The sequence below is a fragment of the Gossypium raimondii genome, chromosome 12 (assembly GCF_025698545.1).
Source record: "Gossypium raimondii isolate GPD5lz chromosome 12, ASM2569854v1, whole genome shotgun sequence".
In the NCBI taxonomy this organism is placed as follows: domain Eukaryota; kingdom Viridiplantae; phylum Streptophyta; class Magnoliopsida; order Malvales; family Malvaceae; genus Gossypium; species Gossypium raimondii.
In genome coordinates, this window is record NC_068576.1 from 54,319,336 (window position 1) to 54,389,315 (window position 69,980).

At 34.6% G+C, this 69,980-nt stretch overlaps 9 protein-coding genes across 10 annotated transcripts; 3 read left to right on the top strand and 6 right to left on the bottom strand.

Moving 5' to 3' along the window:
• Window positions 1–6,337: 6,337 nt before the first annotated feature.
• Window positions 6,338–8,998, bottom strand: LOC105765299 (abscisic acid receptor PYL8). The gene is made up of 3 exons (XM_012584312.2): window positions 8,616–8,998; window positions 7,656–7,871; window positions 6,338–6,846 (listed from the first exon to the last, which is right to left on the bottom strand). Exons 1-3 carry the CDS (start codon window positions 8,760–8,762, stop codon window positions 6,628–6,630), a joined length of 582 nt encoding a protein of 193 aa, XP_012439766.1. The 5' UTR covers window positions 8,763–8,998; the 3' UTR covers window positions 6,338–6,627.
• Window positions 8,999–9,262: 264 nt separating this feature from the next.
• On the top strand, window positions 9,263–13,600 carry LOC105765297 (uncharacterized). Its single transcript, XM_012584309.2, has 15 exons — window positions 9,263–9,451; window positions 9,563–9,613; window positions 9,730–9,905; window positions 10,056–10,133; window positions 10,245–10,356; window positions 10,568–10,652; window positions 10,747–10,798; window positions 10,883–10,944; window positions 11,027–11,142; window positions 11,224–11,345; window positions 11,950–12,018; window positions 12,228–12,285; window positions 12,654–12,727; window positions 12,971–13,019; window positions 13,308–13,600. Exons 1-15 carry the CDS (start codon window positions 9,340–9,342, stop codon window positions 13,448–13,450), a joined length of 1,359 nt encoding a protein of 452 aa, XP_012439763.1. The 5' UTR covers window positions 9,263–9,339; the 3' UTR covers window positions 13,451–13,600.
• A 191-nt stretch (window positions 13,601–13,791) lies between these two features.
• On the bottom strand, window positions 13,792–15,445 carry LOC105765298 (ethylene-responsive transcription factor ERF061). The gene has a single exon (XM_012584311.2). The coding sequence runs from the start codon at window positions 15,143–15,145 to the stop codon at window positions 14,234–14,236; it is 912 nt and encodes a 303-aa protein (XP_012439765.1). The 5' UTR covers window positions 15,146–15,445; the 3' UTR covers window positions 13,792–14,233.
• Window positions 15,446–32,193: 16,748 nt separating this feature from the next.
• Window positions 32,194–36,060, top strand: LOC105765300 (endoglucanase 6). Its single transcript, XM_012584314.2, has 9 exons — window positions 32,194–32,622; window positions 32,710–32,922; window positions 33,037–33,237; window positions 33,783–33,872; window positions 34,033–34,197; window positions 34,339–34,623; window positions 34,734–35,082; window positions 35,174–35,248; window positions 35,338–36,060. Exons 1-9 carry the CDS (start codon window positions 32,419–32,421, stop codon window positions 35,634–35,636), a joined length of 1,881 nt encoding a protein of 626 aa, XP_012439768.1. The 5' UTR covers window positions 32,194–32,418; the 3' UTR covers window positions 35,637–36,060.
• A 112-nt stretch (window positions 36,061–36,172) lies between these two features.
• LOC105762278 (long chain acyl-CoA synthetase 4) lies at window positions 36,173–38,124 on the bottom strand. Its single transcript, XM_052625816.1, is given in 9 exon segments — window positions 36,173–36,795; window positions 36,798–36,810; window positions 36,932–36,979; window positions 36,981–37,115; window positions 37,205–37,344; window positions 37,432–37,505; window positions 37,507–37,675; window positions 37,789–37,906; window positions 37,999–38,124. Coding segments are annotated over 9 exon segments (855 nt in total). The 5' UTR covers window positions 38,062–38,124; the 3' UTR covers window positions 36,173–36,700.
• Window positions 38,125–38,307: 183 nt separating this feature from the next.
• Window positions 38,308–39,272, bottom strand: LOC128035603 (long chain acyl-CoA synthetase 4-like). Its single transcript, XM_052625817.1, has 4 exons — window positions 39,068–39,272; window positions 38,798–38,908; window positions 38,633–38,717; window positions 38,308–38,447 (listed from the first exon to the last, which is right to left on the bottom strand). The coding sequence occupies exons 1-4, from the start codon at window positions 39,176–39,178 to the stop codon at window positions 38,416–38,418; spliced, it is 339 nt and encodes a 112-aa protein (XP_052481777.1). The 5' UTR covers window positions 39,179–39,272; the 3' UTR covers window positions 38,308–38,415.
• A 794-nt stretch (window positions 39,273–40,066) lies between these two features.
• Window positions 40,067–44,486, bottom strand: LOC105765302 (mitochondrial inner membrane protein OXA1). The gene is made up of 10 exons (XM_012584316.2): window positions 44,319–44,486; window positions 43,624–44,125; window positions 43,020–43,110; window positions 42,470–42,517; window positions 42,237–42,295; window positions 41,601–41,676; window positions 41,370–41,501; window positions 41,162–41,269; window positions 40,771–40,825; window positions 40,067–40,663 (listed from the first exon to the last, which is right to left on the bottom strand). The coding sequence occupies exons 2-10, from the start codon at window positions 44,100–44,102 to the stop codon at window positions 40,380–40,382; spliced, it is 1,332 nt and encodes a 443-aa protein (XP_012439770.1). The 5' UTR covers window positions 44,103–44,125; window positions 44,319–44,486; the 3' UTR covers window positions 40,067–40,379.
• A 427-nt stretch (window positions 44,487–44,913) lies between these two features.
• On the bottom strand, window positions 44,914–47,938 carry LOC105765303 (RING-H2 finger protein ATL22). Its single transcript, XM_012584317.2, has 2 exons — window positions 47,013–47,938; window positions 44,914–45,410 (listed from the first exon to the last, which is right to left on the bottom strand). Exons 1-2 carry the CDS (start codon window positions 47,686–47,688, stop codon window positions 44,995–44,997), a joined length of 1,092 nt encoding a protein of 363 aa, XP_012439771.1. The 5' UTR covers window positions 47,689–47,938; the 3' UTR covers window positions 44,914–44,994.
• A 3,018-nt stretch (window positions 47,939–50,956) lies between these two features.
• LOC105765304 (uncharacterized) lies at window positions 50,957–54,921 on the top strand. 2 transcript variants are annotated; one of them, XM_012584321.2, is made up of 7 exons: window positions 50,957–51,067; window positions 51,168–51,221; window positions 51,355–51,487; window positions 51,972–52,130; window positions 52,972–53,232; window positions 53,706–54,374; window positions 54,579–54,921. In XM_012584321.2, exons 3-7 carry the CDS (start codon window positions 51,407–51,409, stop codon window positions 54,663–54,665), a joined length of 1,257 nt encoding a protein of 418 aa, XP_012439775.1. In that variant the 5' UTR covers window positions 50,957–51,067; window positions 51,168–51,221; window positions 51,355–51,406; the 3' UTR covers window positions 54,666–54,921. The 2 variants fall into 2 exon arrangements, with proteins under 2 accessions (XP_012439775.1, XP_012439774.1); XM_012584320.2 differs by lacking the exon at window positions 50,957–51,067 and having other exon boundaries at window positions 51,078–51,221.
• The last annotated feature ends 15,059 nt before the right edge of the window (window positions 54,922–69,980 follow it).

A 69,980-nucleotide genomic window follows, 5' to 3' on the forward strand; every position in this document is an offset into this window, starting at 1 on the left:
GCAGTCTGAGTTGAAATATCAACCTGAGCAGTGGATGGATGAAACGAAACAGGAACAGTAGTATCGAATATGGAGAATTGATAGAGCCCATTATGTATACGGCCCATCAGCAAAACCTCCTGTGTCACGCTATCCTTAATCACACAATAATTTGAGTGAAACTAAAAAAAAAAACACCATTATCAGTTGCAAATTGTGATACTGACAGTAAATTCTTCCGAATAGCCGGCACACACAGTACATTAGATAATCGAAGTACCCTAGACTTTGTAGCCAAAACACCCTGACCAACAGATGAAATCATAGCAGGCGAACCATCACCCATTAAAAGAGAAGACGTACCTGAATATGGAACAGCATCATGTAGTGCCGAAGGATCTTGACACACGTGATTGCTGGCACCCGAATCAGGATACCAAGATGATGAGCCAACCGGCCTTGGAACCGGAGAGTCCGACTCATCTCCACTAATGCCACGTGGTGTAGAATTTATATGCGAGCTAGAGATCGACGGATCAGAGTAATCAGAGGCATGTAAACTACCCAATCGAGGAAGTCTAAAACATGGATTAGATGCCGAGAAAACACGAGCTCGTGGCTTAGTCTGCCATGGAACACCTATATTATCTGATGGCTTTGATGGTCCCAACTGCACATTATTCGAGACAGGATTAGTAGCAATGAAAGGATTATTACCACTATGTGGCCCAATACCATCCTTCGGCCCAACACCACCATTCGGCCCAATAGCACCATCAATCCCATCATGCGGCCCATACTCTTGAGGCCTAAATGTTCGGCGCTCATTAGGCTCCCTATGCGGTCTGGGCCAACAATTTTGCCCACCATGAAATGGACTATACGGCCCCACCTGTTGCTCATGAAAGGCATTAGTCCCATCAGCAAACCATTTTTGACCACAATCATAATTTTGACCAACAATATAATTTTGACCACTTCCAATATAATTTTGACCACTTTCAAAATAATTTTGACCAGGGTTAGTGAACCTAGGCCTTGTGTTTTGCTGTGCAGACCATCCCCGAGGACCAGAAGCAGTAGGGACTTGCGACGGACATGGCGCCTGAGATGTGTCATCCCGGTGATAGCGATAATAACACCGCTGAGCAACATGGCCGAACCTCGAGCAGATCTGGCATTGAAGTCGAGGCTGGAAGTTCCTACCACGGCCACGAGATCCCGAACGGCCTCCACGTAATGCGCCATCCTCGACCGGCGGCGAACACTCCTCCACAAGATTTGCCGCATACACAACGTCTTGAGAAGCCTGTGCCTGCCTGTTCTCACACTCAACGAGCGCAGCCACTAAACGTTGAAACGGTAGAGGAGTCGGCGACAGCGATGCAGAGGAAACAACACCTTCAAACTCTGACGGAAGACCCGTAAGCAAGACCGCCGTGCGTTCCGCCATCGAAATAGGATCACCAGACGCTGCCAAAAATGCACAGATACTCTTCAACTTAGTGACATACTCACGGATCGACATATTACCTTTTTTTAGAGAATGAAGTTCATGACGTAGGCGTGACTGCTTGAGATCCGTATCTGCAACAAATAATTCCAACGCCGTCGTCCACACATCCGAGGCCGATTGAACCTCCGAGAACGAACTCAAAACCGACGAACTTATAGTAGAAAGAAGCCAAGACGTGAGAAGATTGTCTTGCTGTTGAAAAGCAGAGGACGCCGGATTCAACACCAAAGCACCGTCAGTGCGTGGATTTAACTTCAATGAGCTGTATGTGAGCCATCAAGAAAGCCAAACAGTTCATATCCATTAACGATAAACCGAACCTGTTGTTTCCATTGAAGAAAAGATCCTTCATCAAGCTTAACAACATCGTGCCGAGGGAAGGAATTAACCACACGATCATTGGCAAAGGTAGCTCCATGCGACTCAAGGGACTCCGAGGCAGCAGGAGTATCATTAGCGTTAGCCATGAACACGACTCACCTAGCGACTGATACCATGAAGAAATATAGAGTTTATTGTGTAAGTTTTATTCTGAAAATATCATTTCAAAGTTAACCTTTACAGAAGGCTCATCTAGAACATTTATAGACACTAACTTCTGTTAATAGACTAGCTAACAACCCAGCTATTCTGTAACTGCACTCTAACCGATTCATTTATCTTAACAAGGCAAATTAAAGCCCATAGCTTTCATAATTGCATGAGTATTTTGGTCCAATTATCTCAAAGTTTTGTAACAAGTCTGCAGTTCACTTTTGATCTGCTTGTAACAATTTTACTTCATATTTTGTCTTTATTCAAAAGCTTCTTGTTTATACCATATCCGCATATCAGATTTAAAATATGAATTCTAGCTCCAAGTTGTGACTTTGCATAGATTTTCCTACAAATGAGGATTTTTGTTGTTATCAATAGTTATGGCTGCACAACCGAATGTGTCATCTCCTCCAATTTTTTTATAGTCTAAATTTTTATAATTTTTAAATGATTAAATCAAATTTTTATAATTTTAAGGGGTCAAAATGTAAATTTTACCTTGACTAATTTAAAATTTTCTAAAAAAATTAAGAGCCTAACTAACAATTTTACATTTTAGGGGGGGTCGAGGCCCCTGCCATCCCCCTAAATTCGCCTTTGATCTCCTCTTCCTTTATTTGATTATAAATCTCCTAATCATATAAGAATCTTAGTTTGCTCTCTATTCAAACAGGTATTGCAACAAAAAGTAACCAATAAATAAATAAAAGATGGAGGGAAATAACTAAAAATCTAAAACATGAGTCAAAGAGATAAGTAAATAGAGAATTATCACACGATATTTGTTAACGTAGTTCAGATTCCACGATCCTATGCTTTAGAGCCTCGTTGAGAGAATAATTTCATTCCACAATTAATCCAATTATCCATTGGCTAAAGTTTAATTTATCATTATACAAAGAAGTAATTGCAGTCCCAATAACTAGTCCAAATGGTTACACATCACTCTTCCCAAATGCCTTACATTGCATACAATATCTTTCCATAAAAACCTCTAAACAAAGGGCATCTAATACACCCCAAAGGGCTCAACGAAGAAGTAGACTAGCAGGGCTAGTCTATTTATAGTCAAATACAAGCATCCTTTAGCAAAGTTTTGATTGAGATAAAACTCTTAATAAAATGATGAACCTATCTATCAAAATATCTTCAATAATTATCCAAAATAAAACCTTATCAGCAAAATAAATTAACAGCTTAATTATCAAATAAATAGCTTAATGGATAAAGATAAGGATAACCCTTGAGATGAGGTTGTCGATCTCTCCTCTTCCTACTATTCCAAATTTCGATTAGCACCATTTAAGACGTAATAAAGCATGGCTTAAAATGCATTTGTTGATAGTGTCATACTCCATGAAGATCTCAGTGTAAAAAATACCAACTTCTTACTAGACTTAGTTGTCTTGAAAATTTATCTGAACAGATGTTTAACAATTGTTTAAATAGATTATCTGAACACATCATTTACTCTGAGTTTTGACACTTCCAATTGTTCATTATATTACTATTCAAGACCATGGGTGTCATCTTCCACAAGGATGGAAGAACTAAAACATTTGATAATTTTCCAAGTCTTTAAAAAATTTGGGTTCACTTTTTTAAAAATTATTATTTTAAAATTATACATGAAATTTGATTATTATTATTATTATTATTATTATTATTATGTTCATTGGAAACCCGATACAGAAAAGATCGGCAGGAAATTACATCAACAAACTCCGTACAGTAGGAGTCAGATTAACCCATTAGACGGCACGTCCCTCTCCTAGTACAAACAGCCACCTTGTCTGCCAGCCGGTTTGCTTCTCGCCGATGAAAGAGCATTTAACTTGCGGATAAGCTGCTTGGAGACTCTTGATGGAATCAATAATAATAGCAGAAAGAATCCAGGAAATCCCCTCACTCGAAGCAAAAATTTGATCCACAGCAACTTTGCAATCAGATTCAATAAAAACTTGAGGCCAATTCTTATGAGAAATGATAGAGCAAGTATCTTTAAATGCCATTGCTTCAGCCACTTCAATAGGTCCGACACAAAGCTGACGATTACTTCCGTTGATGATTTGACGATTAGAATCTCGGCAAGCCATAGCAATACCTGCTATTGGGTTATCCTTGACCATAGAAGCGTCACAATTTATCTTAAGACAACCCTCTTTTGGTCGCTGCCAAGAAACTCCAGTCAAATTCGCACCACTTAATTGTGTTCTATTGGGAACTCAAGGCTCCCTGCCAAACCTAAATTGGATTGTCGTTGCTTCCACCAAAAACCAGTTCGTTACGAGCTTTCTATATGGACCAGCAAAGATTAGCAAGAAGAGCTTCGGGGAAAGATGGAATAATCCCATGCCAGCAACGTTGAAACCTACCGAACCCTTCCCTTCTTGTATCATGGTAGTTACTTAAGTTGTAATTCAGTTTTTAAGTTTAAATTTATTTATAAAAAAGTTAAATAATTTCGGGTCCATTAACTTGTGGAGTGAGAGTGTGAGACGGTTTCAAACTTTGAATGTGAATATATATATCCATAGCTTTTCAACATTCCACTTACTTCAATCCTAAAAACCAAGTGTTGGGTCAACCTCGTTGCCCGCTTCCGCCATTGCCTCTCATCACTGTCCATACCACCACTTTGTCGAGTGCCTCAGCCCCCAACCTCTTATATAATAATCCAAATTCCTTCTCCTTAAGTAACTAATAAAAAAACCTGTGTCCTTTTTGTTTCTTTTAGTTTTTTGTTTTGTCTCTTTAAATAAAGATATGGCACGACTCGCCATTTCGTTCATTGCTATTTTCGTCTTATTCACCGTCTCTCACGCTCGCTTAATTGTACCGGACCAGGCCGTCACCTCTGAAGAAATCGTTGCCGAATTACCCGAATCCGACTCTACAACGACAAACGTTATCCTTCTCCCTAACGAGAAACCCAACTCTGAACCCGCCAAAACAGTTGATTCTAAGCACGACGTTGATGATGCCTCCGAAGCCGACCCCGACTTGGTTTCCGTTCCGTTGACGATAATCAGTTTCCGTCCTGTAAATGGTCACTTCCCCAGGCATCCGTTGGTTCCGTTCCGTAATGGACATGACTGCCGTTACCATAGAAGGTTCAGGCCTTTGAACTCGCGGTTCCAGCGCAAGCGCTATGTTTCTCACGGTAACGGTAAGGCACTGTCGGACGAGAGATCTCGTTCCGACCCGGAGTCAATCAGACTTGGTCACCAGATCCGGGGGAGATGGACCAGGTTTCCCAATAATGGCGCCGAGTCGAAGGAGCACGTAGACTTTAGGAAGGTTCGTCCTTATAACCACGAGCATGAACAAGATCATGACAACAACGATCACCACCCGCACCACCGCTACCAACATCAACGTCGCCATCATCGCCGAGGAGAGGAAAATGAAAGGCGCGAGAGTGAGGAGAAGGATTGGGGGTTCATTAAGAGGTTTCGCAAGTTTTTGATTAATTTTTGAAGGTATCAATATCATGCACGTTATTTAATCAAAGTGATGCATCAACTCTGTAATTCTTTTGGGTAATTTTCACTTTCTGGTTTATTTGGCCTGGCTGTATTTACACTACTTGATTATTGGCTGTAAATAATATGGCATCCTTTGGTGATGAACAATATGGTATTTCCTTTTAAAATATACTGCATTATAGGACTCCATTTATGATAACATTTTCCCCCCCCTTTTTTTTTTCATGAATACAAAAATTGTTTAGCATTGGTCAACTACAGACACCAGCTTCTAAATTATATTAGTTTATAGCTGTTTTATATCTTTTATATAAAAATAGGAAAATATAAGCACATAATATTTAAACTTTTAACAGTATTCCTTACCCTTCCATCAAAACCCTATTTATCACCTTATAATTTTGTTTTTCATTTGCATTTTAACCCACAACATCCGAATTCGGGAGTTTAGCCCGAGGGAGTGTTTTTAAGTATAAAAAAAAATCCATAAAATTAAAATTTAAAGGAGTAGTTACATTTTAGTGTTTAATTATTTATTAAAAATTAAAAAAACCTGAATACCCTTTGTTCTAATAGTGTCATTTCAATCTAAGATTACAAACTCAATCAAATTAGATTAGATACCCTAATTTCAAATTATGATATAAATAACTTGCTAGATGAGTAAATTAAGATCATGTACCAACATACAGTATATCCCCCATAACTGAATGGCTCATACATGCAAAGCTATAAAATTTCCATCGTGCAAAGATATTTACAACTAGATACCAATACAATACCGCATTATTCAACATAGAATAAGCCACAAAGAAAATTTCTGAAATGTTTCTTCATTTAAGAAATCTGTAGGCCGAAGGTGTAGCTTAATTGTCAGCTACTATCAACACAACACACCTAATTATAATGTTCTAGTAAGAAGAGGATGCATGAAGTATTAAGAAAATAGGAGTTGACTCTAACCCAAGGTAGCCCGAACCGTCTACTCAGCTTCTAATAATAACAGTTCTTCACTCATCACACACAACAACCTTGATGCTCCTAAGAGGGACCCAGATTATTCACACACACAACAACCTTGATGCTGCTAAGAGGGACCCAGATTATTCACATTCTTTTGATTGGCTCGGTGCGATCCTGAACAGCCAAACGCTCTGAAACATCAGCCAATGACTTGAGGTTGCACTTGATCAGTGCCTCAACGAAGTAGCATGTTTCATCCTTGGTGTTCCCATCCGGTACATCCACCACAAAAGACTCGATCACCAACGTTCCTGGTCTGCCATCAATGACCTCAGGATGGACTGTAACAATGGATGAGTAGTTCTGCCAATTTACATAGCATACAGGAAATTTTGCAGTTTCATGAAATTAGATTATAAGCGATGAGGAAGATCAATAAAGAATTGGGACAATAGAATGCTCCTATATCAAATATGAAAGGAAAAGGAGGCAGAACAATACATCTCGGAACTGAGAACTAACACTGTCCTCAGCGACATGATAAACAGTGTTGCTTACCCACGTATGTGTACAAACTAAAAATATTCTATGTACATATGCAAAGAAGGGGTCCAGGTCATATTTGCTAGTAGCTCAAGAAAACAGAAATAGTTGGGATAGATGGAAGGCTACAAAAGCATATGTTCGTCGGCTTAAATTCAGCAGAAGAGATTTGACAAGTCAATTTGGAGGGATATATATTTCCTTCTAGTTTCAGAACTCTCATTTCCTGTTCTGCAAGGCTATGTTCCCTCTCAAACATGACAAAATTCTTCTAAAATGCTTAACGAATTTGACCATTCAAACAATGATTTGACAATTCATGCCGAAGTGACGGAGTCTTTATCCGATGACTGGTTACAAAAAGTTAGCGCATTCGATGGTCCACCTTGCAAGTTGCAAGTGACCATATCCAAAACCTTGTTACATTTAATTTAAGCATTATTACATAATTCAACACAAAATTCTCACATCATATAATAAGAGAGAAATAAAGGTTAGGTTTAGATGAATACTTATATTTCGGTCAAGATTATATGTTGGAAAACTAAAAATTTATTGGAATTCAAATGGGATGCATTTACAACTATTGTGTAGTGCGTAACTAATTCAACCAAGTAGAAAATTCATACCTTCAACCTGTGATCTCCTCCGACAATTGTCATGCTCAAGATGTGCTCATCATCATCTAGATACTCTAACCTTTCAGTGCTAGTTGTCGCCGGCAAACCTGACTTAACATTTACTTCTCTAACACTTCCAACCTGAAGGTCCCCCTGCACAACACACCTGCTAACAAATGGTTTGTACTTCTGCGGTTGATCAAACCTCCTAACTAATGACCAAACCTGATTGATCGAAAACCAATAATCATTCATTAAGGCACAAAACACAGCCAAGTTTGCTTTCAATCAAGCAAACTAAAAAATACCTGAAACTAATCATTTGTACCTACCCAAGGTTTAGATTGGGTATGGGATATCAAATTAAATTCATTCAATCCAAATTTATCGGTATTTGAAGATGACAATGAGATATAAGAACCCCTAAGCACTAGATATCCTTTCCACACTTAAGGAAAATGCAAGTCTAAAGAAAATCTTATGTTCCATTTACGTTCAAAGCAAGCACATACCAAGTAATAATGAAAGAAAACAGCAATTTACAGAGTAATTTCTACTAATAAAAGGTTATTAATGCTTCATATAGCTGAAGGATGTGTTTAGCTTCAATTGATAGAGAATGTTTAATATCACATAATCTAACTGAATTTTTAAGTGACACTCAAAATTCTAAAATCCAAATTTCAGTATCGACTTCCTCGTATATCCAACCCACATGCAATGAAAAAAAGTTAAAGAGAAAAATCCCCAAAATAAAACGTCGCCTGAAAATTAAGCTAAGCTTCTTAAATTAGCGTCTAAAACAAAAATTCACTGAATTAAACGAAAATTGTCCCCAGATCTATGTACGGATCTAGCACCAAATAGGAACCCAATCGATTCTATTAGAAAAAGTAAATATAATTGAAATTTACAAAAAAAAGAAAGTATTTTTAGAAAAAGCATACAGTATTTTTAGAAAAAGCATACCAGGTGAACAGGAGCTTTGATGTGTTTAACGAGCGAAGAGCTGCACTGATTTTCTTTAACCTCGAGTTTGTGGTACCTCTTGATGAACTCTTCTGCCCTCTTGCTAGACCCGTTCCCGTTCATGGTAATATAATCATTGGTCACCATCGAAGTAACCTTAGCAAAAACCGTGGCCCGAGGAAGAGAAGAGGAAAAAGCCGGTCCAAAAGCTGACGCCGGGTGCTAGCGGGTCCGGTTATCGGAGAGTCCTAGAAAGGTCCGAAACAAAACGCCATCACCAGGTCCTGATTGCCTCTTTCTCATCTCATCGCCTGGAATAATTAATTAAAAATAATGGGAGGAAAAAAATGAAACGCCGTGTTTTTTTTTCCTTTTTAATATATTTTTTGAAATAAACAAATTTTTTGGCTATTATTTGCTTATTCGTACATTCCATGGTGATTACTGACTAGTAGCAGGAATTTTGATTTTGCCCAGGCTGTTTTTTTTATAGGTCCAAGGATTTTTTGGACTGATGCAGTGAAATTGAGAACGACGGCGTACTTAAGCCTTCTGGTTTGTTGTTATTGGGCCAAATTTTCAGGCCCAAAGTTTCCCGCCAAAGAATCTATTTATTTGCCCTAATCCTTTTTCTTTCCCGCCATCTTCTTCTCTTCCCTGTGAACTTTCTCTGCTATGAAATTGTGATATTGAACGAGAAATTAGGGTTCATTTTGAAGCGAAGATGACGAAAGAGCAAGCTGATAACGGAAGAGATGACATGGTGATTGATGGACCTGGGCAAGCAAATGATGTGCCTGATGAATTTAACGCTAACTATCTCAGAATCTACTATGGTCAGAATTCTCATTTTCCTCTTATAAATTTTTCGTCCTATTGCTTGAATGATGGAAAATTTCTTTTATTCTAGCAGCTGTGATTCGAATCTGAAACTAATTTTATGACAGGGAAGCTATTTCCTCATGCTGACATGTTCAAGTGGATGTCTTACGGAAATGGTAACTCAAATATCTTCTTCCTTTTCGTATATATGGCCTTGCAAACACGCGCTTGTTTCTGCGCTTTCGTGTTTTTCTCCATGTATTGATGTATATCGTGATCTTGCTATCTGCAGATGGCAAGCATCCCGGTTGTGACAAATCCTACTTTGGAAGAAGGGAATTTTCTTTCACGCTAGAAAATGACATTTATATCCGATTCCAGTCTTTCAACAGTGTTACGGAACTGGAAAATTCCATCAAAGAAAAGTGTCCATTCAAGATAGATATCGGGCCTGTCTATAGCGTTGATGTAAGATTTCTTTCAATTTTATTCTTATTAAGGAGTCTTTGAATCGTCATTCAGTGAGCTATGAATTAAAGCTGCTCATATTAGTTGTTTTATTAGTTATTCTTGTTAGCTGTTTTATTAGTTGTTAATGATGTATTGTCTGTAATGCAGCCTGCCAAGAGGCATGCTTATGCGCAAAGTGGCGACAATGTTTTCACTCCAGTTGAGAGAGAATTGGTTTTTGATATTGTAAGCTACTTCGTTTCTGGAAAACCAAGCATTTCGCCCTACTTTTCAAACTGAATGCATGTATCGGCCATGTTATTTGACTCATTGGAGTTATGTTTATTATTTTCGCAGGATATAAGTGATTATGATGATGTTAGATATTGCTGCACGGGAGCAGATGTTTGTTTGGAATGCTGGCCTCTAATGACAATTGCGATTAAAGTGATTGATACTTCTCTCAGAGGTAAAACTGATATATGCTGGAGTTTGAAAGGTTTTAGGCCTTAGGTGGCTTTACTAAACTGGCCTAGATCAGAAAATATTCTAATTAGACTTGAGTTCTTAAGCTGTCCTATTTAAATGTTTGCATTACAACGAAGGCATTTTTGGTTTCTTGAGTGCACTGCATGCCTTTTTCTTACGCCATCAATTAACTTCAAGTTCTAATAATGTAGATGACTTTGGCTTTAATCATATTCTATGGGTATATAGTGGTCGACGTGGTGTGCATTGCTGGGTTTGTGATGGAAAAGCCAGAAGGTAATGCGGTAAACAGCTGAAATCTTCACATTTTTTCTGCCTTTACCTGTATTATTACATAAAGAAATGAATTTTGCTCTCATAAATTCCACAGGCTGACTAATGAACAAAGGGCGGCTATTGCTGATTATTTCCATGTATACAAGGTGGTTAACTAGTGCTGTGAAAGACAACTGGATTTTGCTTTGTTTTTTGATACCAAGAAACTATTAACCTTGTACCTTGTTCAGGGCAATGAAAATGGTCACAAAAAGATATCTTTACCTGGTCTTGTTCTTTATCCTTTCTTGGCGTAAGTGGTATTGTATTTTGTTTTTAATTTTCTTATTCTGGGCATACATTCTCCTTCACTAAGGCATATTCTGGCTCTGCAGGAGATCCTATACCGAAGTTCTGAAGGGTTTTTTTGAGGCCAAACTGCTTCCAAACCAAAATTTACTTGCATCTGAGGAGAGATATGAGAAGATCCTAGAAATGATTCCTGATGCATGTAAAATATATAGTCTTTTTGATGGCTAGCTCTGTCATTTACCTTAGCAGTTGCTCATGTTTGTACATTCTATCTTTGCAGCTGTTGCTTCTGAGCTTAGGAGGAGGTGGCAGGAGAATAAGCGAGCTTCCATGTCAAAAGATGACATTAATATTGTTAGGTGGGAGCAACTAAAATCTATCCTGCAATCGGGTAAACAAAAGGTATGAATTGGTAAGCTCAAAATCAGTGTTAAGTACCTAATGGGCAGTTCAAACCACTAACAGTGAGTTATTAAGTCTCGAAATCCTATAATCTCTTTGATGGCCAAAATCAGTGTTAAGTGCCTAATAGGTGAATTCAACACTTTTTTCAGTTGTAAGATTTGAATTTTGTTTTTAGATTAATTACTCTAATAGTGATGCTAAAATATACCATATTGGGATCAGTTTCCTATGTGTAAAGATATAATTGCCATCATAAATTGATTATGGCCATAAAAGAGGTCATAGGATTTTGAGACTTAAGATTGGTAATAGGAAGTTTTATAGACCGTCAAGTGAGTTCTTGACATGTTAAAGTGTTTACAATAAAGGGGGTGAGTCCACTGCCTGTTAGGAACAAGATTATCCAGCCCTCAACACTTTCATTTTGTCATCCACAATCAAAGTGCATTTCTGAAAAAATCAACAATAAAAGAGTTGGATCAAGTAATAAATCTTTGCTCGGGCAATCAATTATAATTTGATTGTTTTCTTGGAAAAGTTCTAACTCGTTAGAAGCACATTTCCGTCTTTTTAATTCTTTTGTATGATTCAACTTTTCCAGATGCAAGGACTACGGAGATGTGTTGAAGAGATTGTCTTTTCATATACGTACCCTAGGCTTGATATGGAGGTCTGCAACAGTATTACTCTATTTGGTTTTGTTTTAATTTTTTGTGGGTTTGTTTTCTTTCAACAAATATAGGTATTCATCTCAGAAATACATCCACCTCCATATCATACATTAGTACATATAAATTACATTTTTGAAACCAAGAAGTTTTTATATATAAAATTATCTGTAAGTGACCTATCATAGGCAACTACTTATTTGTGTATCAGGTGTCGAAGCACATGAACCATTTACTGAAGGCACCATTCTGTGTACATCCAAAAACAGGTTAGTGTTGAAAAGTGTATTCTATACCAGTTGCTATGAAATTTAAGATTGGCCTGAAATCATAGGTGGGTGCCTAAAAGTGTGACGTGGGTTCTAGTTTAAGAGCCAACACATTTAAACCTAAAGGCTAGAGCACTACAATGACAGCTTTCAAAACCAGATGTAGTTTCAGTAGCTGTATTTATGCTATGAAGCCTTGAATGTGTACTTTGATTGGATTTTTTTTCTTAATTGCTAGTTGGCTTTTTTTATACATACACATCAATATCACATCATAGGGAATATCTTCCTGTTCCGATTCTCAGGAAATGTAGGAAGGAACTTCATTTTAGTAGTCTCAAGTGTTTTTCAACTTTTTTCCCCTCTAGGTCGTGTTTGTGTTCCAATTGACCCAAACAATTGTGATGAGTTTGATCCAACCACAGTGCCGACCCTACCCCAGGTATTTGTGCTATCAACTTTCAAATTCTTAAGTTATCTGCAGGATTCTTCTGGTGAAGATTTCCAAATCCATATTTAATTGTTTGTTAGAGCTTCAACTAAGAATTATGCTGCATTCTGACATTGTAAATTTGTAAATCATGAATTCTAGCTGTATAGTTCTTCCTCATGTGTACACTTGCATGAGCTCTTACTCCTGTGTATAGATAAGGCCCATAATTCTTGTGATGTATTTACCTGGCAGCTTCTGGAAGAACTGAACAGGGAAGGACCAAGACAAGATGCTGAGAATGGTATGTTTGTTCTTGTAATTTTATTTATTCTTGTGATGCTTAGATTCCTATAAGTTTAGTTAGTTGCCTGAAAATAGAAGATGAAAGACCGGGAAAAGTTACTGAATCTGAAGAAGTTGCACTTCTGTAAACATGTTCTATCTTTCGTTGTTCCTCTGATCTCTTTGACATGACACATAATCATGGTTGATTTTGTCAGCCATCAAAAGATTTAAGAGCTAAATAGGGTCACAAACTGATGCGATTGGTATTTTATGTACTGATATCATTGGCTTTGTTTGATGGCAGAATGGGATAGAACCTCTCTTGGAGAGTCGGTCACGTTTTTCAGAACATCATTTTTACAGCCTCTGCTAAAATCTTGCAAGGAGGAGATAGAAAATTCTTACAATGCAAAGCTGCAGCAGTCCAAGAATGCCCTCAGTTGGTAATGTTTTCTAACCAGTATCATCTAAGAATCCGGTCATCTTTTGATGTATAATTATATGAATTTGTATTATGTTCCATGTATGCTTTTATGCTATTCAAAACATGATACGATAATATATTTAATTAATGCCAGGAGTAATGTTTCATTGAAAGTGCTTCTAAATCGAACAGAAACCGACCTTTCCATCTCTTCAACTCATTCATCAGAGACCCTCTATGAAGTGGTTTTGATGTATACCTTCTAGTCTGTCTTTACTAATTGAAAACCTTGACAGGTTAGGTTAACAAACGCTTTGTTTAAGGGTTAAGCCAAAAAAACGAATTTATTGGTGAAGAGAAAACCTGAAACCTGACAATATTCTAATCTTTCTTATCCCTTATTAAGTCATGCCATTGTGCAGTCGTACTCAGTACAACTATCTGGTCTAAATCATTAGTCATCTATCTTTTCTATAAATGATGTAGAGGTGACTGAGGACCACAATTTCTTTCTCGTGGCTTTCTCACCATTGGCCAAGAAAGAGCATGCGTGGCTGATTCTACTTACAGGATATGAGACTGATCTGAAAACAATTTGTACAAAATGATTGCATCAATATAAGTCTCTTAGTACTAGAAGAGCAGTAAATAAGGATATTTATTTTCTGCTACTTGCAAAATTTTAGAAAGATCCGTTTACTATTCTTTTTATCTCCTAAATCTAATGCCTTTCATACTAAAACAAAGGCCAAAGTGACCGTTCCTTAAAAAAAATACTACTAAATCCTAAACCCATTGATGAGATGCTAATTAGCAAGAGTCTCCCATAGTAAATCAGCATCAAAAGATGGCATTCTTGCAAGTGAACAGTCTTCAAAGTTTGGTTCCCCTGCCATCATCATTGTAGAATCATTTGAAACAGACGACGGTGAATTCATACATCTCCGAAACCCATCCTCAGATACTCTAGGTGGTGACAACAATCCGTTGCTTAAATTGTCACTAAAAGCCAACGATGAGGATGATGTACATGGTTCTATTACCTTCACATCATTTTTTGCTTCAGGAGAAGCAGCAGGACGATCAGAGTTGCCTTTCTTGGCATTCTTTTTAGCTCTCTCTCTTTTCACCTTTTGACAAATGGCTTGAATCTTAGCATCCACCGCATTTTTCAAAGCGTTCAACCTAGCACAATCCCCCAAACCCGACTTTGCCGGGTCCTTCAGGTTCGGGAAATTCAACCTCGCATATTCCCCTCTGAGCTTATACGCCGCACGATCGTATGCATAAGCTGCCGTCTCGGGCGTTTCGTAAGTGCCTAACCAGACTCGCACTCTGTTTTGTGGGAGCCGAATTTCGGCCACCCATTTGCCCCACTGTCTCTGCCTCACGCCCCTGTACAGCTTCGTCTTTTGAGGACTGACGCAGTTGCTCGTCGATGCAGTGTTTTGGCTGTTTCGAAGCTGATCCGCTACGGAGTTGCGAGAAAATGAAGCGTTTCCTTGACAGAATTTTAGAAGGAGATCTCTCTGCCGGAGATAAACTGAAGAGCCTAATGGCTCATAAACAGAGTTGGTGCCGACGGCAGCTATTGATGGCTCGCAACGAGAGAAGATTGAATCTAAGGTATTTGAGCCTCCTGATAATATCAGCTGTGATACCGAATTCCCAATATCCGCACCATCGTTGAATCCAAATGGATGATTGATTTCTTGCATTGCTTCTCCTTGATCCGTTGTATTCTGATTCAAAACAGAGGGAAAAATAAAATTCGATAAAGGAAACAGGGTTTGCCCAAAAAAACTGTTCCTTTTCCTACCAGAAGAAAATGAAATTAAAAGAAGCTAGCCCAAAGTACTAAAATAATTATAAAGATGCGGAGAAAATATTTTAGAAAAAAAAAAAAAACGATGCCAGGAATTTATGTTTAATGCTTGCTGAGACCTCTGAGTATGGTTCCAGGTTCAGCTTGGGTGTACTTATAGTTATAGCTGCACAGTAAAGCTAAAAGGTTAGCCAGATTTTTCTAGCTTCTAAGTATGAATCCCAGACGCAGTCCAAGTTAATGGGTATTATGTAGTGTATTAATATTTCTCAAAATTTGTCTATTGTTAAAAATATTAAATTTTATATAAATATAAAAATATATATTAAGAATTTATTTATATATTATAAATTAAATAATGATATATTTTATTAAATTTTAAAATTAAATAAAAATATTTATAGTAAAATAACATTTTTCTATTGAATATTTGTTTTTGAAATCCATGTATAACTCGAAATATGATATTTTTAAGTTCAATATATTATTGAAGTTTGTTGAGAGTAATAATAAAGAATTGGATACCTTTTAAGTAACATTGAAGTGATGAAAAAATTAATATTTAAAAAACATTATTCTCAATTGTAAATTTAATTAAGCATTTATTAATATTATTTTGGGAGCGTGAATGGCAATTATTTATGTAAATTGAATTTTGTGGACAAAATAATACTAAGGACGGACTTGGTTTGTCAAACAAAAGGTTGATCGATGAAGTTGAAGTTGAAGTTGAAGAAGGAGAGTAGTGAAAGAGTGAGTTCACATACGAGACAAGCCTCGAATTGAATGAGAGATACAGTTATTTCAGCGTAGGTCCCACCTACGTCTAGAAAGCCACTTTTTGGTTTTATTACAAAATAAGCATGGTCAGCTTATCTTCTTTAACAACCATAGACTTTCTTGGCCATCTTATTATGACTTTCTTTCTCCCAAGTTTTTATTATAAACCGTAAAACTAAATATTCCGACTTCAACCCAAACACCACATCAATTAAAAAGAGATGCGTATAAAACCAAATAAAAAATTAATTTCATTAATTCATACTGGTTCCAACCGATTACTTCGATTTAGTTCAAACAACAATGTATAAAACTTATTTATGAGCGTGTAATTGAGCCAAGCTAAATCTGTACAAAACTCAACTCGAAAATTATGGCTTGATACTCAGCTCGAACCTGACCCAATATTAGTTTATAAGTTCAAGCTTATCTCGAGACATAATTGAGCTGCTCAAGCTCAAGGTCTATTAAGCTCATTTACCAATTTTTATATTCAACCTCAATTAAGCTCAAGCACATTCGTATTAAGATATTTCTATACAATATAAAAATATATTAAAATGAAAATATTGATTAAACTCACAAACTGCTTGAATTGAATATTATATGGTGCTCAAATTCAACTCAACCATTTGCTCGAGATTAACATAATAATTATCGAATCCAATCCATTTCTTTTTCAAGTCGAACTTGAATAATTTGTAAATATCAACGTCTCATTTACTCCTCCTAGTTATTCTTTATCTTATTATTTTTACTACAATTTTTTTTATCATTACAATATCGAAAAAAAATGTTTTGTCAATTAGTATAACAATTTTGTTATTAACTCTTTAATTAACACCTAAGCTCGGATTCATACCACAATCCCAACTCTAGCCTTCCTTTGTAAAGCAAATTATTGGGTTTAGCTGAATCCATTTTAGTTGATTTCCCCTTACCAACCCTACCTTTATATTGTTCTTTCATTAATTGTTGTTCTGTTAATGAATTTCCAACAGTATATTATTTGGCTGGAAAGTGATGACCTGTCTTTCCATTTTAACATTGAAAAATATATGAGTTAATTGCACCATACATCCCCAAACTATAACACTCATTTTAAATTGGTCCCTAAACTTCAAAACATTCTAATTACATCTCAAACTATTGATGCTATATCAATAAGGCCCTTTCATCATTGAAACCATTAATTTAACCATTAAATGACACATAAATCTTATGTGACGTAATCTAAAATGAAAATTTTAATGACTTTTAAAATTTAAAACTAAAAATAAAGTACAACCGAAAAAAAGAGAGAGTGGACAAGTTTCTGTAAAAGCTTTAAAAGCCTCAAAACTAAGTTTTTTACGACATTCATTTTTCTTTAATTTTTTTATTTTAAATTATGTCATATAAGATCTAAAGTCTCATGTAACTGTTAAATTAACAAATTTAATAACGGAAGGATGTAATTAGAACGTGTTGAAGTTTAAGGACTAACTTAAAATGAAAGTCACAGTTTATGGATACTTGATGCAATTAACTCAGAAACTATATATGTTACAAAATACTTAGTTAGGATCACACCCAAAGACGCATCATTATTTTATTATTGAAATCAGTACGTATTAGTGTACAATGTTTTAATCACTGTGATTAAAATTGAGTAAAATGAGTTGGTAGGGTTTGTGTAGGTTGAAATTTTCACTTCCCATATGAGTATAATTAGTGTGAAACTGATTACGTTACCTTCAAGATGTTACTTCCGGTTAAGTACATACTTACTTCCAAGTTTTTTATCATTAAATACCAAATCAACCGATTAATTTACCAAATTTTTCTTCCTTTTTTAAAATAATTGATGTGTAAATCATACCCATCAAAAGAAAAGAGTCGCAAATACTTAATTGTATTTGAAATAAAACCCTAAAATAACCAATCAAACGAAATTAAAACATATTTAAAACTTGACCTTTGGATGAATGTCATATTGAAAAAAGTACTGATCAAGAACCTAAATGTAATAGATTTTGTACTTCCTACATCAAACTTTTTCTTTCAATGATTTTGTTATAGATTTTGATCATATCTATTCTTTTTTATACAAAACCTAAAACTATCCATAGCCCATATATTTTATGAGAATACCCAATCTCGCCTTATCAACAATGGTGCCTTCGCTCTATTGCCTCTCCGAATAATCTTGTCTCCAAAATTCGAATCATGCTCTGCCATTAAAAGTTTAATGTACATTGTCACTACACTCAACAATTATTAGTAAATATATATCATAGATTTTATTTTAAGGGTTTAAGCATAAAAATAAAAGTTTGGTGCACAAAAGAAGCAAGAGTAACAAATGGGATCTATTTTTTCTGATTTTTATGAGTTTATAATTAAAATCGAAATAAATTTAGATGTAGATCAAAATAAATTTTAAAAGAACTTAGATATAATAAAATTTAAATTTAAAAGTATCAAACTAACTATTCATATTAGTTAAAACTTTTGTTTTTTAACACAATTATAAACAAATTTCAATACGCACCGTTTTTCTATTGGAATTTATGCATATTGGCACAACATTTTTTTAAAAAAAGTTATTTAATATATGTATATACAAATATTTCTACATATCAATATAATGATATTAAATAAATTTTAAGTATAAAATATTTATATAGCAGTCAATATAAATTGAAATTTTAACTAGTACGCACCAATGTACCAGCCGAAGGAAGTAGAGTGTTTTACACAAATCTGTCCACCCGAGGAAGCAATCAACCTGTTAAATTATCCACATAAAAGAAAATCACTTTCCACCACGCACAAATAATCTCTTGTTATTTTTCAAGAAATTTACATCAATTGAATTTAACCCAAATAACCCCTTACGGGAAATAACATCAAGAAAAGGTTCCCAATCAACATCAATGTGGGTATGGAGCATTAATCACGCCATCTATGATCAGATTAATTTCTAGAATTTCACCTCATATGATAATGGTTTAAATAATATTATGATTTATCCCTATAGTATTCGGCTTCAACTTCAGATTTGCTCAAGTGTATCAATCATTTATTAATATGACTATTGAATTAAATAATTAATTTTAAATCCATTAAAATATAAATTTGAAACATCAAAATTTCATAGACTTCCTTCACCTGAAGCCTTGCCTGTAAAACATATTATTATCAATATAATCATTCTAGGTAGGTTGTAAGATAAATACAAGTAACAAAAATGTCGGTAAAAGCTGTAGCTATAAGACAGCGAAAATGTAACATCGCCATCGTTGAAAATGGAAAAGGCAAATGAAGGTTTCAAAAAGTTGAGCTTTGGCAGTATTTGAACTCGGTCGCATTTGCACAGCAACGCGACTTCGACACAGCCAGAGTGATTCTACACCTTAGCTGCACCGCTCTTCACCACCCAACACGTACCGCCTTCTCATTACATCTGCACCGCCTCTAGACAAGATAATTTGTCTTTTTTTTTTTATTTTAAAAAATAAAATGACTGTTAGTTTGTTTGAAAAATTCTAAGTAATTTAAGTTTCGTCAAATTTTGCAAGTGATTATTTAATCATAGTTTTAATAATTTTTTCAATTTTACATCATTTTAATTAATATAATAACATCTTATCTATAATTCTACATATAAGCTAATTTATTTTTGAATTTTTAGATTTATTTTGGATTTTCTTGTTTAGAACTAAAACTAAATAGATGAAATATATGAATAATGAGGACTTAATTTGTTACTATATCAATCAAAATCACGTATAATTGATAGGAATTAAATTATTCGATCTTTTAAAGGGATGAATTTGTTCAATATTAAAATTGAGAAGTACTGGAAATGTGTTTTTACCAATTTAAAAAAATAAGCAGGGACTGTTTTGTTAATGACAAATTTAATCTCAAAGGATTAGCAAACATATATACTTCTACAGCAACGAACAATAAGGCAGTTTAGGTTAGCGAAGAAAGATGATAATATTATTAACGTGGATTAATTAAGAACCGAGCCGTGACTACTTAAAAAAAAAGATGATTTTTGTTCATACAAGATTTAGTTTGTAGTTCCGTTGATCAGTCATCTTCTTTCTAATTAGAGTATGGAGAAGAAAGGAGTTCCAGAGAAAATGGGATCAAAATGGAGAGTTCCACCAGAGCAACAACCCCTTTTAAGAGTCTTTAAAAATGTATATTAGGGGATTTTTTTTGAGTCGGATTTTGAGTCGAGTTATGACATATTCTATAATAACTTTCATTTTTCTCGAAAAAAGATAAGCTTTTTTGTTATTGCTGATTGAGGACTCTATAGGACGACAAAATGCAGTTCAGCCGAGATAAAATGAGTTTCACACATGAAAGGTTCTTAAGCTTCAAAACCATAAAAATAGGTAGTTTATTATAAGCTTAGATGTGAAAACACAACAAATAAAGCACACGTCGGGGCCTTTCGCAAAGCATGTCCACCGCCATTTTGACACTAAGGTGCTTTCTAGTTGACTTTAAAGTCAATTTTGTTGTTAAGTGTTTAATTATGTGTTGGTTCATGTATTTTAATTTAATTAATTTTTATTTTTATAATATTTAAATTTTAAATTCTCACTTAAATTTTTTAGGTTAAATTCTACTTGTTATACCGCCACTCACGTTAGGACATATTGTAAGTCAATAAGAAACCTGGATAATAAAAGGTCACCTACAAGCTCAGCCTTATGGGATAACTACCCGAGCAATGGATGACCTAATATTCATTGGGAACATAAAGTCGTTGGTTACCAAACATCACGTGGGCTCAACTGTTTCATCTCATCTAAGTCAAAATGAATGACAGAATCTGTCCTGTCACAGACATCCCTCCCGCACGCCCTCTGATGATGGCTAAAGGACAAGTCCAACATGTTAGTACCATCTTACACAAAACCCATTTCTATAAATACCTTCGGGAATGATGAAGAAAGGATCGACCCTTTAAGAATACTAAGCCTAGATTCTCTATTAACACTCTTTCAATCCTCAACCTTTACGTTATCTTCATCACCACTCTTTATAACCTTCAACTCTCCGCCTCAACTAGATGGACCGGTCTTCATAGTAGCCACTCTTCTCTCCTCTGTACTCCTCCCTTGTTGTACACTCTATTAACATTGTTAATAGTCCTTATGCTTTCTTAATTTTGAAAGTTTAATCTTGACTCAAATTATGTTATTAATCCTTCAATTATGAGGAAATGACGTAATTTTTTTGTGGGTTTTATGTGGAAATAGCAAACTAATATAGTATTATACGTGTGTATGTTCAATGCATTAAATTTTGAAAATAGTAAAATTTAACTTGAAATTTCAAAAAAGTACAAATTAAAAATAATCAAATTTGAGTATGAATTATGAATAGTACCAAGAATATGGTCAGTATTGTTGATACAATGATACAATAAGGAAGAATGATAGTTGTTGTGGAGTCCGATTGACCCAATCGGTGTGGAGAGTTAGAGGTAGTGAAGACTAGTGGTTGCGAGAGTGCTAAGTTTGAGAACTGAAGGTATGCTGACAGAGTATTGGCTTTGTATCTAAGGGGAGGTGATCCCTTTTTCATCATTCATTGGGGTATTTATAGGCTAGGATCCCGTGTAAGGTGATGTTAACGTGTTGGACTTGTCGTCTAGCCATCTTACGGAACACGTGGGGCGGATGTTTATGATTCGATAGATCCTGTCATTCACTCTAACTTGATGGTATATGGTAGTTGAGCCCACGCGGTGTTTGGTGATAAAAAAAACCTCACGTTCCCAATGAAAGCTTAGGGACCCAGATGACAGATGGCTCATAGTTGCCCGAATGGTCATTCTGAAAGGAAGGCTGGTGGGTGACCTCTCAGATTATAGCAACTAGCTTACTATTTTGGTGTCCTTTTAGCTTGTCATGTGTCCTAACATAGATGGGGGTATAACAATATTCTCCATTTGAGTCAAGTGGGGAGGTTATAAAGTGGCCTTCCTCGAGAAATGATAACCTCCCCTTAGATACCAAGTCAATACTCTATCAGCATACATTTAGCTCTCACTCTCAATATTCTTGCCACCGCTAATCTTCACTACCTCCAGTTCTCTGCCTCGACTGGGTGAAAAGATCTTCACAATAATTACCACTCTCTTTTTTGTACATCTTCCTTATTATATCACAGTCTTATCAAATATAGTAACTATTTATTTGGTGATCTCTCTTTCTCGTTACTACTGTTGGTTGGTTACATGGAAAAGATGATGATAGAATATCATTTTGACCGCCTCAATTTTAAGTTACATAAATTAAATAAATACATGTCAAATATATTTTATCCTATTTGGAAGAATATCTGCCAAAGTCTTTTGCTTCTAGGCTGTTCGGTTTTGGTTTTAATGGGGCAGCACATGGACTGCGTTGGACGAAAGCTTCAGACCTTGGGTTGGGCCACAATGGATTAAATTACATTGGAAATAAACATGGGCTGAACGAGCTTGAATCTGATTATTCCATTGCAATACCAAGGATGAACTCCGAATATTTGTCGATCTCTAGACGAGAAAATTCTAGTTAGACTCCAACCCAACGTCATTAAACTAACACTTAACTTTATCATTAAATTATTTAAATCATTCATTAGACTACTGAATTCTTTTTAAGTCTAGTTAATAAGTTTCAAGTAAGGATTCAACAATTAGTATAATATAGATCAAGATTCATCGATAAGTAAAATGACATACATTCGATAATTATTTTACCCAATTTTACTGGCCTTCAAATAATAAGTTAACTATACATTATAAATAAGGAAATTAGAAAATATTTAAATAAAATTTGTTGGTTGGTCAAATTTTGCTATAAGTCTTTTACTAGCCTTTTTAAGTTGTGGTATTAGTGCGATTAATTTTAGTTATTGTACTTTATTAATATTTAAAATTTTAATCTTGATTCAAACAATAATAGTGAGATTCATTAGTTCAAACTCTATTATTGGTCTTGTAAGTTGTGAATTTAGTCGTTGTTATCTAATTTAATTAGTTTTAGTCGATGTTTTCAAATTTTGAAATTTCACCACAACTTGAACTTAAACGATGATCGTTAACTCTATTATTTAAAATCACATAACTTTTTCTGTGAGTATTATATGAAAATAGCAAACCGACATAGTATTATAAATATGATAATATGTTTGGCACATACAATTTTGGAAACCTCGGAATTTAAAAGCTACTATTTTATCAAGACTAAAATCTCAGGTTTTGCAAACTAAAGGGATGAGAATGACAAAATTAAAGTACAGATTAAAACCACAACTTATACAATAGCACTTCTTTGTAACATCCACCTATATAACAATATTTATTATAATAGTCAAGTTTGTTGTATGAACCGATTTTTATAATAATTTTTCACATATATATCACTACAACAATTAGGAAATACGAAATATGCTCTATACTAATTAGTTTTTTATAACAATCTAATATCTTAAATTTTATTAAAATTAGTATTGTTAAGTGAAATAAAAGTACAAATTTTAATGAAAATATACTCACTAATTAATACCTCAATAAATCATTAAAAAAAGTGTGTTCACTTTCAACTAATCTTTTGCCAAAAATTCACTTATTGGTGTAGATTGAAATAGATTCATTAATTGCATAGCCATGATTAAGAACAAAGTTGGAGTTATATAATTGAATAAAAAGTTTTTTTTTTTTAATTCATTTGCATTGTTGCACTTTAACTCAAAACCCTACTTCATTCAAACGCCTTCCAACTTGAACTGACCTCATTCATCACTGCCTACTAATCCATCATTGCACGTAGATAACGGGAAATACATTATATTAATACCGTACGAAGCTAAGACCCAATATCATACGACCATGGACGGGCAAGCGTCCCCAACTCCCAATATTCTTCGTGAGAGAAAAAGAGGAAAAAAACATATCAAAAGCAGGATTAGGTGTAAAAATGTGATTGTGTCCAGGCTTTCACTCAGTACTTTAGTCGCAAATGGACATCACATGGTCACAAAATACTGCACATGCCAGCATCAAAGATTGACTTTTGGTGGGTATTTTAGCAAGTATTTTGTATCATATTTAGATAGCTAATTTAAACGGTCCACGAAAAAATATTTGGATTAATGGATTTCATATATTGATACGAGGCATGTCAAGCTTAGGTTTAAAGTATAACACTTCGTTTTAAAGTATTTTCCCCCTAAAATCATGCCGTGGCCTTCAATTTCAAAATCTATACTTAAAAAGAAAATTTTCGACAAACTTGGGCTAAGACATAATCTCATAAATTTGTAATGGGGTCAATGAAATGTTTGATTGTGATGTTTAGGATGGATGGCAACAAAGTTTTTCAAACATGAAATTCAGCAACAAATAAACAAGAGGGATGATGACACTAATTAGATGAGCTACCAAAACTTTCTTTTTCCCCATTTCTATGAAATGAATAGATAGGCGGTAAAAAAGAATAGATTACATTTTTATGAAAGAAATTAATTTTTAAACATTAAATTAAATAGTAAACTGAACCTTCTGTTAAATAATTAATTCATTTTCACTATTAAAAATTAATATCTGCATGTTCACATAAAATACGTGTGTCACGATAAAATTTTAATTAAAATAACTATTTTACTTTATGATTTAACATAAATAAAATATAATATAATTTAACTCTTAATATTTTTACTAACCAAACCCATAATCCAAACGGATATGTTCAAAAAAGTACAAAGTCAACATCATATGACGAATGTGGTCCGTCTACCATGCAAAACTCACATCGACCTTCACCTAAGGTTTCCTAAAAAGCCATTTACAATGGTTCCATCCGATCTCACCATCCATATCCCCTTTTGTTAGTAGCACTAATCAAGCTCCCAATTTGACGACAAACCATGATCAAAATTTAATTAACAGAAGGAACAAAATAGCTGCAAACACTGGAATGTTAGTGGAGTCAAAAGCAAAAAGATTTTTCCTCACCTGCTCTGTTTAGTAGGGTTTGAAAAACATAAAATAAAATAAAAGGGATATATATAGGTCAGCATTATTTTGGAGGAGAAAAAGGAAATGGGGAGCTTGATCGGACCACGCCATGTTTCACTCTCCGTGATTGCCTCACTCCACCAAGTGGCCCCTGCATGCACCTTTTACATCAACCTGCCTTGATTTACGCTTTAATTCCAACAATTTATTAAATTACTAAAGCATAAATCGAAGCACCAATTTCTTTTTCTATGTCAACCAGGGTTGCTTTGACATTTATCCATTTCAAATGTTCAGTTTATGAAATTTTGGTTCGTGAAATTCTGCTTCTTTTTCTTTTTTAGGGTTCCATTGCTATTGGTATTGTATTTATGACCCACTAATCCACTATTTTTTTTTCAAAAAAGTCATTGCTTTTCTTTTTTCTTTTTAAAGGTAAGAAGGATGACTAATAGGATCCATATTGCACGTATCAATTATAAACATAGAAAGTAGTAGCAAGTAAAAGAAAACTGAAGAAGGAAAATTTATTTTTATAAAATAATTATAAATATTAATGACTAATTTTAATCTTGAAATTAAAAAATTTAAGAGAAATGAATCATATGAATCTTTTTATATATTTACGATTGATTCACATATTCAAAATAAATCGCAGTGAACTCACATGGTACAAATAAAATTAACAATATAATTCAAACTCAGGAAGCTAACCAAAAAAATCTAAAGATTAGATTTGTAGAAATGCCATACTATCTACAAACAAAATTAAAACAATGTGTGATGATCCATGATGTTAAATTTCCCAATAATTTTACTAGATAGATAAACAATGATAGTGGGGCCTGGAAAAAGGGAATCGCCAAAATATCCTCCCAAGCCTCTCCTCTTCTAATTTTAGCTTTTGATGAAGGACCCCTCCCTCCATTAAAGTCATCATCCTCAACAGGAGACATGCATATATCACCAAAAATCTTCATAGGCCCGTTTGTCTCTCGAAAGGGTTTATTTTTCACATGTGAACGTAAATTCAAAATAATCTGAACTCGAATTATTAGAGAGAAGCTTCACTTTAATTCTTCTCTTGTAATCTTTGTGTTTCCGAAGTAAAAGTTAAACTGCAGAGAAGAATGTGTCTTGTCCCGTTGCATGCTTGTTGAATCATTGGGGGTCCTCCTTATTTACTGCTTCGTTACAGTGTCACTATCACCTCGAACTCGAAGGATCTAATATCTATAAAATAATGCGTGCTTTATTTTCATGCTTCAAAAGTAAATATAATATCATATCAAATGATTTTCTTTAATATAATGGGGGAAAAAAGAAATGAAAGAAAAAAGGAGAGCTGACGTCTCCACTGCTTTTTAGACACTCAAGGTCATTGATTCCTTGCTTGTTGAAACGCCCTTCTTGGGGTTTGTTCAAAGAAAGTTTTCTCAATTATGCAATGCTTGATGCTTTTCTATTGGTTTAAGAATTTACGTAGTTTAGTGTTTTTCTCTAATAATAAATGAAATGATCGAGGAGCACCCAAAGTTTAAAAAGAGAGTGTGCAGGTTTTGAATGCATTTTATAAGCCAAAGTGTGAGGCAATTTCTAGCCTAGCCAATATACCCTCAATTATGACCTCAAATCTGAAAAAAAAAATCAAAATTGAATGGAAATATGAGTTACATTTTTATATGATTCATTTTAGTTCTTTATTCGTTTCATTTAAATATTTATATTAAAATATTACTCTCATAAGTTGACTAAATAGAACTTGGGTCATTGTTTTTAAATTTTTTGTTAATCACGCAATATATGTAGGTAAAATAAAACAATTTGAGTCTGAAATGATCAAAATTGAAAGGATTATAATCCTAAATGATCGATTGGAAATACTAATCCTCAAACCCAAATGATTGTAATTCAAAAGGACCCAAATTTGAAATTAACCAAAATTCAAAATAATTTGAATAAAAATGATCTAAAAAATTTAAAACCCTAATTAACTCATCCAAATTGATCTAACCAAAAATTAACTCAACCCATCGGATTGATGGACATACCTAAGGTTTTTCATCATCTTGATTTTCATGTTATTGATTACTTGTATGTATTCTTTTTCAACCATGGATAAGGCTAGCTTATTAACTTCATGAACCATAGGCTCAAGGCAGATCGAGCCAAATGAAGCCAAAAGAAAAAAGAAAGAAAGAAAGAAACCATTTTGAAATAAATTTAAGTAAAAAAAGAAACCTTGACTGTAATAGATAGGGGAATAAATCAAGAGAATCTTTGTCTAAAAGGGGTCTATAATAACATCCTCTAAAACAATTCAACCTTAATCTTATCATATCATCGTAGTAAAACTTTGTTAATTAAGTCTTCCCAAAAGTAGAAAGTTGTTTGCCATCAAACAAAAATGCTCTTTTTACGCACTTAAACAAGTGACAATGACTGGTTTCTGGTTTACTTAACTCACTTGTTCTTTATTAATCAAGTCATTCCAGCTTCCGTATTAGATGCAGAGAAAGAGACAGTGGCTTGGATATATATGGAACATACATTTAAAATTCATCTCACAGCACATGTCCCTTGCCGCTCCCTTCTCACATATCCCTTTCTTCACTTCCTCTTCATAATACACTTTACTTGTATTCTTGATAGTTTCTAAGTTTCTTCAAATTTCAGCATAGTGAATAATACTATTTATAATTTATATATAGTCGCAATCCCCGTAACATCATGTTGTAATGATCTATTTTGAATATTCATAGATTATTCGAAGTTTTGTCACCTTCAGGTATACTACCACGCATTTAAATTTATATCTTTGCATACAGAAAAATGTACTTAACATAGTGGATACCAATTGATCTCAGGTAGACTCAAGGGTGACAAATGGGACAATTTTGAATGATATATTTATGACACAATTTAATGAAATTACACGGACATTGTGACATGTATTGTCTTATTCTTTTCTTTTTTTTAAATTTTAACTTTCTATTTATCTTCAATATTTTTAGTTTATTATAGCTTAAGTTAATTTTTGTTATACGAAATTATATGAAAGCTACTAACTTAAAAATAATAACAAATTATTACAAGTTTCAAATCATCCAAATAAAATATTCTCTGCAATCTAAAATTGTATACGTAGAAGTTATGTAGACTTAAAAAATTTTAATAAAAGAAAATTGCAAGGATAAATGTTATAGCTATAATAAGACTATATAGCTTAACAAGTTAAACACTTTCAACTTTCAGCTGCCAATTAATGGATCTGCTTTGTGAAGCAACACCGTTCCCCGGGTTTTGGGTGCAAAAACAGTCGGACAAAATGGCTTAAAAAAGCGAGTCCTCAAAGTCTACGAAGCAAATCCAACTAGTCTATAAAATTTTAACCATGTGTACATTGGTACACATGTTTGTCGCCAAAGAAGTCTACGCTAAAGCAACACCATGTTCTTCCATGTAAAAATGATCCTTAATTCAACTAAACAAGTAACTAATTTAATTATGTTTTTATTATATATATTTATGCAAATTGAAAGGACTCTCTTTGGTTTCATAGTTGCACCCGAAAATGTTCCATCTTAAAACAAATACCATGACATCATAATAAATGCATGGCATTGGGTGCTTCTTCTCGAGATTTAGTATTTAAGAAATAAATTTTTATAGTGTGAGTTTTAGTTCAATTAATATTATTATTGCAATAAATAAGAGTGAATTTGAGCACGTTTCGTCGTATTCTCTTTTGATGTAAAGGTTGTGGGATTATGGATAATAAAAAAATTGAATTCTTTGATAAACTCTATGTCAAGATTGTAAAAGTGGATCGGATGTTAAATCAATTAGATTTCCTATTTTTAATTTCAGCACTTTAAAATTTAAAAAAAAAGACATGACGAAAAAATCCAAAGAAAAATTTGTTGAAATGTATAGTATAAATTCTAGTTTTTTTTCTGCGTTTAAGCTGATTGTTTAAATTTAAGAATAATTTTGAAATGAAGCTATTGCACCAATTAATTCGACTATTTTAACAACAATGTGTATGGCAAGTGGGAAAAGTAATGAAAATTTGTAACAAGAATGAAGAAAGCAAAGTGGTGTGAAAGCGTGCCTATACTCTGAAGCCCCCCACAAGAGTGTCTCCACCGCCTTTAATTACTCATTTTTCTTTTCCTCTATTTATTCCTTAAAAACAACTTTCTTATTAAATTTCAAATTCAAGTTTTGATTAAATATTTTAATCACAAATAGTCGTAAGGGATACAAACAGGCAAATTAATTAGCTCTGCAGAGGATATTAATGATGAAATGTGAGATGGATTACAAAATTTCCCCAGTTTTAATTATACGTAAACAAAAAATTATATTAGTTTTATCTGCTTTTAGACCTGCAACTCTACTTAATTTTATGGTTCTTAAAAGAATTTAATATTAAAATAATATTATGATTTGAGGAGTTTAAATTTAAATTCCCCAAATATTTTGAAATTTGTCAGGTCGGCAACTTGAAATACAAAAAGATTGCATTAATTATGGGGTCAACTAAGTTCAAAACATGAACTGAGTTGTAAAAGTCAAACCCAACATTTGGAACCACAAGATTCGGCAGTGCAGGTTTGCCTTTCTGGGAAATTTTCAGGCGGCTTTATCAAACATAATTCCTACATTTTCGCATAATTCTTCGTCCATCCAATTCTTATCGTGCTCGCCTGACACTATAACTTTCTAATCACTCATTTATAAATAAATGCAAGTTATATTATTTTCTAATGAAAATTGTTAGTTTTTGTTTAATATTTACTTCTTTAATTTTTTCCTTCTATTAAATTTATCAAAGTGATCAACTTTACATATTTTAACATTATTTATTTAGTTTTGTATATTATATAAATTACTGAATATATATATATAAATAAAAGAGAAATAACATACTATGAAATTAGAAAGCAAAACTCGAGGCTTGAATATTGAAGATCATAAAACATAAACTTGTTAAATGACAGTTGGTATAAAATGTTGATAACGAAAATTGGTATATCATGTATATATATAACAAATAGGGGTGAAGTCAGAACCATTTTTTAGGGGGCCGAATAAAATTTTAATTTTTAATAGTCTATATCTTTATAATTTTTAAAGGATTAAATTAAATTTTTATGATTTTAGGGGGTCAAAGTGTAACTTTACCTTTACTAATTTAAAGTTTTAAAAATTTTTAAAGGACTTAAGTAGTAATTTTTCATTTTAGGGGGTCGGGGCCCCTGTCAACCCCCTTAGATTCGCCTCTGATAAGAAATGTAATAAATGCTAGCATGTGAAAGATCATGTGAAACGGTCTAAACAAGCTTGACGGTCAATATGGATATGAAATGAATCAATAGATTCGAAAATGAAATGAATATGTGAGAAATGAAAGTGAATGTAACTTCTTGATAGAAAACATGGTATGATATATTCATATGAATTTGTCAAATGAGATAGTGCATGAATTGGTGCATGAGGCATGAATGGTAAATTGAATTGTGGAGAACTAATCATGTTATGATTGCATTATTTTCATGTTATGTATATTTTTTTAGTGATTTGAATCATGAAAGTATCATTGAGCTTTATCGCTCAGCATATGATTTGTTTATTCCATGCGTAGGTATATCAGTGAATCTCGAGGTCTCGATGAGTAAAACAACATTCAGATCGCAGCTCTCCATTCATCAAAGTTAGTATAGTCTCATTTTGTTGTCAATAAGTGACATGTACCTAAGGTTAGGTCAATCTTAAATTGCGAGTAGTCATTTTGGTACTTTAGGTGGAAAATGTTATTTTGAATGTGAGCATATGAATTGTAAGTATATGTGTATGAAACATAGGATTCAAATGGATTTAGATATGCTTAAAATAATATGTATTAAGTTGTTATGAATGTCAATGAAGTTAATCAATATTTGAACTAAAGTCTATGATGAGTTAAATGATATTTTTTGGCCCTTAAATTAATTAAATTATGTAAATGGTAAGTTTGAGTTAAATGTTGCAAAGCTAGGGGAAACTACCTCTGAAGTCGCAACATTACCTCTTTGATATCGCAACATCAAGCTTTTGTTTTCATGATTGTGATTCTCCCTGTTGAAGTCGCGACATTGAATTCCCTTACCCTTAACCTCCTATTTTCGAAGTCGCGACACCACTCTATTGAAGTCGTGACGTCGAGCTTCTGTCTTTGGTGTCGCAATGTGATTCTCTTATGGTCACGATGTCAACTCAATATTTTAGAAAATTTTATATTTTAATCCCTCAATCAACACCGATTTATTAAAAGGTTCCATAAGCTCATCTATAACATGGATTTGATTAAATAACATGTTACAATTGAGAATTGAATCTAATGCCTTGCCTAAATTATTTATTTGATATGCAAATGAAGTTGTAGTTGCTTCAGTAAATAATGTGACATTTCAAATCTGACAGTCAGCTTGGGTGTAGGGTGTTACAGAAGATGTGACAAATGTCACATTTATTTATGTAATTAAGGTTTATTTTTTTACTACACCCTATAATACACTAGTTAAATTATTAACCCAAATAATTTTTCTAATTTTCATATGTATTTGACATAAGATTAATATTTAGTACAGTAACAATACACTTTTTTATTCCACAAGCAATTTTAAAAACTATCATGTGTCTATTTTTTAAATATTTTACTATACTTTACACTTATCAATCCTCTCTTGTGGAGTTTAAAATTATATTTACAATATACTAAATATTATTCTTTTTAACCTATAGAAATGAAATATCTCACTTAAATATTTTAAGATTTTATTATATAATTCCCTAAAAATTTATTATATATTATATATTTATTTTTCTACAATAAATATAAAATAGAAATTTTAAAAAATTAGCCTTAACTCCGTTCAAAGAAAATAGCAGAATTTTCTCCCCTTCTTTTTACTTCCAAAAAATACATAAAATCCACGCACACCCGAATGGTCTGTTCTTCTCGACTCCCTCACACCCCCCCCCCCCCAAAAAAAAAAAACTTAAAATTAATAAAATATTTTTCGTTTATTGATCTCTGCCTATTTCTAGCCCCTTGGTACTTTCCTCCCCTCCACCATATATAGTGGTCTCATGCTCTTCCAATTCCCCATTCTCAACGCTCCCTCTCTTTCTCTTTCTCTTTCTTCTCCTTTTCTTCCCTTTCTTTTTTTGCTTGTGGGTTTATCAGGATTTTTTCTTTCAACTGATCATTTATAACCCACATTTCACATTTTCCTCCAATTAGACTGCATTTTCTTGTTAATTTTAGGAAGTTAAAAGGAAACTTGATTTTTCTGTCCTCTGATAACTTTGAATATATGGGGAAGTTAATGAGACTCATTTCAATGGCTCCTCTGTTTCTGCTACTTTGCCTTCCTTTTGCATTTGGTGGGCATGATTATAACCAAGCTTTGAGTAAGAGTATTCTCTTCTTTGAAGCTCAAAGATCTGGTTACCTCCCCCATAACCAGAGAATCACATGGAGAGCTAACTCTGGTTTGAATGACGGCAAGGCTAGTGGGGTAAGCTAAAAGCTCCACTCTCATTTTCCTAATTGCTGAACCAATTCGAAACCAGTTTGCTCAAATTGTCTTTGAATAATTTTGCAGGTGGATTTGGTAGGGGGGTACTATGATGCAGGGGACAATGTGAAGTTTGGGTTGCCTATGGCATTCACCATAACGATGATGTCCTGGAGCATAATAGAGTACGGCAAACAAATGGTTGCTAATGGTGAGCTGGGCCATGCCATGGAAGCCGTCAAGTGGGGCACTGACTATTTCATCAAAGCTCATCCCCAGCCTTATGTCCTTTACGGAGAGGTATTCAATCACAACATGATAGAGTAACTATGAATTTAACAATTTAAATAAAAGACCCATTTCGAAAATTATTTTCGTTGCTTAATTTTGGTGTGGGTCTTATTTTTATTATAGGTGGGAGATGGTAACAGTGACCATTACTGTTGGCAAAGACCGGAGGACATGACCACCGACCGTCGTGCTTACAAGATTGACCCAAGTAATCCAGGGTCGGATCTCGCCGGTGAAACAGCCGCCGCAATGGCCGCCGCTTCCATCGTCTTCCGCCGCTCCAATCCTGCCTATTCCAGAGAGCTTCTTCGCCATGCCTACCAGGTATGGTGTTTACACACTCTTTCACAGTTCCCAAACACTGCCCTTTTCAGTCAAAAAGCTTAGACCGTAGTAAATAGGTAGTTATAGACAGTTGCTCGCTCTTTTGTAAAAGATGTCGTTATTGTTGGATTATTAACTTCATGGTTTTGAAATTGAAAATTATATAATGCGGGTAAACTTTTTCGGCGCATAATTAGGATCATTGGAGCACTTCGCTTTACGCCGTCCATCACGGCCAATTACTTCTCCTTTTGACCGTACAGATCTTAAACCAAAAGCCGCAATTTTCCCCTCACGTGCCAACATTTGTCGGTGCTCTTAATAAAACTCCATGTCCCAAAGTACCCTTGCTTCTTTTCTCAACCATAACTCAATGCTAAGTTTGGTTATCCAAGTTTTTTGGGTAATGTATGGTGTTTAAATTATTAATTTTATCTCCTTTTTGCAATAAATTGAAATAAAATTATTAATTTATAATAATTTAATTATTAAGGTATCCTTTTGGATCCAATTTACTAATAAAACTAATTATTTAACATCTCCAGCTGTTCGAGTTTGCTGATAAATACAGAGGCAAATATGACAGCAGTATCACAGTTGCTCAAAAATACTACCGATCCATCAGTGGCTACAACGTAAGCTTCTCTAATTTTTATAAAAAATTCTATCGAAACAGTGGTCAGTTACAAAGGATTCGTGTTTAAATCTTCAATTCACAAATTCGATCTTATACAAAAATATATATATGTTTTATATAAAAAATCATAATTTGCGTATACTTGAATTTAAATGTAGGATGAGTTGTTGTGGGCCGCTGCATGGCTGTACCAAGCTAGTAACAATAAATACTACTTGAACTATCTTGCGAAAAATGGTGACTCAATGGGTGGAACCGGCTGGGCCATGACTGAGTTCGGTTGGGACGTCAAGTATGCTGGGGTTCAGACCCTTGTCGCCAAGGTATTATTAGTTTTTTCAACTGTAAATTCGTTGTCTCCCATTATTGTACAATAATTGGTTATGCAGTTATATCTCATCAACATGTAGTTACTGTTTGTGGTTCAATTTGTTTTTAAGTGGTATGTTCTGCATCACCTGCAGTTTTTAATGCAAGGTGAAGCTGGTCACCATGCACCAGTTTTCGAGAAGTACCGTCAGAAGGCGGAGTATTTCATGTGTTCATTGATCGGAAAGGGTAGCCGTAATATTCAGAAGACTCCCGGTGGTTTGATTTACAGACAGAGATGGAACAACATGCAGTTCGTGACAAGCGCTTCGTTCTTGGCAACTGTCTACTCTGATTATCTGACTTCCTATAGGGGAAGCTTGAAGTGTGCTGCTGGCAATGTTGCACCATCGGAGCTTCTTTCTTTTGCGAAATCTCAGGTGATTTATCGATCTCTTCATGGATTTAAATCTTTATACTTCTTATAAATGGTGACCAAGTTGAGCCTTTTAACAATTTTTTCGATGTTTTGCAATGTTGAATTCTCCAGGTGGATTACCTTCTTGGAGACAATCCAAGAGCTACAAGCTATATGGTTGGCTATGGAAACAATTATCCAAGACAAGTTCACCACCGAGGTTCTTCGATTGTTTCGATCAAGGTCAACCCTAAATTTGTTGCCTGCCGACAAGGTTACGCAACTTGGTATACAAGGAAAGCTAGTGATCCTAATGTCCTCACCGGTGCTTTGGTCGGAGGGCCTGATGCCTATGATAACTTTGCTGATGAAAGAGACAATTATGAGCAAACAGAGCCTGCTACCTATAACAATGCTCCACTTCTTGGCATTTTGGCTAGATTAGCTGGTGGTCATGGTGGATACAACCAACTCCTTCCTGGTAATTTTTAACCCTATATCGCCATTTAAGTTTTATGGTATTAACTTCTTCGAGTTTTCGCATGATGATCATTACCTTGGCTTTCCTGCAGTGGTTGCCCCAGCACCTAATCCTGTCATTGCCAAACTGAAACCGGCACCGAAGCCCAAACGGACTCCAACTCCTGGTATGTTCTAGTTTCTGTTTGGTTCCATGTCTCATTACAATAAGGTATTGAATGGCAAGATCTAAACATTAGGAATTTTTGCTTTGCAGCCTCATCTTCTAGTCCAATTACTATAAACCAGAAGATGACAACTTCCTGGAATCACAAGGGCAAGACTTACTACAGATATTCCACAGTAGTGACCAACAAGTCTTACAAGACAGTAAAGGCTCTCAAGCTCTCAATATCAAAGCTTTATGGTCCCATATGGGGTCTCACCAAGTCTGGCAATTCTTATGGTTTCCCAGAATGGCTCAACACTTTACCTGCTGGAAAGAGTCTTGAGTTTGTATACATCCATGCTGCTTCTCCTGCTGATGTCTCTGTTTCAAGCTACAATTTAGCTTAATATGGAAGACATTGCAAAAAATAAAGGGTAAGTTCCAACATGGTTCTGGGGTTGTGGTGTTAGAATTTGTGCAGCTATACAGAATGCGGTCAAAGAAAAGGGTTGGTTTTCCTGTTTTTTTTTCTTCGTTGTTTGGGGATTTTCAACTCTACTTGTTGAATGGGTTATTTAATTAGGGTTCTACCAGATATTTAGTGGAAGATTGGAGGAGAAATAGATAGAATTGGGAGACAGTTAAAGAGAATGAAAATTGAGAAAGTAAACAAATTACTTCTCAATAAGATTTCAAGGAATCTGCTTTTTACTTCCTACTTACAGAACAGCAGCTGATGTCTTTTTTTGTTGTTGGTGTTGTAACTGCAAACTTTGTAGCATTATATGTTTTCCATATAAATACAGTTTGCACAACAATGTTTTGTCCCTACATTGCCTGTTCAAGATTCAGTTTGTGATTCTGTAAAGATTTCCCTATGAACTAATAAACACACCAATTAATTGGTGTCTTCTTAAACTCAGAAGCGCAGGATACCAGTCATTTTAATACTAAACTATTTAAGAGTTAAAATGTATACGCTAAGACATTACTGAATTTTTGAAATAAATAATTATTATTAAGTACACGCTAATCTTGAAAGGGAAACATCAAACATGAAGGAACAAGATTTTGCAGTCCAAAGAAAAGGAAGTGTAACTCTACCATATATTGAAACCGCTGAAAGCTATGTCAAGCATTTGGCTTGTTTGCACTCTTGTACATGTTGTCAATCACACTCTGCATCCAAACGACATTGATCATTGATCATTGATCATTGATCGTGAAAAGGATATATATATATAAGTTTCATCCTTAAATTGTTCTGCTTTCCCCTTAAATGAATCCTTAAATTCCCTAATTAATTAAATTTTATTTGTCTTTAATGGAAAACATATAATTTTTATTTGTCTATTGATGTTTCGTTTGGATTGAAAGACATCAATAAATGCAAAGCATTTATGAAAGACTTCATGGCTATTGCCTAGTTCTGTGTAAAAAGTACTTAAGCCATAACAGTATCGAAATAATATTAGAGCAGTTGAGACCTTTTCTTCTTATACGTTGGGGTGAGAGGGTCACGTTCCATGTCAAACGGGACAGGGTCAATATGGGCAGCTTTTATAATTCAAAACCTTTCAGCTGAAACAAAGTACAAAGGTTCAATTTCCATTTTCTTTCCCCCTGGCATGAAGATAAGTGTTCGCTTTAATAGTGGCTGAACAAATATACCGTGAAGTACAAAACCCATTGAATGACAAACCTTTTTCTCTTTTCCAATCTTTGAGAGCTCCTCGACTACGCACTCTTTTGGCCTTGGGATTTTGACAGATGGAATTAAAGCCACCATGTACACCATTCTCGGCAGCCCAGCTTTCAAGTGCTTGCTTCTTGGGGTTAACAACAGCAACGAGGAAGGACTCAAAGCTGTTCCCATAAATCCAGATCTAAAAAATCGATGAAAGACACGATCACGGTCGAGTTAAGAGACTGCAATGAATGATATAAGTACTGAGGAGAGGAACAAAGGCATTACCGAATCAATAACAGATGCAAGACCAAAAACATTCTCCAGATTCTCAACTGCAACATATTCCCCTTGTGAAAGCTTAAAAATGTTCTTCTTTCGATCAATAATTTTCATACTTCCATTTGGTTGCCGCTCACCAACATCCCCTAATGCATAAACATGATGAAAAGAATGTCAACTCAGAGACAATGGTAATAGAAACTTGATTTATTAAGAGGCAAGAATTGACGGACCTGTGAGGAACCATCCATCGGCGAATACCTCATTGGTGAGGTCTTCACGTTTGTAGTACCCTGAAAATAGTGTCTCCCCTGACACAAATTTCCCCACGTGGTATGCTTGCAAGAGCATCGTATCCCATTTCAGGGACAGATTCTAGGCATCTATCTACGTTTGGTACTGGAGGACCCACAGTACCAAGCGTAGACAATTCATTCGGTAACGAGACAAACGTCCCTGCACAAGTCTCGGTCAGGCCTACATTCAGATCCAAACAAAATTGATCAATGTTGATGTTGCAGTAAGTGTGCATAATCGGTAAAGAAAAAAGAATCACATATACAAAAAGGCTAATTTCTAGGATGATATACCATATCCTTGCGGAACATGACAACATGCAACCCCTCGCAGGAACTCTTCGACATGATCAGAAAGAGGTGCTGCGCTAGATAGAATGAGCCGTACATTCCCTCCCAACCCGCTATTTACCTGAGAAGATTACATATATGAACGAGATTCAAGTTAGGTGATCGAGATGCAAGGACCTGTGTGGATGATATAACAATGAAGTCTTTAATCACCTTACTCAATACAACTCTGTCACAGATAAAAGATGCATCTTCATGTTTAGTGCCCTTCTTCATGTTACCGAATTTGCTGTCAGGGTTATCATAGATGTTAGAATCAAATAACAATAAAGAAAAATTTGGAAACCACTTTCCATAAACGGAATTATGTAAAACAAAAGCCAACAACCGTAATCAAAAGCTCCATTATAAAGCTTAATGCTGAAATGATTGAGATAATCCTATTTTTATTGAAGCCAATATCCTTTGTTCTTGATACCTGGTGGGTCCATGGTGATAAAATTAACTTCCCTGTTACTTTTAGCCTTTATTTGTTACTGGAATTCGGCAGATACAATGATCTGCTTCACATAAGCAAACTTAAAAAATGAATATAACTGAGTATGCCACATCAAACAGCGTCTTAGACAATTAGCTTCCCCCAGAAACCTTCTGTAGTAAACCTGATGATGTACGGAAGTTATGACAGTCTCAGAACAGATAATGCATTGCACTCTAAACTTCACAGATAACCCAAAAAGACATTCCCTATTCCAGATTCATAAAACCTCTTCACCTTTATAAATGATTAGAAAAAAAAGCTGGAAATCAGTCTCATCAGCACATTGAGGAATATAAGAAAGTTTACCTGAATGGACTCTGTCTAACACACGAGGAACCGCACAGAAGATACTTGACTTTAGCTCAATATCATCAACCAATAGTTTCACATCCTGAATATGCAACAAATAAGCAAGTGATAATTTGAGTAAGCTCTTATATCTTAGATATAATTTCAAATTATCCTGCTCACCCCGCGGCAGAATCCCATTAAGGCACCTCGAGAAATGAAAAACTCCTCAATCACCCGGTCAAATATATGTGCAAGAGGAAGATAAGAAAGATATACATCCTTCTCAGTCAACTGTAAAATTTTACAAGAAAAAAAAAACAAATGAGAGGGAAAAGCAAAAAAGAGAAAAATCATTAACTCAAAATTTAGAGTTGGGAGAAAAGAAAGGCAAAATGAAATGACCAGTAAAACAATTTGTCCTAGAATAAAAAATTTCAATGAAAAGATCACCTCCTCATTTACACACTCTACCAGGTGTTTCACCCCTGCTATAAGAGTAACAATACTACAATTTGAAATCATCACTCCCATGGGATCACCAGTGGTTCCGCTAGTATACATTATTGTGCAGATATCACTTTTCGTCCTCTCTGGAAGATCAAATTGTTTACTTTCTCCCTGCAAGAGTCATACATCAGAACTTGAACAAGAAATATTTGTCACCTGCAAGTTAAAATGCAGTGTAAGTTATAGTAAATAAGCAAATTAAACTAGCAAATATGCATGACATATGGTTATCTAATGATATTCGACTTAGCAATTCGTATATTTGTGTCGTGATCATGTTTTTTCTTGTGTCATAATCATGCTCAAGTTATGTTACATTTACATAACTTTTGACAAATTAATAATTTGTGTTATATAGATTTTAACATGTTGTGTTTGTGTTTCTCTGTCATGTCAGGTCATGTTGTAGTTATTATTTGCTAATAAATTCAAGAGGAGAAGAGCAGCCGAGTGCCTACCAATTGCAAAAAGTCTTCCCAAGAATATATTGCCAAACTATGCTTAGCTTCTGCTTTTTGCTCAGGTGTTACCTTCCCAAAACTAACAATTGCTGTGTGAAAAACATACACGCACAATTGCAGAAAAAATATTTCTTACACACTATAAGGAGAGTAGTATCCAGCTCCCCCAAAATATATATATAATAAAAATAAATTTTAGAAAAGTGACCAAATTTAAGATTCAAACTTTTTCAAATTAAAATAACTGAAAAGAAAAAGAGTTAATGTGAGAACCATAAGAATGGTGAATATCTTCTCTTTTCTTGTTTTGGTCATTCTCAAATTAGTTTGATGTTTGATTTTCACCAATAAAATTACATGCCCATTTTATGTCCCACTGCATATTCCCTTTATTTAATTGTGACACGTAATCTTTTTAAATAAAAATTTATTTGCATAAAATAATAACACTACAATTTGAATAATAAATATTACATTCGCATTGAATTCATAAGTGAAATTTAAATATTATTCTAATCCCCTCAATAGTGTCATTTAATTTGCTTCCCTAAGTAAAGCACAAATGCAGCGAATATATCAGTTATCCGGTACAGGCAAAAATCCCCAAATTCCGGAGAAAATAGAAAACCTCAAAACTCCCGAAATGAATATAAACTAATTCACTGTCATTCTTGTTTATATGACTACAAAAATTAATACATGATGCAAATTTCTAATATAAATATTACTATTACTCATTAGTTATAAAACTAATATCCTCAATGGCAGTTCAATTTCCGGAAGAATAGCTTTTCTCACCTCTTCTTGTTTTTCTTCCTTCCTTTTACTTGTTTCTCTAAATTTCTAAGCCTCTGATTGATGGTCGAAGACGAAGAAGATGAAGATGATGTTATTTGATTCGCAACTTTTGTAGGTTCAATGGGCAACGAGGTAGACTGCTGTGATGCGGTTTTGGCTTGTTTGAGAGTTTGTTTGAGAGCCGTATACAGATCAATAGAAGGCTGTGGTGTAGTAACAACTGGTTGCTTCGGTATTTCCGGAACACCTAAAGCCTTCTTCACTCCAGGAGCCTTAAGCACTGAAAAAACAAACAAATAAAGGGCATGATATATAGTCATATTCAGAAATCTCGGAAAAGCAAATCAAATGTTTAGTCGATGGATAGCATGAAATTTACGGACTCACCTAATCCATATCCAAGGGAAAATATATTCGATGTGATCCAATAACAAAATATGGCCTGTCAAGTAAATGAGATGAAAATGATCATCATTAAGTAAATATTCAGAGCAATTAAATCTCCAGAGAAAGTTGTTTTCTGTCAATCTCGCATTGCACCCAAAGTTTCTAGACTTCTAGGAGTTACATAGAGCTCATCAACGGTACCATTTGCGAAAACCAGCAAAAATAGTGCACTAGCTTGTTATAGTAGGCAAGGCGAACATACTATACAAGCTTGTTAAGGGAAACAGTTATAGAAAGGCCCAGATGACCTATTCGAGTAGGAAAAATATTACTGCTATTGAGAGCTGATGGCAGACACAAGAATGTGCAGAAGCCAGCAAAGGAAGTGTACCTTCGGGAAACTCATGGTAAACGGAACTGTAAGAACAGCAAAGACCCGAGAAACATTTTTTATAGTTGCAGCAGCAGGATTCCCTTCCATGCCTTCTTGCATGTTACACTGAGGATATAAAGCATTTAATCAAAACCGATCCAACGATCGAAGAGTGTTTCAAGATGTTGCCCGATGCCTTAAGGTATCAACAAAATAGGATGCTTACCTCCACAGTTAACAAAAAAGTTAGCGCTGTCATAACCGGAAAGATGTATAAACTATCTGGAGTAGAGAGATCTGTAAACCAATATGCTCCACCGGATTTAAATGATTCCATTTTCTCAGCCATTGTTGAAATCTGGGGAAAAATCAGGTCATCAGATATAATTCTAAATGCACTATATGCAATTCTAAGACCAAACCAGTAATATTTAAGGAATCACTGTTGCTATCTTACAGCCAAGAAAAAGCTCACAAAGATGGGACCCTGAATAAAAATCCCTTTCAGCGGAGTAAATGGAGTCACGCCATATCTGAAATTATTTAAGACAAACAATGAAATTGTCAGGTTAAAAAAGATACAGTTAGAAAGACATTTAAGTGAACGACTATATCAGGCACATTTCTGATCATCCAAAAAACTAGAGAATACTACCAAATGAATTATCATCTAAAACAATTCAAGTCTAATATACACGTGCTTCTAACCTCAATATATAGAATAAATCCATTTAGTATCCTCCAAGACAGATTTTAAGGTAGATGCTGACATTAAGAACTTACCATAACTTCAGACTAAGACAGAAAACTGGAGTTTGGCTGTTACTGAAAGGGATAAGAGCACTATAAATAAATAAATTAAAAACACATTTAAATTGATGTGGAGCTCCCAGCATCTTTTACATCAACGAAATAAAAAAGTGGAATAGCATTTAAACCAGGGCCCTTCAGAAAGTTAAAGAGATAATAGCATAAAAAGCCAACTAACTGATTTTTATGATTCAATCATGGAACCAAAGGGCGTGCAAACAATTTATTATGACAAGTACTCGCAACAGACATACAGGCTTGTTCTAATGAAAAAGTGGCTTACTCCTTGAAAAGCTTTTGCATTTCATTTTGACCTTCAGCCATTGACAAGGCATCACTACCCTGCACAAAAATAAGTAGAAAAATTGTAAAACTCATTCATAGCATCACTGTAAAACGTCCATGGAATCTGAACATGCTCTGCAATTATGGACAGCAGCAGATAACAGCATCCTATTTATAGAGTATAGATTGTTCAAAATAATAACACCACTACAGCAGGAGCTGACACCAGACCTTGCTTGACATCCGCTCCTTGACTTCCTCCAAGCGTGGCCTCATTAGCTGCAGGGCAAACACAAACTAGTGAAGATGGATATCAATACTTAAATGATTAGGAAGATCACTTTTGTTAATCAAGCTATTAGTAGTCTATCAGTTTCAAAACTTAAGTCACTTACAAGAAGAAAGGCCAAATTTTTTAAAACATTCCTTTGTCCATGACCATGTCATAGTTTTTTCCTTTTGGCATGCATGCTAGGCAAACCATTTTTTTTTTTTTTTTTGAAGGGGGGGGGGTGCACCAAAATGTACAATTCAGCAGAGGCAGGCTAAATTTTCAGGAACTAGGACACTAAGGTGAAGTCTCTCAGTTCTTTCTCTTTGTTTTGCACTATTAACAATGTCTGAAAGGCAAGATGCCATCCAAATGTTAGTAGTACTATTAATATCAAAATTAGGTGAAGTGTATAAAAAAGATGAAAGTGTATACCGATAACCCAGAAGTAAAATAAAAGATTGGAGTGTATATAATTAGGGCATAAAAAAAACAATTAAAATTACCCACCGTCATTTTTGTGGTAGCTTTAAGTTGATTTATCAAAAGTGGAACGGTTGCACTTCGAATCAAAAGCGTTGTCACTACTATGGAAGCCCACCTGAAATCAATAATACACTGATATTGTTAAAAGATTAAACAAAGGTTCTATTCTCAACATTGCAATTTATTAAAACTTTGATATTAGCATAAACGAAGAAGTCAGAAGATACGTATTTCACAAGATGCATGCATAGATTCACATCAGGATTCCTTTTCATCATGTTGCAAATCATAACTTTAATTCAACCTCATAATAATGAATTGATTTTACTAGATACTTAATGATCAAATATAACGAAATGAATATAGCATGCAAGTTTAACCAGTGTCCTACAGACAGGAATCCTTATATTTATAGCTCGGTAGTTTATGCTGTCACCTTTTCATCATCTGAATTAAGGCCTGGATAGATAGTTCGAGCAATCACTTTTGAAGACAATTAATTAAATCATTGCATTAGAGAATTGGTAGTTCAACAAATGGCTGAAATCATTAGCATTGCACATGCCCTTCGTTCTTAATGAACATGCATAACTGAAGAAAATAACAATAAGTAACTACAGCAACTTACCAGTTGAAGCCTGTAAAAGAATGAACCGCATCAATAACATACTGCAATGTAGCAACTGGTAACCAACAATCAGCAGCAGCAACGGCAACCTCATTCACAGCAGGAACCTGCGAAGTCACAGCTTCAATGGCAGTATCCTTAAAAGCTTCCGCAACATCAGTCATAAGCTCGACCTCTTTCGCCCCATCATTAACCTTAGTCGACATAAACCGACCAAAAGAGACACCAGTGCCAGGGAGAAAGGCTAGTTGGGAACATCTTCTATCATGGAACAATACACCACAAAGCCCCGAGGATGAATTACTAAACCCAGTTCCAAAAGATCTTTGTTGACCAAAATTACGAGGCTTTTGTGTAGATTGAGGCTCGGTAGAAGGATGAGTCTTACGGTCATCATCATGGAAAATGTAGGCAAACGATGGTTGATACCGTCTAGCTATTAGGGTTGCTCTACTGTAAAGGCTACGGCTAAACGCCATTGATACGAAGAATAAAAATTCCTCTAATCAAACGAAAATAAGAATGTTCGAATTAAAACCATAACCAGATCAAGATCAAAATTAAAACATCAAAGAATTTCTCGAGATTCGTTTATAATTCCAGTAAAAAATCACTAAAAACTAGCAATACAATAAGATTCCTGAAGCTAAAATCAAGGACTTAAATAATACTTGAACGAAGAAGCAAACACTCACCGTTTCAATCTCCGGCGATCGAAATAGAGAAGGGTTTTTTCCAGGTGCCGTTCCGACAGAGCAGGGTTTAACAGCCCGATTTTTGTTTCCTCGAACACTGCAGTTCTTTTATTCGCCCTGAACGTAGTGTGGGTTTTCGAGGGTAATCCCGTCCTCTTATGATGGATAGAATGGGCTGCCTTTGACAATTTTGGGTCCATATTAGCCCAACCATTAGCTGTAATTATATTTTCCAAAATAATCGCATTTATGAAAACTAATTATTTTTTTATATAATATTAAAAATAGGAGAATATTTATCTGAGTGAGTAATTTTTTTATATTGTTATTAGGGTTTTTTTAATTAAAAAACAAAACCCCTTAAAGTCTTCTGATTCACAAGCTTTAAAAATATGATTAAAAAGATGCGGAAATCAATTAAATCGTATTAATTAAGTCTACATTGATTGTTTGGTTGTTGTTTGCCCATTGGACCCTAGGCATTAAAGATTGTGAGCCCAAACTCGGGCTTCCAATTTGGAACTTGGTTGTATCTCTTCTTTATGGTTTTATACTCACGAGAGGGGAAAAGCTTCTCTTTCTTTTTCAATAACAATTTAACGTAAAATAATAAATCTCATTTTCTTTAAAGAATTAGAATGGAAGTACATGTTATTGTTTTTAAATTCAATCATTATTATGGTGATATTAAAGACCTAGATAAGGTAATATTCGAAATAAGTTTCGGGGAACTACGACATAAAGGACACACAACATTTAATTTCAACCACTCATCAATACAAGCGGCATGGAAGTAATGGTTGCAGTCTGGAATAGTTCGTAATATCTCTTTAGCTTGGTATTCGCTAAGACAAATAGAGCAAATATTATCACTCGGCCGTGTTAATCGTCGACTTTCACCTAACAACGTTATCGGATATGATTCGAGGATTTGCCCATCAAGACCTTTGACAACCATGACCGAAGATGCAGTCAAGTTCAGATTTTGATGATCCTCAACCTTGCCACGGAGGTAAATTACAAGGCCGAGGATGAACGAGAAGGGTACTCCCACACCAAACACTATGGCTAATTTAGTACTCCTTGTAAGACCTATAATTAATGAAAAGAATACTAGTTAATGAAAAATGTAGTAATGTGGGACAACAAAATGTTAATGCACCATTTATTAAGCAAAAAGAAAAGAAAAAAGAAGCAACATTCGTGTTCTTCATTAGAGAACAGTTTGGCCCGTCATAAATGTCAGATAAATACCCAATAGCACCCTTATGTACTAGTGTCATAGGCTGCAGTTCAGAGCTCGTGACCGTCGCACCAAATGCACCTAATGGAGGTCTATTGTTTAGATGGGGATCATTTGGCCCACAAGAACTGGCCCAATTCAAGAAGTTGTTGGAGAAGCCTATCAGATTGAAGCTTGATTGGCCCGATAATGAAGATATGACAACTTAGGCTAATTTGGTAACTAATCTTAGAAGACTGAGGGAATCATATATTGTAAAAATTATATTAGATTTGATATGACATATCTTGTAAATCTCTAAAATCAAGGGATATGATTAATCTCGTCCGTCGATGTAAACGTATCTTAATCGTCGGTTTTGGGGGAGCTCAACTATAAATAGAGAGCCTCCCCCTCATTTGTACTCACTCCCTTCATTATTTCATTATTCTTTGTGAATAAAAGAATATTGAGAGCATTTATTCAAACACTTTGTGTGCGCTCTTTCTGTTGTTATTTGTAGCTTCTTTAGGTATAAATCGTTTCCGCTCTTCAACTTGGTGCCTTGTAGGAGTTCTTAAGGAATCCTCACTTGAGTAAAGGCTGACTTAGACGAATTTAGACGAACAAATCGCCTAAGACAACACAGATCATGAGGCAAAAGATTTAGTCCCGCGACACTCGTGGTTACATCATCAATTAATAGATGGAGACCTCAACAGCAAATTGAAAATTGCTTCTGTAATCACGTATACCCAATTCTCGTCTTTGTTCACTGTATTCAAGACTCATTTAGAAACATGTGTTTTGTAAGCAAAATTAAAAAATATATATTTGTTATTAATTATTAATTTTATTTGCATTAACATGTTCATTGTACCAAAGAAACAAACATGTCTCTGTCGGGAAAAGAGAAAAATGAAAACATGTTATTCGTGCAAGGAATTAAAGCTACAGTCAAGAGTGTGAAAAATGTGGCAATCAATTGGTATTTTTCTTTCGACTTTTCTATTATTTGGATCACATCTAAATTTGTGATCAATTTATTACTTATATTTAAAGCTAGTGTTCCAAATATATATTTTTTAAAATTATAATTAATGCTATTATAATAATATTTTTGTTTTTCATTCTTTTGTATCTATCTTTATATAAAATAATTAAAATTACAAATCCAATAATTAGACGAGTATTTAATAATATTAAAATATAAATTAATTGTCACTCTACTTATATTTATTATTAAATAAAATTTAAATCAAAATAATTTAAAAATAAAATGTTTTTTCAAAGTGCATTGTTCTACGCATTATAATCAGGTTTAAAGTCATGTGGTTTTTGGTGATTATATTAATTTTGCATTTTATATTTTTTGTTATGTATATTCATTATACTTACTTTATCTAATGTTATCAAATATGGGCATTTTCGATCAAATTAACCAACTTGTGTCACTGCAAAATAGAACATACCATCATTAAACCCGCCGGAGCATCCGACATCCGTTCCCGTATCATTCTTGAACATGCAAGTCCCAGCCCTGCTTTCGCACAGCTTGCAATCAGGTTCATTCCATGTCAATATGAAACCATCTCCTGGATCCGACCAATCAGACAACGAAAGTGGAAGCAAAACCTTTGCCATCTCCGAACACGATGTCGACAATGATGCAGGCAAATCAAGCCGTTCCGTTGGTATAGCCACGACCGAAAAATCCTTGCCGCTAAGACAAGAGATGAGTTTTGCTTCAGCCAGTTTTGGTACAGTCGATGAAGCAGAGGAGCAATTGAAAAACGTGTAGCTTCGAGGCTCTAGCAAATCGAAAGGAGTGCCGGCTAGATTAAGTCCCTGAAGAATACGTCTTGGGGCACAAGAATCCGGGTCTTCGATCCATATGTTTTGGAAGGTATAGTCGATGTTTACGACGGTGAAGCCGCCGGAAAACGGCAGCGTGAGGATGGCATGTGTTTCGTTTTTACACGAGAGGTCTAACCGGGGATACCCGCATCGACCCGGCTGGGTGTTGAGGCGGAAAGGAAAGCGAATCAATTGAGTCCCACACAAAACAGGGCAAACTTCAACACTTGTCGATGGTTGAAGAGTGAACATTAGAAAGATGGAGAAGAAGACAATTTCAGTGAGAGCCATTGCTTAAGAATTTTATAGTTACTCGAGATGATCCAAAGAAAATGAGACAATAAAATATATAATATAATCTATCGAATCTATAAATAACGAACTAGTTAGAATTATGAAGTTCAATGAAACGGGACAGAAAAATTCGAAGATTCATGTAGCAGCCATTGCAAAAACTTTTAAGGTTTGGTGTGAACTGTGGACTACTTGATTATTCAAACTTAGCTGCATGAAGCATTCTGTTCCGACACTACAATTAATACTATTAATGAGACTTGAAATGACAAGTTGCATTGGTTTTAAGTCACTGGCCAATGCAATAAACGTGAAAATAATGCATGCAGCTAGGTATCGTCCTGTAAATTTGACAATGGCTTGTTACTCCCATTCTCTTTTTGCTAGGCCTGGCGTTGGATCTTTAAGACTTGGGTTTGGACTCGGCCTTTGCAACAAACCTTGTGCTTGTTGGTTTTGACTCCAGCGTTTCTTTGTATTATTATTATGCTTGCTTGTACCAATGCACAAGTCTATATCCCATGTCTCGTGGGCTGATGTTTTCTTAGCAAAGTTTGGTTCAATGGGCGTTTGCTTTGGTGGTAGGAATGTGGCCTTCGTTTTCTCTCATGTTTCCTTCGTTGGTCTCTATGCTTTTGGTCTTTGTTTCACTTTTATTGAAGATTTCTTTAAATGTACGGTGCTATTACTTAATTATTATAACGGTGAGATTAAAATTAATGATGAAATGTTTAAATTCAAATATAGCATTAGTAGTGAGATGAAAATGTAAAATGACTATTAAGAATGTTAAGTTAAAATATGTAATAGAATATCAAAATATTTTACAAAATATATTTAAATTATATTATATTTATGTTAAATTATAAAAAAATATTTTTATTAAAAATTAAATTATTTTAAAATTATATTGCGTGTGTTAAATAAAATAAATAATAAAGGAAGAATTAGAGGGATAAAATAATAATTACCCATGTTTTTGGACTTCCAAGTAAATTCGCCAGAGCTTTTAACTCCAGCCAATATTTTAAGCTACAATGAGGTGAGAAATGCTCATTGTTGTGCTGCTAAACATCTCAAAGCTGTGTTTCAGTTCAATTTTTTTACTCTTTAAATCTCACCGCATTGGAACCCATTGGTGATCCAAGGGCCCTGATTGTTTGTTTTGGCCATTTTGGGATGATGATCTCTCTGCTGTTGGTGTTGGTTGGAGCTTCTTCGATTCATCTCAGTGCTGTACTACTCCTTTGGTTTCTCATCAATGGATGTTTATTTTCTCACAATGTTAAATTTTAAGGATAATATTTAGTACACAAGTTTCTTAAATAGTGTTTGAAGAGTAATTTAATAATTGAATTTGAGTGTAATTATTTATAATTATACAAGAACGATATGTTTGGGTAACTAATATAATGAGTGGGTACCATTGAATTTGGTGTAATTGAAGCACAATTGGAGTAATTACACAATTAATTACACTCAAATTTAAATTTTAAAAATATTTTATACAATTTATAAAAATTATATTATAAACATGAGTATTTGAGATGATTATGGTATACATTTTCTTATATTATAAATCGTAAAAAATATATTATAAAAATAAAATGTGTATTTTATAAAGTTACAACAAATAAACATATTATTTGAATCCTAAAATTTTATAAATTTATTATCAAAAGTTTATTATAAAAATAATTTACACGTTATAAATGTGTTATAATATATTTACTTATAAAATTTATGGTCAATAAGTATAGACATATCTCGTTTCTATGTCCATGCTACATATGATGCTTATTTTTCTTGTTAGTTTTATTAGTTTTTGTATTATCGATTACTTTTTAGATTAACATAATATATATGATGATTAGATTTTAAAATTTCAATAAAATATAAGGATTAAATTATAAATAAACGAAAAGTATAAAATCATTGTGCACAATATAGCCTTTAATTTTTTTTGTAATTAAAAAAAAATCAATCTAAGGGGAAACATAATTCATAACCATACTATTTAATAAAATAATTTTTCAATCTCGTAAAGGGGTAATTTACCAGAAAAAGCCCTTTTTTTTCAAAATTTACCGAAATGGGCCGATTTTTTGATTATTTATCGGAATGGGCCATTTTCCGCGAAATCGCGTCCACGTCAGCGCGATGTCAAGGTACATGGCAGGACATCGCGTCCATGTCAGCGCGATTTGCTGACATGGACGGAAATCGCGCCCTAGGGGACGCGATTTGCTGACGTGGCATGAACAGTTTATGTTTTTAAGCTTGAAAAACTTTGAAAGGCCATAACTTTTGGCTCGGTTGCCCGATTGAGACGATTTTTTTTTATTTCGAATAAATTTTCGAGATCTACGCGTTGACAAACTACTTAGAGATGAATAGGGACTAATTTGTAAAGTATAGTTTGTTAGTTACGAGTATAGGGACTAAAGTGTAATTATTTCAAAATTAGCATGAAATTTTTGTATTTAAGAATATTTGAATGTTATAGAAGGATGAAATTGAATTTGAATTGAAAAACGAAGCTTAGATTTGAAAATATGACTATTTAGGTTTTAGGGACTAAATTGAATAAAATGGAAAATTTTAGGGAACTTTCTCAAAAGTGGAATGAGCTGACTTATACCTATAACAGGATGATATAAGACAATTCTGTAAAAAAAGATCCGGTGTTTACTTCAAATAAATAAGGAAAATAATGATTTGAATGTTTCAAAATTCAATTTTAAACCGAAAAAATCAAAATTTAGGGGCAAAAAATGATCTTTTTCGATGAAAACTGCGGCAAACCACATTCGGCTGTTTGTCAGCGCGTAGATCTCGAAAAGTTATTCGAAATAAAAAAAAACTCGTCTCAATCGGACAACCGACCTAAAAGTTATGGCCTTTCAAAGTTTTCCAAGCTTAAAAACATAAACTGTTCATACCACGTCAGCAAATCGCGTCCCCTAGGGCGCGATTTCCATCCATGTCAGCAAATCGCGCTGACGTGGACGCGATGTCCTGCCATGTACTCTGACATCGCGCTGACGTGGATGCGATTTTACGGAAAATAGCCCATTCCAATAAATAATCAAAAAATCAACCTATTTCGACAAATTAAAAAAAAAAGAGCTTTTTCTAAATTTACAGAACATAATAATTCAGAGTGAAAATTTCCAAAATTCCGTAAATCAAGACGCAAGAAAATGAAAAATCCTAATTTCACAATAAAACACCACGTAACCATTGAATACATTTTGGAAGATAAATGAGAAAGCAAATTGGAGGGAACGGACCACGTAATTTGATTCCATTAGGGCACATTGTGGCGGGAAAATGACCTAACGCTTCTTAGACCCTTACTCCTATATCTTACTCGGTATATTTAAACCCTAGCTCATCCTCTCTCAATTTTTAATCCCTAATTCTTGTTCCTTTTTTTGTTTTCTCTGATTTTCTCTCTGGCGTTTGTTCAACAGGTGCTTGATACATTATCGACCGCCTCAAAATCCGTTAATTGCGGGTTTGAAAAGGTACCTTTATTCGTTTTTTCAATGTTAGGGTTTCTCATTATACGGCACAACTTCGATTCCCCAAATGAGTACAATATCCTTTTGTCGTTTTAGTTAATATTTTTCGGGTTTTTTTGTCCATATTCAACTCCAGGTTCGAGGAGTAGAGATTTTTTGTTTTTGACGGTCCTGGTGATTTGGGGGAAATGGCTGCCGATCTCGACGATGATGGTGAACAGACTGTGTCAATCAACGAGTATCTTGAGAGTATCGAAGAAGAAGAGTTGGTAAAAGCCTGTCCACCATCTTTATCTGTTTAGGGTTTTGTTTTGCAGGAATGATTGAATTTAATCAGTGCTTTTCTGTTTCGTCTGGTTTACTGACATGGGAATATTTCTTTTCCTCGTTTTATTCTTTGGCTACCAAAGATGGATAATTTTTTTTTTTTTTTTGTTTCTGGAGCTGAAATTTTGGTTGAAACATATTTAGTACATGAATTGTTGTGTGAAAGTTGATTAAAATTTGGGAAAATTTCTGGGAGACTAGCTTTATGTTGTTAATTCTATACTAACTCGGAATGCATGGTACGAGTACAAGTCTAAGATTGTTCAAATATATCATATATCCTAAATTTATATTTAAAAAAGTATTAGATGCAAATGATAATCAAGTATAAAAAGTTTGAACTAGCTATTGATTGTTTTATCTGTGCTTCCTTCAGCTATATATGCTGTTGGGCAAAATGTAACTTCTTTTCTTTTTATTCTAAAGGAGGCTGATTTGGTTTTGGGTGGAGATGAGGGCGATGAGTGTACCTATTCTAAAGGTTACATGAAGAGACAGGCAATTTTCTCATGCCTGACATGCACCCCTGAGGGGAATGCTGGAATTTGTACGGCTTGCTGCTTGTCTTGCCATGATGGCCATGAGGTATTTTCCTTTGGATCATCCTTTAAAGCGTGGGATATCCCCTCACCTAACTTTATCTCTCATTCTGAAAGCTAAGCTTTAATTCATTGCTAATAGTATAACTCTTAACATGTGAGTGAAATTTGTTAGAGGGGAAGTTTGTGTGGTGTTTTTGCTTTATGCAGGCATGACTTTGAGTTGTGTTTTATAGTTAGCTCTTTGTCGGGCATGCTCCCTGTTACAGGCTGCTTTAGCAAGTCATGTAACAGTCAATATGATGCAAAGTTGGAACTTCATTCCTATCATCATAATATTTTCAACAAAAGGAGCTTTTTCCTTTACATCATCCTTTTAAATTGGAATAACATTCAACTATTTGCTGCTGGATCAGTGTTAACTGTACTAAACATTCACACTGCCCACTGTTCCAATATCTAACTCTGCTCATTGGGAGTGGCTTCAGGGCATGTTTTTACCTGCTTCTCCTATTAATATGTTCTATAATGGAAGAACTCGTGAATTGGTTTAACAATTCTTGATTGGTTAAAACGTGGGACATGCAAGATTCTCATTTTGATTAGCTCAGATGGCCATTAGAAATTCTGCAGTCTTACTTGAGTTTTGAGTACTGAACATAAGTTATGTATGCTGTTATCAAATAAGAAAGAATTGCATGTGCTTACTTGAATGTTGGACTTAAGGTATGTATGTTGTGCTGGAAATGTTACTTGTGCCCAATTTCTCAAGGTTTTCAAGGAGAAGTACTCACTTTACTTGTCTTTCTTTGTATAACTATTCAATCCTATTATTTCTATCTGTCTACATGAATGTAAGGGATTTTCTTTGTTACCCTATGTTAAAGGTTTTGGAGCTCTGGACCAAGAGAAATTTTAGATGTGATTGTGGAAATTCAAAATTCAGAGAGTTCTCATGCAAGCTTTCCCCAAATAAAGATGTAGAGAATGTAGAGAATTCATATAATCACAACTTCAAAGGTTTATACTGTACTTGCAATCGCCCCTATCCAGATCCAGATCTCCAGGAGCAAGAAGAAATGATACAGTGCTGTATGTGTGAGGACTGGTTTCATGAGGAGCATATTAGTCTTGGTTCCCCTAATGAGGTTGGTAAGCTGGGTCGTGGTGCATATACTCAATTTCTGTATCATGGTTTTTTTTCACTAGTTTTTGCCAACAGCACAATATTTTGGTTTCTCTGTTCAAACTGTTGGCAAATCTAGAGATACCCTATTGAGTGAGTTCATGTTAATGTTTGCCATTGTTTTTCTTATACTAATTATGTATTACTTCTCCCTTTGAGGTTGGATATGGGTTTTAATTCTTTGTAAACAGTGAAAATTTGGGTAAACATGTTTTCTGATGACAATTTATTAGTTTGAACTTTGAAGGACCTTTCCATGGGCAAGTTTTTACATGATTAATATAGTTGAAGTTGAGCAATGTAAACTAGCTATATCTTGATCTTGGGCATTGAAAATGGGGAAGTGAAAAAATGTTATTTTAGCAGCTTTTGTTCTAATCTTTGAGTTATTGGTATCGGGAAATAGATTATGATCTGAAAATACTGGTATGACAGATTCCTAGAGATGAGGAAGGGGAGCCTCTATATGAGGATTTCATATGCAAGGCATGCTCAGCGGTTTGTTCTTTTCTGACTCTATATCCTAAAACCATACGGGCAACGGGGAAACAACCTGTTGCTTCTGTTGCAACTGGCAAGGATAAAAGTGTGCTGGAAGACATCCCTCCTAAAGATGAACCTGGGAAACTTGACAATGATGTGTGCTCTGACACTGTCCAAAATAATTTGGTTGCTGATATGAATCATGACTCTGTATCTGATGACAAGAAGTTTGTTGTTGGTGAAAGCTCTCAGAACAATGATAGCTCAAGTCTGTCCCAAAGTATTGCCAATTCAAATGGTACTTGTATTCTTGGAGTAGACTGGATGGCTGCATCAAGTGATTCAGAAAATAGACCCCTCTTTCTTTCTAAGAATTGGAGAGATGTCCTCTGCAGATGTGACAAGTGCTTAGATATGTACAAGCAGAAACATATCAGTTATCTACTTGACAAGGAAGATTCAATAGCAGATTATGAAAAAAATGCAAAGCAAAAGAGGGAAGAGAAGTTGCAGAAAAGGGAAGGTGCTGAATTAAATTTCTTTAACAATCTTGGTCATATAGAAAAAATGGAGATTCTGAATGGCATTGCAGACTTCAAAGATGAGTTCCGGTCTTTCCTGGTATGGCATTGATTGTGTCTTTTTGTTTTTGTTGGCATGCTTATCTTTTTGGCTTCTAACTTATAATGATTATATTGCAAGTAAGCCATGCATATATTTTTTCATGTTCCTACGTCAGATTCTTTGTTTATGCATCTTTCAAAAGCAAAATTATTGTCCGTGTGAATTATCTATTACTTGTTTTTTTTTTGTTTAAATATTTAGGGGTCAGTTGATCCTTCAAAGGCAATCACAGCAGCTGATGTCAACCAGATTTTCGAGAACCTTAAAAACAAGCGACGGCGCGTGTAGATTGAAGCTTTTTTACTGGATATTACTGCACTGGCTCAGTTTGAACTTAGACACTACTGCTTCTAATATTATGAACTATGTTGCACTTGTGTTTTGATGACTCTGTGTTAACTAGGCTTCTGTATTAGCTGAAGTTGTGCTATCTATGTTTCACAATATATATGTGCCCTGTTTAAATTAACATGCTTAGCAGGCTATCAGCAGCAACAACAGCAAGTACAATGTTAAAAGAGGTTTTTAATCTATTTTCTGTATATCTTAGGGTGTTTTTTAGTGGTGTTTGAGGGATTTTGCAGTATGCTCTAAAAAGCGTACCAAAATTTTTAGAACTTATAAAAAAATAATTAACGCGTTAGAAATATTTTGGTATGCGCTTCGAGCGTACTGTGGACTTTTCCATGGTGTTTAGCATTGACATTGGAGAACACTTTTCAAGCTGAAAGTAACACAGAACAAATAGCTTTCAAGTCAAATCAGCTTGATTTATCTTAACTATAAATTATAAATATGATTAATTTATTCAAATTAAATTTTGCAAATAATTATATTTTATGTATTATTAACGGTAACTTATCACACATTATTGTATTATATTTAATATATTTGTTAATTCTGAAGTAATAATGTCCATGCTAATAATAATGATTTTCCAATTAAGTAAATTATTTCATCACTTATAAAATATTTATCAATTTATTAGTGTTATGTTTTTATGTAGTTTTAATATTTAAAATTTTTTTATATATTGAAATTAGGTTTTGAAAACAATTTAGATTTATTACTTTAATCTGGCTAAGTTAAAACATGCCGACGCCTAACGATACGGCTGTTTCAGCCGACTTCATTTCATATTATTTAACTGCTCGTGCCCCAACTAAAAATTGATGTCTTTGGAGCTCACCAGACAAAGTAGGCGGGCAGGATCAAACCCTTATTTTAATTAAGGATGAAAGCTATGGGTTTTAAATTAAAGGAAAAGTTAGTATTAAAGGCTTAACCTTGTAGCCCCCGAGTCCCACCAAGATGCGTAGTCATTTTTGTCTTTTAAGTAAAGATTTGGGGTCTATATTATGTTGGTCACGAGACTAACAGGAAGAAGAAGGAACAGAAACAAAGCAATGGATATTCGCTTTTCTCATGTAAAATGATAGGGTTCATATGTCTTGTACAAATTTAATATCCCCGATTGCTTTCGCCTTTGTCGGGCTTTTCTTTCCGTCATTAAATCCGTTTCTCCTGTATTGACGTGGTCTAATTTGCTCTCCATTTGTTTGACAATTTATAACACTATTTAAACCAAACATTTGAATATTAGAATATGATATTTGTCAAAGCTATTATCAATAAATTTCTGAAACTAAAAACCAAAAATTAAATGACTTGAGTGAATACATCCTGCTTCAAAGTTTCAAATGAATACATTTAATTTTCCATTTGCTTTGGCAAAGAGAAAAAGGGAATTCATAAATGGTGTATGCAAATCAAATTTGTCAACACTTCATTTTAAAACGAAGTTCCAAGTAGAAGACAAAGCGTTAGGTTGCAGTTATTTCCACGAGGAAATGAAAAAAAAAAAGAGATATGGTTACATGTGTTCCCACAGTGTCTCTAACTTATTTGAAACCACTCACTCCCCACTACCTAATCTTCGGAGCCTGTCCACTACATTGTTTTGTGATTTTTATGCAAACCCTTTATTTTATCAACAACAAAATACATGGCCATTGACCAAACCATAAAATGCCAATAGCACGTAGGTAGGTTTATATTTATATTATTTGGATATGAGATGAGTGTGAGATAAGAGTTTGTATGTGTGTTTAAAATTTCTATGCTTAAACTTGGCCTCTTTTTTTTTCAAATTGGTATATAAATATGACGACGTTTTTGTCCAAATTAATATTTAAGGTAAATGACTTGAATCAATTTAAATTATGAGATGAAAGTTAGATATTAACTCGAACCAAAAAGCGAAATTAAGATTTAAATTCGAAAATGCATATTTTGTGACATATATCTAAAACATCATATCTTATACTCATTCACAATATATAACAAATACTAATATTTCAAAAAGGGGTTATATTGGAAAATTAAATTTTGTAGTTGGTTGCATCAAATAATTGTGGGGAAGTCAACATTTTTGAATTAAAAGGAGAATGATAAAATGATTAAAAACAGTAATTTTACATTTAGTATTCATCTCTTCTTTTTTTATTTTAACATACGTCAATATTCGTCATGATAACCTCAAGCACAGTGGGTTATTATAACCGTTGGCTGCCAGTTTTGTACACCCTAAATTGAAGCAACATGGTCGTCCCACGTCTACATGCATATTCCCCTATTTCATATTTACTTCAATCTACACCCTTTCGTTTTCAACACAATTCTAGAGAATACTATTTGAGTTTTTCAATCAAAACCTGGAGTTTTCATTACAAAGCACCATACATTAGTTATTAGAAAGAAGAAGGGAAAAACAATTTGTTGCAGTACTGCAGAGGATGTACTTCTTTGCAAATATTAATTATTGTTGGGTTCGATCCGTATCAACAACAAGATAATAAAAATTGAGAGAAGAACGAACACATGTTGTTGACACCATTTTTTTGATGGAAAACGGGGTCGACTTGGGTTTGAAAAATGAAAACAAAAACGGGAGTCGCCACCAATCCTTTTTTGATAAGGTGTGATCGGATCACCTTGAAAAGTGGTTGTTTTTAATAAACGATTTAATTTTATTAAAACAACGATTTTGGTCCACGAAATTCAAAAAAATGGGTTCGGGAGTCGGTTACGCACGAGGAAGGATTAGCACCCTCGATACGCCCAAAATTGGTACCTAGTTGATTACTTAATGTCTTAGTGTCAAAAAACTGAAAACTTTAAAGAAATTTAAAAATACGATCCTTGTATTAAAATGTTGAAAATTTTGGGAAAAGATGGTACATTCCACGTTAATCGAGAAAGAAAGCATCATATCCAGTAAGTTAGGATACAATGTCTCTAATTCTCGATACGCGAATGAATGTAAAAAAATACTTATTTAAAAGATGTTTAACTATCTCGAATTTAAAAAAGGGGATCAAGTCCAGTAAGTTAGCACTCGATCTTTTCTTAATTTTCGAGATCATTTAAAACTTTGGTTAAAAAAACTCGCGTATTTAGATTTATCGTGAAAATCGAAACCCAGTGAGTTAGGGTACGACCTTCTCAAGTCTAAACATGAAATTTTGTTTATTCAAAAATCATAATTTATACATTGAATGAAAAATAATTTAACGCGTAATAGTAGAAATAAAACACGATGTTAATGCTCGTAACAAAACAATAATGAATTCGATAATGTAAGTACGAGTAACAACAAATAAAAGATAAATAAATAAAAACGAATTAAACATGCAAAAGAATAAGCAAATAAACTAATCGAATGAAAGTGGGCATAAATAAATAAAAAAAGTAAACACCACGCTAAATAACGAAACCATAAAAGAAAAAATATATAAATACATGTATATATATATATATTTTTAGAATTATGAAAACATAGAAAATATTTAAAATATGTATACGTATATCTATGTGTAATAAAATACGTAGAAATAGATATAGGTATGTGTAAGTATGAAAATGAAATATAAAAATATATTTATAATAACTTTAAAATGTATGTGTATATGAATTAGGAAAGTGTATATATTCACACACAAAAATAAATAAATAAAATATGTACACATATATATTATAAAAAGTATGCGTTTGTATATGTAAATATATAACAAGAATTTTAAAATTAAAAGAGTATAATAATAACAATAATAATAATAATAATAATAATAATAATAATGATAATAATAATAATATGAAATTTGTTAGGAAAATAAACAAAATAGCAAAAGACTAAATTAAACATTAAAACAAGATTCGTGGCTCAAAACGCAAATAAACAAAAGCGGGGACTACTCAAACATTCATAAAACATGGAGGGACCAGAAAGGAAATTTCCTTCCATTAAAATGACGTAGTTCGGTAAGGATTAAATTGAAAACGCAAAAATTTCCGGTAAAATTCAAAAGATTAAAAGAACCTAATTTTAAAAGCATTAAAAGAGGAAGGGCTAAACGTGCAATTAGCCCTTCCGTCAAAAACACGCTGGATCCCCGAGCGGTCGGGTCACTAACGGTCAGTCAAAACGCGCTGCTTTGGTGCTCGAGAAGGTCGCCCAAAACGACGTCGTTTTGGAAGCCTATTTAAAGTAATTTTTTCAAAATTTTCATTCTTCCTTCTTCTCCGAAAAAACCAAAAATTTCTCTCAAATCTCTCTCCTTCCTCCGACCAGAGCCTGAAACCGTGATCAGGTCATGCGTCGTCAGCCGTTACACGGCCAATCGTGCACGGTGGTAAAAAAATCAAAAGAAGGTATTTTTTTTTGCTTTTTTTTATGTTATATATATAGTTTTTAAATATAAAAGAAAATAAAATAAAGAAATACTAACGATTCTTAAAAAAGAAAAAATAAAGAGAAAAGTAAAATAAAAAGGAAAATAGAACTTGTACCAAAAAGGTTTCTTGAATCTGTTTTTTTTGTTTTTATTTCCCTTGCTAATGTGTTTTTTCCTTACAAAAATCGGAAGAGAAAAAAAACAACCCCCCTGTTACAAAGGTTTCAATCGGTTTGTATACCGATTTAAAAAAAAACAAAAGTTCCCCCTCCTTTGATTCGGCTTCCTTTTTTTTTATAGCCAATGTTACAAAAATTTTTTCTCTACTGATTGCACTGTTTTTGTCTCTACTTTGCGTGTTCTTTCATCTTGCAGAGAGTCGAGGCGGTGAAGGAGTTGGTGGCGTGGCGGAGGAAGTGCAAAGTGATTTAACGGCAAGACCAAAGAAGTCATGGCATTAGGCTAGGCTAGGGTTTCAATTTTCAAACCCTAGTTTAAAATTTGGGTCCGATTTGGGTATTAGGCCCGGTTGGGCTTGGATTGTGTTGTTTGGGTTAGGCTAGTAAATTAGGGTCAGTAAAATTTGGGTTTTGGGCGTGCAAAATGGGCTTGTATACCGCCCTCTTTGCTCGTTGTCGTGTAACGATAACAAAGCAAAGACTAAGAAAGCCCAATTTTGCCTGGTCTCGCCGAGTCTTGACTTCTTCTAGTGCTTCTTTTCTTCAAATAGCCTCCTTCCAGTCCAATCGTGTCCTGTTGCTTGATCCACTACATCGCGCTTTAGGAAATAAGACTTGATGCGATCTGCCCACTATCGCTAGGAGATAAGATCTGGTTTCTTTTGTCTCGCTCCACTACCGCTAGGGAGATAATACTTGATGCGATCTGTGGTTTTAATCATTCACTGTAACTTCTGGGAGATAGGATAGTGTCTTCGATCTGCTCCACAGTAACCTCGGGGATAAGATCTCAAATTCTTCTGGTCTACTCTCATCAGAACCTCGGGAGATAAGACTCGGCGCGATCCGCTTCATCAGTAACCAGAGAGATAAGATCCTTTATTTTAAACCGCTCCACTCAGAACCCGGGAGATAGGATTATGTCTTCAATCGCTCATTGAACCTCGGGGAGATAAGATCTCGAAAGTCTTGGTCTACTCCATCAGTAACCTCGGGGAGATAAGACTCAAAGCGATCTCGCTCATCAGAACTTCAGAGAGATAAGATCCTGTCTTCGATCTGCTCCACAGAACCTCGGGGAGATAAGATCTCGAAAGTCTTGGTCTACTCCACTGTAACCTCGTGGAGATAAGACTCAGTGCGATCTCGCTTCATCAGAACCCAGAGAGATAAGATCCTTTATTTTAATCCGCTCCACTGTAATCTCTGGGAGATAAGATTATGTCTTCAATCGCTCCATTGTAACCTCGTGGAGATAAGATTCGAAAGTCTTGGTCTACTCCATCAGTAACCTCGGGAGATAAGACTGATGCGATCTACTCATCAGTAACTTCGAGAGATAAGATCCTCGTCTTCGATCTACTCACTGTAACCTCGGGAGATAAGATCTCAAAGTCTTGGTCTACTCTCATCAGTAACCTCGGGGAGATAAGACACAGTGCGATCCGCTTCATCAGAACTTTAGAGAGATAAGATCCTCGTCTTCGATCTGCTCCATCAGTAACCTCGGGGAGATAAGATCTCGAAAGTCTTGGTCCTACTCCATCGTAACCTCGTGGAGATAAGACTGTGCGATCTCGCTTCATCAGAACTTCAGAGAGATAAGATCCTTTATTTTAAACCGCTCCACTATAATCTCGGGGAGATAGGATTACTAACTTCAATCGCTCATTGTAATCTCGTGGAGATAAGATCTCAAATTCTTCACCACTCCACTACAACCGAGAGAGGTAAGGTTCGTCTTCGACCTGCTTCGCTGTCAATGCAAGAAGGCAAGATCTGTTGTCTTCAACCAGCTCCATCACAAATGAGGGAGGCAAGGTTTGTGTCTTCGACCTGCTTCGCTGTCAATGCAGGAAGGCAAGATCTTTTGTCTTCAACCACTCCACCGCAACCAATGAAGGCAAGGCTTTGTTTTCGATCTGCTTCGCTGTTAACGCAGGAAGGCAAGATCTGCTTCTTTAACCAGCTCCACTGCAACCAATGAAGGCAAGGCTTTGTTTTCGATCTGCTTCGCTGTTAACGCAGGAAGGCAAGATTCGCTTTTTAACCACTCCATCAGAACCAATGAAGGCAAGGCTTTGTTTTCGATCCGCTTTGTTAACGCAGAATGCAAGATCTCGCTTTAACCAGCTCCACTGCAACCAATGAAGGCAAGGCTTTGTTTTCAATCTGCTTCGCTGTTAACGCAGGAAGGCAATATCTGCTATCTTCAACCAGCTCCACTGCAACCGATGGAGGCAAGGATTTGTTTTCGATCTGCTTCACTGTTAATGCAGGAAGGCAAGATCTGATGTCTTCATTGATCTGTTCTCTGGGGAACATGACCTGTATGTTCTATTTTATGAACCTAATTGTGACTAGTGATTAGGATGACATGATCAAAACGAATTAAATGCTCCTAACTAGATGTGTATGAATGACATGCAAAATGTCATGAAAATGATTCCTTAATGCTTAGGTTACCATCACACAAAAGCTTATTAAGGCTTTATCACTAACGTGCTACACCGCCTTCTTGCTCGGCGAGCATATCCAAAGAAACACTTAATTTGATTGCCCCCTACTGTGAACATCAAAGTTCAATCCACTGGACATTAAATTTGCACTATCAATCTCCCACTGTAACCCAAGGGTAGAAAGATACGACTTTTTTCAATCTTCTCCTATCGTAATTTAAGGATACAGAATGTGAAGCTCTTTGGTCATTTACCCCATTCGCAAGGTGTCATACCAAATGCTCATGCACAATTGCAAAATTTTCTTCTCCGAGAAAACCTTTCCTTATCACTCGGTGATCCTTGCTTGTTTGTTCATTGAAGTTTTGTCACCAACACGACATCTTGTCATTTTGTTCAATCAATGTTTGGACAACAAAATCTGAAAGGATAGTCTTTAACTTAGACCCTTCCTTATTAGATATTTCACCCTTTAAACTTGGTGTTTTCTAAATAATAGTCCTGTTTCAGGTTCCTATATTATTTAGAAACTTCTAGAGTAATATGCAAAACTTCCATTGTGAAAGTGTTATTAGTCCATTAATCATTATTCTAATGCAACATGCTTGCAAAGAGAACATAACGATAGATAAAATAGAATTGATTTGAGAGCATAGTTCGAAATGAATGAATTATCAAGGGTAGCAAGATTAAAAGAGGAATTGATTGGAACATGCATCTTGAAAAAGAATGAAGTATTCCAAGAACAACAACAAATTCAATATATAAATAGTATGAAGGTTAGGTGCCTCAGATATCGCAGCTTGAACTTCTCTGTACAAACTTTCTGAAGACTTTCCTGAGTTTCCTGAGTTTGATATGTGTTTAGGAGATCTACAGGACTCTGTCGATGCCCCAAGATATCGCATTACCCTTTCAGGTATAGCAAGATCACCACATGCCCCTAATCTGATCACATCATGCCCCATTTTGATCAATATTTGAGCCGCCCTTCGGGTTTTCAACTCAAATCCCATTTGGCCTAAGGTGCCCTTTGCGGGTTTTCCCCTTAACTTCTCCATTTTTACTTTTTCATTTTTTCATTTTTTTATTTCATTTTTTTGACTCAAAGTGCCCTTTGCAGGTTTTCACCTTGGTCCTTCTTTCTTCTGGATCCGAGTTTATAGGATTGGCAATCTCACTCAGGATCAGTGCTCCTCTGAAAATGGTCTTCTTTACAACATAGGAACATTCTTGGTTTGTCACTCATTTCCCTTTAGAATCCTTTCGTTAAGGAAGAATCTTTTTCAACATCCGGCCCTCTCGTGGAATTCTCTGAGACGAGCCTATTTATTATGGGCTCATATTATTTATTTATTGTATATCCGACCCTGATGAATAGCCTTTTAACCCTTTTCCTAGGGCCAACTGATCGCGATTGGATCCCTCCAACAAGCAATGAGGGGATTTTAATAGGTAGAACTACCTCAATCATGTAAACCAAAAAAGAGAATTGTTGCCCCAGTACCGATGTTCGACAAACAATGAGGGCAAATGGTAATTTCTCACGTCAATCATTGTAAGTCTCAGTCATTTTCCTTCAATTTTCGATGTTCAACTCTAGGAACTTTAGTGACGAATAGTGGTGTCCACTTTTGAGTTAATTTGAGACCTCAGCTATTGTGCTATTGTTTAAGCTCAATGCATTCTCCAATACCCTCTTCTCTGAAATTCTGTATCGGTATACGATGACTTTGGCTCATGAAGTAGCCTCTCAAAAAAATGAAGCAATGTCCATTAGAAGTCTTCGATAATGGTGATGTCCATGCCCCATTTTGCTCAAAATTTGAGTCGCCCTTTTTAGGTTTTCAACTCAAATCCACCTTTGGTCAAGGCGCCCTTTGCGGGTTTTCGCCCTGACCTCTCCTTTTTCTTTTTTTCTTTTTCTCCTATTTTTGACTTTGATTTTTTTTTGTTTTTTTTTTATTTTTTTTGATGATTTTTTTTTATTTTTTGAATTTTTTTTGAGTCTGAACTCATGAGATCAGGCAAGTCCTGGTCATGTTTTTCGACCAGAATCAATGTTATTCTAAAGTCTTCCACTTTCATCTTGTATGTAAAAAATCTTCTTTGGTACCAAATTTCTTTCATAGAGCCCTTTTGGGATGCAACTACGACAGAAAACTTTGGATATTCCTCTTTAATCCGGTCAAAATCCAACAACATCTTGAAGGGATGAAAACTCGACTTCAAATGGGCAAAGCTATGCTGACTCAACGAGAGAGGCATTGCCCCGGCAAAGAATTGCATCGTTCAGACCTGTAAATTTCGATATTGTCTTTGTTGTGGGTTTTATTACAAGAATCGAGGCATACCTCGTATGATCATACAAAGACATCTTTGAACTCTAGAGGTAACTCAACAAGGTCTTGCTTCGCCTCTGTGGTCAGGTCAATTCTAGTCTTCACCAAGCTCACAATTTCTAATGATTCCTTAAGAGGTAGGATCTGTTTATCCTCTTGTTCTACCATCCTCAACAAGTCTGGGGATATGCTACAATCTATGTCATCTTCAAAGTCGTGAGATCCCTCAAACACATGTCTCGCTCAAAAGGAGATTTTAAGTCTGTAGCAGTGTCATTCATGTCGTTGATATCCAAGGACCTATTGTAGGTACAAAAGAATATACAAAGAATATATGAAGTTATGTACAATATGATTATGAATGCAAAATTGATTTGGAAGAAAATCTAAAAGAATAAAATTTGGAAGAAAATCGAAAAGAATCAAAGAATCAAAGATATTTATTTGTAAAGAATAAAAGAATATTGGCTAAAAAAAAAGATCGAAATAATGATGTTCAGACATGAGCCTATTTCACAAAAGAGTTCTTGTTGCCTCTAGGCTGAAAGCAACAAGTGTGTTCTGAATATTACTCTAGGTAGGCTACAAAGATTTTTTCTGCAGTCCGATTATTTAGAACACTCCTAAGTTTATAAGGGCGAATATATAATAAGGTCCATTTTCAGTTGTCTTCATGTATGACATTGATATGAACATTTTTTAACCCCTTCACAAAACTCTATCTTGCTAGACCTTAGCTTACCGCTCTTGTATTTGCAGTTGTAGTTGGTCTTGCTTCCCCCTTTGGAATCGTTCAAGTTTTTTAATCTTTGGTCCATGCTTTTTTTTTATTCAGGTACCATAACGATGTTAAGTCGATAGACTTTTTTCGGTTTCCAGGTTAACTGAAATAATTTTTCCTAATTAAGGTCACTTCGGGAAAATCTAATCCATATGCAAATGCATGCAATGAATGCAAAAAGAGACGTTGATTCTTGGTTCAATTATTTTTAGTACAACTTTTCTAGAAAACAAATCTCTTTACATAAAGCGGATATACGTACGGCCTTGCCCTTATATTCTAAGACAACGATCCTTTTCTTCATTCGCGCGTTAGATGAATCTCACGAACTCTTCAAAAGGGACTTCTCTTCTATCTCTATTTTGCTTGATCCGGGCCAAAACTCGTTGCTCACTTATCCTCGTGATGCTCATTGGCTTTTCTTTAAGAAAGTTCAGCGACTCTCGAATAATCTTTATCACCTTGAATCCTCGGGCAACGGAGCAATAGTTGTGTTGTCCTCTATCATCTTTCTCTTGTTGTGTTTTCTAACATATTCGGCAAACAGATTATTTTCCACTTTATCAAAAGACCCATTTCCTTATGACAAGCTCTTTATTTAACAACCGAACCTGAATCAACACCTCTTTATGATAAAAATGCAATGCAATCATCAAAAAAGGAAAATAGGTTAGTACAAAGCAAAAGCAAACAAGAATAAATAGAACCCCTATTCGGGTGAATATTAGGGGTTCGAAGTGGTTCTACCTAGGGTGGGCTCCTAAGGTTCACTACATGAGGTTTGGTTCTAGAGTAAGGGTACCGGAACCAGCAGATTCATCAATCCTCACCCATTATAGGCTCATACGGACCGAGTTCGGTTCAGGGGAATACATTTCCCTATGGCTGCACGGAGATGAAAATCTCACGAAGACATAGGTACGGATGTATCCTGAAAGCGATCCACTATCCTGCACGGAGGTGAAAACCTCACGAAGGAGTAGCTTCTCGCTCCCACTTAAAAGGTGTGACCAACGGTCATGCAATGCAATGTGCAGAGATATATAAAAATTTAAAATACAAAACATAATATAACTCAAAACAAATGAAATGCAATGAGAGGATCGTATATTTAAACCAAATTTTTAACTTTCGACAAAAAGACAAGAAATAATCAACTCGTGGCTTGACTCTCTTATTTAAATCCCCAGTGGAGTCGCCAAGCTGTTGACACCATTTTTTTGATGGAAAACGGGGTCGACTTGGATTTGAAAAATGGAAACAAAAACGGGAGTCGCCACCAATCCTTTTTTGATAAGGTGTGATCGGATCACCTTGAAAAGTGGTTGTTTTAATAAACGATTTAATTTTATTAAAACAACGATTTTGGTCCACTAAATTCAAAAAATGGGTTCGGAGTCGGTTACGCATACGAGGAAGGATTAGCACCTCGACACGCCCAAAATTGGTACCTAGTTGATTACTTAATGTCTTAGTGTCAAAAACCTGAAAACTTTAAAGAAATTTAAAAATACGATCCTTGTATTAAAATGTTGAAAATTTTGGGAAAGATGGTACATTCCACGTTAATCGAGAAAGAAAGCATCATATCCAAAGTAAGTTAGGACACAATGTCTCTAATTCTCGTACGCGAATGAATGTAAAAAATACTTATTTAAAAGATGTTTAACTATCTCGAATTTAAAAAGGGATCAAGTCCAGAAGTTAGGACTCGATCTTTTCTTAATTTTCGAGATCATTTAAAACTTTGGTTAAAAAACTCACAGATTTAGATTTATCGTGAAAATCGAAACCCAAAGAGTTAGGGTACGACCTTCTCGAGTCTAAACATGAAATTTTGTTTATTCAAAATCATAATTTATACATTGAATGAAAAATAATTTAACGCGTAATAGTAGGAATAAAACACGATGTTAATGCTCGTAACAAAACAATAATGAATTCGATAATGTAAGTACGAGTAACAACAAATAAAAGATAAATAAATAAAAACGAATTAAACATGCAAAAGAATAAGCAAATAAACTATTCAATGAAAGTGGGCATAAATAAATAAAAAAAGTAAACACCACGCTAAATAACGAAACTATAAAAGAAAAAAATATATAAATACATGTATATATATATATATATTTTAGAATTATGAAAACATAGAAAATATTTAAAATATGTATACGTATATCTATGTGTAATAAAATACGTAGAAATAGATATAGGTATGTGTAAGTATGAAAATGAAATATAAAAATATATTTATAATAACTTTAAAATGTATGTGTATATGAATTAGGAAAGTGTATATATTCACACACAAAAATAAATAAATAAAATATGTACACATATATATTATAAAAAGTATGCGTTTGTATATGTAAATATATAACAAGAATTTTAAAATTAAAAGAGTATAATAATAACAATAATAATAATAATAATAATAATAATAATGATAATAATAATAATATGAAATTTGTTAGGAAAATAAACAAAATAGCAAAAGACTAAATTAAACATTAAAACAAGATTCGTGGCTCAAAACGCAAATAAACAAAAGCGGGGACTACTCGAACATTCATAAAACATGGAGGGACCAGTAAAGGAAATTTCCTTCCATTAAAATGACGTAGTTCGGTAAGGATTAAATTGAAAACGCAAAAATTTCCGGTAAAATTCAAAAGATTAAAAGAACCTAATTTTAAAAGCATTAAAAGAGGAAGGGCTAAACGTACAATTAGCCCTTCCGTCAAAACACGCTGGATCCCCTGAGCGGGTCGGGTCGGCTAACGGTCAGTCAAAAGCGGCGCTGCTTTTGGTGCTCGAGAAGGTCGCCCCAAAACGACGTCGTTTGGAAGCCTATTTAAAGTAATTTTTTCAAAATTTTCATTCTTCCTTCTTCTCCGAAAAAACCAAAAATTTCTCTCAAGTCTCTCCCTTCCTCCGACCAGAGCCCGTGGTTTACGTGAGCAGGCCGCCACGTCGTCAGTTGCCACGCCATGGCCACCGTACACGGTGGTAAAAAAATCAAAAGAAGGTATTTTTTTGCTTTTTTACGTTATATATATAGTTTTAAATATAAAAGAAAAATAAAATAAAGAAATACTGACGATTCTGAAAAAGAAAAAATAAAGAGAAAAGTAAAAATAAAAAAGGAAAATAGAACTTGTACCAAAAAGGTTTCTTGAATCTGTTTTTTTTTTTTGTTTTTATTTCCCTTGCTAATGTGTTTTTTCCTTACAAAAATCGGAAGAGAAAAAAAACAACCCCCCTGTTACAAAGGTTTCAATCGGTTTGTATACCGATTTAAAAAAAAAAACAAAAGTTCCCCCTCCTTTGATTCGGCTTCTTTTTTTTTTATAGCCAATGTTACAAAATTTTTTTCTCTACTGATTGCACTGTTTTTGTCTCTACTTTGAGTGTTCTTTCATCTTGCAGAGAGTCAGAGGGCAGGTGAAGGAGTTGGTGGCGTGGCAGAGGAAGTGCAAGCGTGATTTAACAGGCGAGACCAAAGAAGTCATGCACACTAGGCTAGGCTAGGGTTTCAATTTTCTGAAACCCTAGTTTAAAATTTGGGTCTGATTTGGGTATTGGGCCTGGTTGGGCTTGGATTGTGTTGTTTGGGTTAGGCTAGTAAATTAGGGCTGTAAAAATTTGGGTTTTGGGCCAGGCAAAAATGGGCTTGTACACATGTTTTACGTGAAAAGCCCTCGAAGAGGAAAAAATCACGAGCAAAAGAGGTTACGACTTTTCACTAATTGAGTAAACAAACGAATGTATAATATGGAGAAAATAAACCTAGATGTACTAAATGTACATTACTCAAAACTCCGAATACAAAATTCAAAATCCCAAAGAGCAAATAAGTAAACAAAACCCTAAATCTCATAGGGCACTCAGAAAGTGGGTGTAGAATACTCTCCATAATTACCACAAAATTCTCACCAAAATTCATATACAACTATATCTTATCGGCCCCAAAGAAAAGCCATTTTTTTTATTGGCATATCAAAACAGAGATACAAGACCTCTTTAAATAGGCTAAGATTAATAGTCATAGTTTAATTGGAGAAGAAATGCTGCTTGAAGTCTAAAACACGATTGCCAAATAGGAGAACACGTCATGATGTCGCAACGTCCCATTCGCCTCGCCCTGATGTTGTTCCTGTTTTGGCCCTTCTTCGATTACTCGTCGATTCTTGTTTAAAATGCCTGCAACGTGTCCAATAAATGCTAAGCATATCCTACAACTATAATAAGTAAATTTGGTTTATGGAGAACAAAGAAAATAATTATAAAATAGAGAAAAGATGGAGCTTTGTGATTGGAAATTGGAGCATAAAATCTGTGTTCACACCGTGTAGTAGAAAATATGCTTGCTGGCCATGTGTTTTGACAGAAATTAAAACCCTAACTAATTTTGAAAAATCAAAACAAAACAGCATTGAAGGAGTCGATGCAGATGTATTATACTGTGGGAGTCATGATTTGACTGATTAAACCCATTTTTTTACCACTAAAACTTTTTTAAAACATTGTATATTTTATTTAATTGAAGTTAATTCATTTTGTTGATGCAAGATATGAGATTGGAGGTATATTGAGCAAAGTGATTACATATAACGTATTTAATAATAATTTCATTTAATTTATATAAAAGATAATTTACAATTAAAATGGAACATGATAATAAAACGTGTACATAACAGTTAAAAATTGTATGACCTGAATTTTGTCATTCGTTGAAAAAATAAATACAGTGATAAAATAAGGGAATTTGTGGGGGCGAAAAGCCGAGGACCGTAACCCGCCACAGATCCCTATTAAACACAAAATTGGACTGGGGTTACGATCGAGGGTCCACCCCCGCGGTACAGATCATACAACACAAGTTGAATCTGTATAAAACTATTAATATTCTTCTATTTGACTTTGATTAGAACAAAATTTTTCAACCCTTAAATAGATGTAGTCGAAACTCCTCTTGTATCATTCGTTTTTCAATATTAGTGAATTTCTCCTTCTCTATCCGTGGTTCTTTTTCTAAAATGGTATTTACATGTTGTTGTACCGCAATCGACTATGTTTATTATAACAACAACATCAAAGTGTGGA

Bases quoted from the DNA above. Each gene is read 5' to 3' on its own strand.
- LOC105765299 (XM_012584312.2), bottom strand. From the start codon at position 8,762: ATGGTGACCAATGATTATATTACCATGAACGGGAACGGGTCTAGCAAG. The intron at 7,872-8,615 runs GTATGCTTTTTC...TCGATCAATCAG, and splicing joins TCAAAGCTCCTGTTCACCTG to GTTTGGTCATTAGTTAGGAG. The intron at 6,847-7,655 runs GTATGAATTTTC...GTAAATTGGCAG, and splicing joins GAGGAGATCACAGGTTGAAG to AACTACTCATCCATTGTTAC.
- LOC105765297 (XM_012584309.2), top strand. From the start codon at position 9,340: ATGACGAAAGAGCAAGCTGATAACGGAAGAGATGACATGGTGATTGAT. The intron at 10,653-10,746 runs GTAATGCGGTAA...TAAATTCCACAG, and splicing joins TGTGATGGAAAAGCCAGAAG to GCTGACTAATGAACAAAGGG. The intron at 11,346-11,949 runs GTATGAATTGGT...CAACTTTTCCAG, and splicing joins TGCAATCGGGTAAACAAAAG to ATGCAAGGACTACGGAGATG.
- LOC105765298 (XM_012584311.2), bottom strand. From the start codon at position 15,145: ATGCAAGAAATCAATCATCCATTTGGATTCAACGATGGTGCGGATATT.
- LOC105765300 (XM_012584314.2), top strand. From the start codon at position 32,419: ATGGGGAAGTTAATGAGACTCATTTCAATGGCTCCTCTGTTTCTGCTA. The intron at 33,238-33,782 runs GTATGGTGTTTA...TAACATCTCCAG, and splicing joins TTCTTCGCCATGCCTACCAG to CTGTTCGAGTTTGCTGATAA. The intron at 34,198-34,338 runs GTATTATTAGTT...CATCACCTGCAG, and splicing joins TTCAGACCCTTGTCGCCAAG to TTTTTAATGCAAGGTGAAGC.
- LOC128035603 (XM_052625817.1), bottom strand. From the start codon at position 39,178: ATGTATACTAGCGGAACCACTGGTGATCCCATGGGAGTGATGATTTCA. The intron at 38,909-39,067 runs GTGATCTTTTCA...AAAATTTTACAG, and splicing joins TAGAGTGTGTAAATGAGGAG to TTGACTGAGAAGGATGTATA. The intron at 38,718-38,797 runs GTGAGCAGGATA...TTGCATATTCAG, and splicing joins TAATGGGATTCTGCCGCGGG to GATGTGAAACTATTGGTTGA.
- LOC105765302 (XM_012584316.2), bottom strand. From the start codon at position 44,102: ATGGCGTTTAGCCGTAGCCTTTACAGTAGAGCAACCCTAATAGCTAGA. The intron at 41,677-42,236 runs GTAAGCCACTTT...AAATAATTTCAG, and splicing joins ATGCAAAAGCTTTTCAAGGA to ATATGGCGTGACTCCATTTA. The intron at 41,502-41,600 runs GTAAGATAGCAA...ATTTTTCCCCAG, and splicing joins TTGTGAGCTTTTTCTTGGCT to ATTTCAACAATGGCTGAGAA.
- LOC105765303 (XM_012584317.2), bottom strand. From the start codon at position 47,688: ATGGCTCTCACTGAAATTGTCTTCTTCTCCATCTTTCTAATGTTCACT. The intron at 45,411-47,012 runs GTATGTTCTATT...CATTAATTATAG, and splicing joins CTCCGGCGGGTTTAATGATG to GTCTTACAAGGAGTACTAAA.
- LOC105765304 (XM_012584321.2), top strand. From the start codon at position 51,407: ATGGCTGCCGATCTCGACGATGATGGTGAACAGACTGTGTCAATCAAC. The intron at 51,488-51,971 runs GTAAAAGCCTGT...TTTATTCTAAAG, and splicing joins GTATCGAAGAAGAAGAGTTG to GAGGCTGATTTGGTTTTGGG. The intron at 54,375-54,578 runs GTATGGCATTGA...TTAAATATTTAG, and splicing joins ATGAGTTCCGGTCTTTCCTG to GGGTCAGTTGATCCTTCAAA.